Raw genomic sequence first — 71,483 nt, forward strand, 5'->3', positions numbered from 1 at the left:
ATCATTTCATGTCACAATAAATATTGAATTTTCATGTAGTAGAAACGCAAATCATCACATACCAAAATCGTTAGTATTATTGAACCAAGCTTACTTAGAAGTTTGAATAGATAAAATGATTATGTATCTTTTATATCAAATAGAATATACACCTTTTGAATTATCATCTCACAACAATCACCTGCATTGATTACATTTCTTATATATAACCTAAACTAAGCATAATCTAAGATTGTAGGTAGAAAAAATATGTTCACAAAGTATTCAATATTTTATAAAATTATTGGATTGAAAATTTTGAAAAATAACAAATTAGACAAGTGAGGACATTTAAGTGAAAATTACAAAAACAAGCAAATTATTGTCATGGCCATAATCATGTAAGCTAATAATTACATATAGAAATAGGTAGAAGTAAGTAAAAGTAGATAAAAGTAAGTTAATTTTATAATATTTAATATAGAAGCTTCCTAGAAACTTCCTAGACGCTGCTTTGACTTCATAGGTGTCTTTAATTGACTTTTTGAATTAGAAACATGGTCAACAAGTTGGCCATGTGCCACACATGTTGTTAGCTTGAAGATCAAGCTAACTATGTGGCCCACACGTAGAAAAACTTGCCTTGTAAGTCAAGGCATGTGTCCTACAAAGTCAACACATATTGGAGGTCCTATAGAACGTCGCCACGTAGCCCCTAGTTAGATAGTATATATAGAGACAAGAGTGAAGGCTTCTTCACTCTTGTCAACTCCTTTTTTGCTTCTAGTCCAGGTTCAAGAGTCTTTAATTTCTTGTCTTGTGGCAATAGCCATTCCAGTTTCCTTTTAATATACCTATTTGTTTATATTTTGACTTATTATATCGAGATAGCCTTTTTATCTATATTTTCCCTCATCGAGTCTTTGTCCTTGACAGATTGACAAGAGTCCACTTACAATATCAGAGCTTTGTTTTTTCTTGAGTAAGAGTGGATTACCCCTTTCTCTTGACAAGACATAAGCGTATTAGAAGTTTGTGGATTACCCACTTCTAAACTGATATTGTTCTTAGTATCTTCTTTGTTATCAAGTCTTTCTTTTCTTTTGTCTTAAGCAATATCAAACAAATTTTTCTTCTTAGTATCATTATTATAGAGCTTGTTGAAATGAAGAGTGCAATGGCACAAATGCAAGAGCAAATGAGGGAGTTAATGCTTGCGATGCATCAACTCAATTCACCAAAACAGGAAAGAACAAGAATAGCAGAAAGTGGAGATATAGAGATGATCGGAGCTGCTTCAACATCTACAACAAATCACGTTCCTTCTCCAATTGTACAACATCCTATAAGCACTAGAGAACCAAGAATTGCCTTACCTGAGAAATTTGATGGTACGAGATCAAAGTTTCGAGGGTTCATCAATCAAGTACAATTGGCAATTGAACTTCAACCGCAAAGCTATCCAACTCCAGGATCACAAGTCAGGTTTATTGGCACTCTACTTTCTGGTTCTGCATTATCATGGTTTTCGTCTTTTCTTGAACAACGAAATCCAATATTGGACAATTTGGAAGCTTTTTTGGCGGAGTTTCGATCTATGTATGGTGAACACGATGCAACTCGTGTTGCAACAAATAAGATCCGAATTCTGCGACAAGGAAATCGCTCAGTAACAGTATATGCTTCACAATTTTGACAACTTGCAATTGACATCAAGTGGGATGATGCTGCACTCATCAGTCAATTTCTTTATGGATTGCAATACGAAGTAAAGAAATTGATGCTCAACTTACCTGATCCTCAAACTTTGAGTCAAGCAATCGATTTTGCGGTAAAATGTGATAATCGACTTTTCAAATTTCGATCTGAGAATCATTCACGGGAACCTCAACGTTATTACTCAATGGCAACATCAACATCTTTGCCAAACGTACATTCAGAAGTAAAAGACATGCAAATTGACGCGGTACGTTTTAAACCCCTAACTGAGCAAGAAAAGATTCGTCGTCGTCAAGAAGGATTATGTTTATATTGCGGAGAACCTAAGCACACTGCTCAACATTGTCCAAAGAAACGACGCAACTATAAAATGAGGGGTACGACGGTCAAAGAAGACAACATGTCGGAAAACGGATTTGTCCAGCTACAATAGGGACCGTGCAGTTGGAACCTTATACAATTCCTAATGAAGGTCCTATCTTCTCCTCAGAACCCTCTCCTTGTTTTATAATAGACTTATATTTAGGACCTAAGAATTACAAAGCCTCTGCTTTATTAGATTCGGGAGCCTCAGCATGTTTTTTAGATGAACAATTTGTTAAAAGTCGTAAAATACCCTATGTACAGAAACCTAAACCAGTACATGTAGAAGTCATATATGGTCGTCCCTTGTCTTCTGGAGATATCACTCATGAAACTCATCCTATAAAAGTAACAATAGACGGTCATGATAGCTACATAGTTTTTAACATAATTAAATCCCCGTCCAATCCAGTTATTTTAGGTTTATCCTGGCTAGAAAAATATAACCCTCGAATAGATTGGAATTCGCGTAAACTTGACTTTTCCAAAAGTGTTATTAATAGTTCTACGAACCAAGTAAAAAATTATAAGACTAGTACAGTAAAACCCATACTGATAGGTGCAAAAGCATTTATACACGCAGCAAAAGAAGGATCAACTTTTGCTATTTATGCTGCACCTATTTCTGAAAACGTAAAGACTTCAAGTGGCATTCCAAGTCAATATCAGGAGTATCAAGACGTTTTTGAGAAAAAGAATGCAGATATTCTTCCTGAGCATCGTCCATATGATTGTTCAATCGACCTCAAGGAAGGAACTCACCCACCATTTGGACCAATTTACAGTTTATCGCAAGATGAGATGGCTGAACTCAAGACATATATTGACGAGAATTTAGCTAAGAATTTCATACGCCATTCAAAATTTCCAGCAGGAGCTCCAATTCTATTCGTAAAGAAAAAAGATGGATCTTTACGAATGTGTGTTGATTATCGAGGACTCAACAAGATCACAATCAAGAACAGGTATCCATTACCTTTGATATCAGGACTCCTTGACCAGTTGAATCAAGCTAAGATCTATACAAAAATAGATCTAAGAGGAGCATATAATCTAGTACGGATCAAAGAAGGAGATGAATGGAAGACTGCGTTTCGAACCAGGTATGGACATTTCGAATATAATGTCATGCCCTTTGAACTCACGAATGCACCAGCTGCTTTTCAACATCTCATGAATGATGTATTTCGTGAATTCTTAGACAATTTTGTCGTCTGCTATCTAGACGATATCCTGATCTATTCTAAGAACGTCGAAGAACATGAAATACATGTTCGTCAAGTATTACAAAAACTTAGAGATGCAGGATTATACGCCAAGATAGAAAAGTGTGTATTTCACACTACTCAAGTTGACTTTTTAGGATACATCATTTCAAATGATGGTCTCATGATGGATTCTAAGAAAGTCCAAACAATCATGGATTAGAAGATTCCAAGGACAGTAAGAGATGTCCAATGTTTCTTGGGATTTGCCAATTACTATCGGATCTTCATCAAAGATTTCTCACGAGTTGCAGCTCCACTTACACGCTTGACTAGTAAAGATAAATTCCAATGGAATCAAGAAGCGGAAGCAGCATTTGAAGCCTTGAAGACATCGTTTGTCTCTGCACCAGTCTTATATCGTGTTGATTTTTTCAAGGCATTTTTTATAGAAACAGATGCATCAGATTTTGCCTTGGGTGCAGTTTTATCACAAATGGGAACAGATGACAAACTTCATCCGATAGCTTTTCATTCAAGAAAATTCTAAGCAGCCGAGATCAATTATGAGATCCACGATAAAGAACTTCTTGCGATCGTGGATTCCTTTCAAGAATGGCATCATTATCTAGAAGGCGCTTCTAGTCCAGTCACTGTGTATACAGATCACAAGAACCTCGAGTATTTCATGTCAGCACGCGTGTTGAATCGTCGTCAAGCTCGTTGGAGTATGTCTTTGTCAAGATTCGAGTTCATTATCACTTATCGGCCAGGAAAACAACAAGGTTTATCTGATGCCCTATCTAGACGTTCTTATTTTGCACCAAAAGAAGGAGATGCAGCTTTTGAGCAACAAAGAACGGTCCTCTTGAAACCGGAGCAATTTCATCTCCGAGCAATGAAATCAACATTGACTGTTGATTCAACTTTTCTTAAGCAAATCCAATCCAGTATGTCCTCAGACCCTCTTGTTTATGATATCGAGAATAATTCTTCCAAGTCTCATGATCCTTCTAAGTTCGAGTTCAAGAATAATCTATTATATTTTGAAGGACGCCTATATGTTCCAGAAAGAGAAGCACGTTTACGTGTTCTTCAAGCACGTCATGACTTTCCAACAGCAGGGCACTTTGGATATAATAAGACTTTGGAACTCATATCAAGAGATTTTTGGTGGCCACAAATGTGGAAGTCAGTCAAAGACTTTGTACAATCATGTGATATTTGTTCAAGATCAAAAATTCCTCGTCATCGACCTTACGGACTTCTTCAGCCATTACCTATACCAAAACAACCATGGTCTTCTGTTTCTATGGATTTCATCACAGATCTTCCAAGCTCAAGATCTTATGATTCTATATTTGTGATAGTAGATCGTTTCACCAAGATGGCACATTTTGTGCCATGTACAAAATCTATCACAGGTGAAGAAACAGCTAAGCTTTTCATTGATAATATCTATCGCTATCATGGATTACCTAAAGATATCATATCAGATAGGGGAACTCAATTTGTGTCAAGATTTTGGAGGACCTTTTTCAAGATTTTAAAAGTGGACATAAAGCTATCTTCGGCTTTCCATCCTCAAACTGATGGACAAACAAAGCGCGTAAACCAAGTCTTGGAGCAATATTTAAGGTATACTATCAACTACCAACAAGATGATTGGACAACCCTTCTGCCATTGGCAAAGTTTGCTTATAATAATACGGTACATTCTTCCACGCAACAAACACCTTTCTTTGCCAATTATGGCTATCATCCACGACTTGATACTTTTGATTTTTCAAAAGTTGATAATCCTGCAGCAGAAGATATGGCAAATCGGTTGTCAGAGTTACATGCAATAATGAAGACGCAATTGAAGGAAGCTCAAGAATGACAAAAGATAAACGCAGATCTATATCGTAAGGAGCAACCACAAATCAACGTGGGTGATAAGGTATGGCTACTTCGTCGCAATATCAAGACTACTCGACCTTGTGACAAGTTGGACTATCGTAGGCTTGGCTCCTTTTCTGTTTCTGAACAGATCAACCCAGTTGCATATAGGTTACATCTACCGGAGTCAATGAAGATCCATCCTGTATTCCACGTGTCTCTTCTTGAACCATATAAGACAGTGGATATACAAGGAAGAAGACAAATGCCACCGCCTCCTATAGAAGTAGATAATAATGAAGAATTTGAGGTGGAAGAGATATTAGACTCAAGGCGGCGCCGAAATAAGCTGGAATATCTTGTTCATTGGCGCGGATATGATATTAGTGAACGCACATGGGAGCCATCCAGGAATCTAGGAAATGCATCAGCTAAAGTCAAAGTTTTTCATCAACGACATCCATCAAAACCAAGATGAAAATCTCTCTTATAAAAGAGACAAGATTGAGGCAAGATAACATTCAATTTCCTATCCTTGTTTGTAACTTCTTTGCATTTGTGACGCTAATTAGATGGAGAGCCAACAACCAGCGGATTTAACTCAAGAACCTTCGTTTGCTGACCTGCCGGACGAGACATTACGATTGTTACAACCTTCAAGACGACGCAATCGAGATGAAGATCTTCAAGAATGACATGTTCTTCCTCGAACAGATGGTGAGATACAATGCGTTTGGTATCACGATTTGGGAAGGGACTCTCGATGTTTGGTGATTTTGCTAGAGGTAGGAACAACTCCTGATGGTGTTCCGAATATTCTATTCGAAGGAAGTTACGAAGGCCTCAACAATGATCAAATAAATGGGTGGTCTTCCCGCCCTGGTATGGGACACTACCGATGGTTGAGAGGCCCTATCAATCATCTTCGAAGAGAACAGAGATCAGAGTATGTGGCGAATACAATTCGTCGCATCATAGATTTCCTCAACATATGATAACCGCTCCTCGTGAAACTCGTCTCTAGAAGGGGGGGTAATGTCACGGCCATAATCATGTAAGCTAATAATTACATATAGAAATAGGTAGAAGTAAGTAAAAGTAGATAAAAGTAAGTTAATTTTATAATATTTAATATAGAAGCTTCCTAGAAACTTCCTAGACGTTGCTTTGACTTCATAGGTGTCTTTAATTGACTTTTTGAATTAGAAACGTGGTCAACAAGTTGGCCATGTGCCACACATGTTGTTAGCTTGAAGATCAAGCTAACTATGTGGCCCACACGTAGAAAAACTTGCCTTGTAAGTCAAGGCATGTGTCCTACAAAGTCAACACATATTGGAGGTCCTATAGAACGTCGCCACGTAGCCCCTAGTTAGATAGTATATATAGAGACAAGAGTGAAGGCTTCTTCACTCTTGTCAACTCCTTTTTTGCTTCTAGTCCAGGTTCAAGAGTCTTTAGTTTCTTGTCTTGTGGCAATAGCCATTCCAGTTTCCTTTTAATATACCTACTTGTTTATATTTTGACTTATTATATCGAGATAGCCTTTTGGTGTATATTTTCCCTCATCGAGTCTTTGTCCTTGACAATTATTTGCTTGGACGCACCTATTGCCACATATACTTATTGTAATTGGTCAAGTAACAACTTGAGTAGTTCTTTATTTATTCTTTGTATTTGTAATATATGAGGTGAATAAGAGATACTTTGTTTAGAAAGACCAATGTATCAAAATTATGAAGTACATCCTTGTAAATAGACAAGTTGTGTATGAGTAGGTCTTGCATTCCCAATATGCGCTTCATCATTTGCTATGCCATCTGATCCATTGTCTATTGGTCTATTATTTGTTTTATTATTTTTAGTCATATATTTCTATGCCATTCAAGCAATTCATGCAATAGCAAAATAGATAGAATACTACTATAGAAAGAAGGTAGTGTACAACCATCCTTTAAGATTGTACTCTTAAAAAAACTTGCTAGAAGGTGAAATTTGTTTTTTTATGCTCCATGGTAGTTATAAGATACTCTCATCTCAAGTCAAGAACCACAAGTGTCATCTCCTAGTGTAGTTGGGACGTGCTAGAACATTCAACAACTAAGGCATTACATGTTGTGCTAATAAGCATGCCAATTTATATTGTTTCAGACACTTCTACAGAACCATCAACCATTGTGTTAGGTGCATGCTTAATAACCAGATTTTTGTTAGCAAAGTTGGCAGAAAGAGAATGCAAAGTCATTTAATAACATATTGATAAATTTTTAGTTCAACATCAAGAAGAAGAATTAATGGCCAAGGCAATCATTGCATTGGAGTTGCCATTGCTATGAGAGTTGACGCAATCAGAGCTAGGAGTTAAGGAGTACAATCTTTGTATTCTAAAAGCTTTAGGATGCAAAGAATTATTCTCTTGTAAAGCCATGAAAAAAAACCTTCAACCATATTGCATCTAGTGAAGATATGGCATTGTAACTAAGACCTCATATAAGCAACAAAATAGCACCTCCATGTCTATTACAAAAGCAATTGTGGAAAAAGCTATCACAACCGTCTTGGTTTGACAAAGGAAAAACAAAGACGTATGAGGTCAAATGCACTTTTAAACTGCCCGTTTAAAATAATCGGCCAAGAACATAAAGACCACTTGTCATTCAAAGTGCATCATGAGGATCACAATTATGAACTGTGAGCAAAGGCATTTGCGCATGCTGTGCATCTCAGGTTTGACGCTTAGATGAATAAGACTATGGTTGACTTGTACAATGTTGTACAAGTCTTTATTCAAGAAAGAAGTTGCAAAATATCCTCCAAGCCACAGATTAGAAAAGCTGGATGGACGAACGCCCATGGACACATTGGAGCAAGTCTTTCGTGATGCTAGCTTCACTGTCAAAACCTTCTTGGACGTTGGCGAGAAGGTAAATCACCTCTATTTTGCACATCCATCTTCCATTGAGATGGTGCATGCACATGCAGATGTGTTGCTCATCGTTGCCACGTACAAGACAAACGCATTGAGGATTCCGCTGTTGCTTGCACATTGTTGGTTGTTCCTCAATGTACACAACCAACTCAATGGCGTTTGTATTAATTGTCAATGAGGATGAAACATCGTACCTCAAAGCGACGGACTACGTTCGAAAGTTGTTCTCTCCCGCAGTGTTTATCGTTGACAAGGAAATTTGACCAATTTGACCAGTCTTTGACCAAAAGGAACATTCTTTAAAGTTCGAATCGAGTGGTAGGAGACCCGCAACGACCTGCTGCGTTGCAACAGTCAGATGCTGTTCTCCCTCCTCAAACTTAGTACTGTAAAATGTAAGCTGTTCAGAAGAACACCAATTCACAAACCACTCCGATATCTCCTACAAGAAGTTTCTTCAAAAAAATCTCTCCAATGGAAATCATGGACACCTACACGCCCCATTTCATAAGCATTTCTAGAAATAAGAACAAAGGATATGGCCCAGAAGTACTAACAAATGTGACCTACTTTTAGTCTGTCAAATCACGTGCGTGGGAATAGACAATCCATCAACCGTAGACGCTGCCTATCAATAAAAACGAACCCAAATTGCTAAGAAAAGAACTCACTCGAGCTCAGCTAACATTCATAGAATGTATCGACTACAACATTTTACTGCAAAATTATGGATCTACTGTGAGGACTGACCACCACCGAAGCCGAAGCGGCAGTTGATCAGCGACCTCAGTATCGGAACTATCCCAATCAGAACCATCTGCAGCTGCTCCGAGCTGCTCGCTCTGATGCTCACTTGACCCGATCCCCTGTTGTTCAAGTTCGCCCTCCCCACCATCATCGTCTTCCCCACCATGAACTGCGACTGTAAGTTCCCCCCGATCGCAAGGTCTCCGTGCCAGTCCATCACTGACAGCCCCAAAGTCGACAGTGTCCGACTCAACGGGTACTCCTTCCCCCGAAGCGTCGCCTCCAGGCTTCCGCCGAACGCCTTGTCGCCCTTCCCTGTCAGCACTCCCCCGTTCACCACCATCTTCACCCTCTTCCCTATCAAGATCCTGTCCTCCAGCTTCACCCCCGCCGCAATCGTGTCGTTCAAGTACGTCGCCGTCACTCCTGCCGTCGTCTTGTTCCTCTTGAAGTTGTTGAACCGCGTCTCTGCTCGCAGTGTGTATGCCAAGTCCTTTCCGATGGTCTGAACGTCGAATCCCGTCAGAGTCACCTTCCCCTCTCCGTGCTTCAGCGACGCCGCTGCTTCGAAGTTCACCTGCGACTCCTTCTTGTCTTTCGTCACCTGCCCCGAGATGGACGCAGGGATCTTGTTCTTCACCACGAACATCTTCTCCACATTGAACCCATCGTACCCAGCGTCGTGATCCCACCCGTGCGTCTCCAGAACAGGACGCACCAACCACTGGTTCGCGGTCTCCAAGTAGCGATACCTTCACACGGGTTCACCCAACTTAGAAACATGCTCCCCTGCATTGCTTCAATCCACACCCACACGCGCATACAGGGGAACCAATCCAGAAACAACACTCATGGGGCATAGGCATGCTGTGCTTGGACATTTAGCAAGATGAGTGGTGGTGAGTACCTGTGAGTGGGATTGTCAGAGTCGAATGAAGGAGGCAATGCCATGTCTGGCATGGGAACTGGCACTGCAGCAGGTTGTCCGGCCTCATCATCTGCTTCATCAGCAGGGTGTGATAGCCCCTCCTTTCTCATCGCTGTAGCTCGCTTTTTCATCTCTTTTCTTCTCTGCAACTGCTCCCTGTGCTGCTTCTTTTGAAATAGCCTCTCTCGAACTGCAAGTTCTTCAGCATATTCCTGCCTCTGATCTTTACTAAGCTCTTCCAATTCTTCTTTAGAAAGAGACCTGAAACAGGGCACGGTTCACAAGTTTAGTAGCGGCTGACACCAACCTTACACCCGTAAAGGTTCTCTAAGTTTCACTTAATATTACTTAAATGGACTGTAGCACCTCACATTCCATTAAGAAAGCATAAGAATACAGTAGAAAATATTGGGCACAAGATGCTAAATTAAAAATGGAGCTGTACCTGAAGGGTGGAAGATCGTCATACTCATCGCCTTCTTCCTCATCCTCCTCATCATCATCGGATTCGTCCGACTCATCAAGTTGCTCGTCTGGCAACTTCAGCTGAGCTCGGGATTGGAGCAAAGAGGAAAGCAAAAATGGTAGAGGTGGCACCCGCGACCGCTGCCCAAATGGTCGCCCCGGTGCTGCCGTGTCCTGAAGCTTCAGCAACGTGTTTGCCTCTGCTAATATCTTTGAAGCAAAACACAGCAACATCAAATGTGGCTTCCATATCTGTCCATTGGGCAGAACTCGTTGTCCATTACGGTTGGCTCTGCAAGCAGGGTGGTTCTCCACTAACGAGACCGGGTTCTGAAGCCTCATGTCTCCAGCTACTTGTCGAATCGATTGTTGCACTGAGTGTGACCTTTGTGCCACAAACAATTCATAACCCATAGGAGTCCCATTGGGTCCATCTGGAGGGGCCGTCGAGGCGTGTGTCAACACGACAATGGTATTGAACCACACTGCGGTTCCAAACACGTTGGTGATAGTCCGAAGTAAGGGCACGTCACCGAACTCTCGAGTCTGCATGTCCATACGATCGAAGTACAAAACTATGTCTGGAGATGCTTTCTTGATATATTTTTTCACCCGACCCATGATGCGCTCATTGTGCCGTTGGTCTGCCACAGAAAAGAGTAGCCCAGGTGTGTCTACAAACCTCACCTGAACCAAAAGAATGGTATAACGTGAGCTTTCCTAAAAGTAAGATCACAATCAACTACATTACAGCTACGCAACTAGGAAGCACGAGGTCAATACTAAAGTGCCATTTGAATAAGAATCAGAGAAGAGAACAGCAAAACAACTTCCATACCTTGACGCCGAGCATAGTTCCAACAACCTCATAGACGTTAGTTGTGGACGGATTATAAGCATTTGTTACTGACTTGTGCTCATCAAATATTGAGTTAATGGTCGCACTCTTTCCAACTCCAGTCTTTCCAAGAACCAAAATTGTGCATGCAAAGTCAAGCTCCTCCTCTTGGTTATCTGCCTCCTGCTCCTCTGCGATAGCGTTGGCACGATCAAAATCGAACGCCCTCGTGTGATTGCGGGTGCTGCCGCCTCTCAATGACTCTGCCAAGCCTAGACGGTACAACACTTGAGCCACGACCACGTTCTGCGGGGATTGACCCAAACGATGAACCAGCCTCAAGAACTTTACCCTGATGTTTTGAAGTTTCTCCCGAGTTTCATTCACTTCATTTACTTCAATGCTTGGGTTCACGTCAGTGGTTCCTGCGACCTGGGTTGATGAGGCAGCATTGGAAGATTGCGTGTCCGTTGCTGCTGTAGAAGCAGGTCTTCTAGCAGTTTTTCGTACCAGTACAGAGATCAAAGAGGGTCCAGCTGGTCCTAGTGATGGGTTATTTCCACTCTCATTTTCAGATTCTACAACAACGAGGTAAATGTTAGCCACATAGTATGTCTCTTAATACGTCAAAATTTGACCAACGTTAGTGCATTTTGATGAAGCAGTGTACGTCAACAAGTTGGAAAACCAAGGATTTCCAGTTGAAAAAGGGTTCCCCCAACTTGAAGACTGGAGTACTTGAAAACCCTTCAGGACATGCAATTCAGAAGTACATGATAATATCCACAATGCAGTGATCAAGGCCTACCGGATTTTCCAGCCGCCTGCCGAATGTTAATTTCTGTATAGCCATCTTCATGTTCGTCACCACTTTCAACATCTTCATCATCTGCATCAGCATCAGCATCAGCATCCGATTCACCTTCTGCAATTCTTGCAAAGCTCTGTGTGTTAGGTTGAGCTTTTTCGGACTTCAATTCGAGAAGTGCTGGATCAACTGGTTCTGAAGTAAAACGATAAGCTGGGCTTTCGATCACTGTCCGGGATTGTGTTAACTCCCTAGGAAATTCTTTCTTAATTTCAGTAGAATCTGCATCTTCACCTTCTTGGTCATAATTCTCCACGGCTACCTTCACGCTCCTCTCTGTCAATTCCTCCTGGACCTCGTGATCTTCCCGAGAATCTTTGAAGGCGTTTCCCAATTCGGCGCCCCGGGATGAAGAAGCAATTCCTCTTGCTTCGCTCCCAAGTTTCAGACCATTTGGCATATTCTCCTCCGCAGTAACGGCTCTTTCCACATTGTACTTCAATTCTGTCACAGAGACTGTGACGATGAACTTCCCGGAATCCTCCGTGGAATCTCTCGATGAAACCCAGGCTTCTGGCTCATCTCTAAACTCCCTCGCAGTTACATTTCCAGCTGAGGCAACATCAATTTCTTCCAAGGGTGAATCCACTCCTCCGTCATAGACCTCCTCAAACTTCTCTTCAATTCCAGTCTCTTCTTCTGTTGAACATTTACAAAAAGAATCCCTCCATAAGCCAATAATATGCACCTTTCACTTTCGGAGCTTCATTTTTATAATTGCAGGGCAGATAGTCCCTCCTAATTATTTTGCAATTTCAGATACCAAGCTCATTTCTAAATTTAGACATGAATCGTACTACTCGAAGGAATAATCTCGCTTACTTTAATACTGAAATTTGAAAAAGCAATTGTGTGGGAGATTTATAACCTTTTCCATCTTCTTCTTCCTCGTCAGTTACTCCTGAAGGATTCGCCAAGGGCATGGCTCGCTCTGAGGAAGCTCCATACTCCGAGATATCCATTTCATCCTCCGTATTGCTAGCACTAGAGGAACATTCTGAGCTACTGCTACTGCTACTGCTACTAGTAGAATCTTTTTCACTGCCATCTTTTTCTACTTCACCATCATCGCCATAGTCATCGTAATAGAGATACTCTTCTTGTCCCCTTTCTTCCAAGTCTTCACTAACCCCACCTGCAAATTGGGACTGCTCTCCAACAGAACCCACCGGACTGGGAGGCTCAAAACTTGTAACTGAAGAAGCCGCTAGTCTTTCCAATGCACTGTCAAAACTCTCCCCACTTCCGACACTTTCTTCATCACCGCCTCGTTTCTCTTCAATCTCGGCTCCCACGTCATTTGAAACGCGTACTTTAATGGGTGCGAGTCCCGAAGGTGATGCCTCATCTTTGCCTCCAGTCTCCACCGAAGCTTTGGGAATTTCCGCTACCGACGCTTCGGTATATGATGAGCTGCTCGCCGTATCTAGAATCTTATCCTGGTTCCTGCCCAAACTACTCAGCTTGCGAAGGGCGTCCATGATTATCAATGCTTACCCGACCACTCCTTTTCAATGCCTCGTTCTTATGGACGCGCAACGTCAAGGACCAAGTAAATTGTAAAAATTGCGTCGAAATACTCGCTAATGAAAACCTTTGTTAATGTTTAAGCGGCAATAAGATTCTGAACAAAACCTTGAACTATAAAACAAGGATTAAATCGTACAAGTTCTCGGGAAATTAAGACCGAGATATTAACTTAGACACGTTAATAAGCTTGATAACTACAGCTGCAAAATCCAACAGAAGCAACCTGTCTGGCACAATAACCTTCACAGCAACCAAGAAACGGTAATATCACAAACCCCTTTTCTTCCTTACAGATAAGAGGAGTAAGCCAACGACAACCAGCATTCTCACCACCTACTTGGACTCAGAAGTGTTCATGTTTTTGCTGTGGTCGGCTTCGGGGAGTTCTCCATGGTTGAATGAGACACTTTCCCAATTTCATTGAATTTCTTTCAATTTGCCGTCAACTCCGAGGCAGCAGGAATAACAACTTCAACGAGAACTATTCTTCTCACGTACTCATATTCTGCATAGTAAAACTCAAAGTTCTTAAAAGCAATCATAATGACAGCATTGAAACGACTTAATGTTACCTTTCCGCGAGACACAGCACAAGCATGTTTCACCCAACGAAGCACTTTATCATAATTTCAGAAAGGGAGCGAAAAACTAAACTACCTCCTCAGTAATTCGCCAATTCAGTCGCCGTTTAAACAGTAAAACTAAATTGAAGGCTGCGAATAACGACAACCTTCTCCGCTCACGATAAACCTCTGCTAATCCTATAAAAGCCCGCCCTAGAACCAATCCCCCATATCCAAACCAACCAATCACTCCTTACAAATAAAAAATAAAAAACGAAACAAAAGAAAAAAGAGTAATGAAGAAAGTAACCCCAACAACAAGGACAACCACGACGACAAGTAATGACGCCCACATCACTCACCGTCACCAGATTTCCAGCAAAAAACATGCAGCCTACTTTCTTCACATCCAGAGTACGTTATAGCCACACTGCAGAGACCAACACCAGAATTCAAACCCTGAGTGAGGGGAACCACCCTCTTCTCCTCCAAAACCCATCACCACCCAGAAATCCTTGCGGTCACGCAATCATTTCATGACGAAACCAAAAACAGAAAACGACGTAGTCACCCCCAGAATTCTATGTTCCTACAGCAGTCTCTGTACTCGGAGAATGGTTTATCATTACTGGGCAACGGGTTGCAGATTGAGTCCATTTAAGAGGACCCGCACAATCGTTTCCTGAAGTGTGGAGAACCTGACCAGCAGCGAGGCAAGCTAACACAGGCTCGTGAAGGAGACGGCGAGTGACAAAGTGGCGGGTGAAGACGACCAAGGACTTAAAATTTCCAAACGATCACTCGTTCATTTGAATGATGCGGAAATGTACTTCCACTTTGTTGAATTCACCACTCGTGACGAGAATTCTGCGCGAACGTCGAAGGAACTACTCCTGGGCTCGTAAAAGTTTCCTTTCATTGTATTTGAGCAAGGAGCAGATGGACGGCTCTCCTGCGACTCCACTGTCTGGGTCTGTCCGCATGCTTGATTCTGAGTTGGGATTTTGTCCACATTCTATGGCTCATGCACACATGCATTGCGACGAATACGATTCGCAGCCTTTCGCAAATAAGACATGACTGAGACGGCCAACGAACGACTATTATTACCACTCTGTTCAAAATACCTCCATCACGGATGACCAGTGATCTGATAGAAGCGCTGATTGCCAGAACGTTCATGACACGGAAGCTTTCAGAAAAATGAACCTCGTCAATCAATCGGATAATTGAAGAGTCACAGCATCCTACAATTTAAATGCGAACAGGTGAGAGGAGTTGTGCTAGAGAAGAGCACAATTATGCTGTGTACCAAACTGATAAAATGAGCATAGAGTGAGGAGAGCCTTGATTTGAAAGCACAGCTCCAGGTACATTGAAATCACTGCTACAACAGAGTTCTCCTTGAAAGCCGAAACAGAAATGGCTATCAAGCCGTCAACATGTCACGGTGATAATATACCACTAACAACCCAGACTCGCTACAAATTCCTATGCCCGCAGACGAAATCCTTCTGTCATTGCATTCTCTAGTAGCTTCAAGTTCACTACAATACAGAGCACATGTGTGCGGAGAATGAAACTCCACACACTGAAAGTTGGCGACCAGGAGGCAACAAATTCCCACATGCGAAAACAGCCCTCACAAACCTCGTGCTAAGATTACTCTCCTTTCAAAACAATCGTATTACTGATCAATACGAGCAACTGACTTCCTAACACCGTTGCCCTGGACTTCCTTGCACAGCTGCTGCACAGATGGATGCCACCACTTTCGCCCAGCACCAAAACATTTAACTTCTACAAAAATTTGCTGAGCATCCAGAAATCTTCGCTTGTGCGAAGCGAGCTGTCAGAAGGGCAACGGGCAACTAAAATTATCTTAAAGATACCTAGCAATCTACTGTGAGGACTGACCACCACCGAAGCCGAAGCGGCAGTTGATCAGCGACCTCAGTATCGGAACTATCCCAATCAGAACCATCTGCAGCTGCTCCGAGCTGCTCGCTCTGATGCTCACTTGACCCGATCCCCTGTTGTTCAAGTTCGCCCTCCCCACCATCATCGTCTTCCCCACCATGAACTGCGACTGTAAGTTCCCCCCGATCGCAAGGTCTCCGTGCCAGTCCATCACTGACAGCCCCAAAGTCGACAGTGTCCGACTCAACGGGTACTCCTTCCCCCGAAGCGTCGCCTCCAGGCTTCCGCCGAACGCCTTGTCGCCCTTCCCTGTCAGCACTCCCCCGTTCACCACCATCTTCACCCTCTTCCCTATCAAGATCCTGTCCTCCAGCTTCACCCCCGCCGCAATCGTGTCGTTCAAGTACGTCGCCGTCACTCCTGCCGTCGTCTTGTTCCTCTTGAAGTTGTTGAACCGCGTCTCTGCTCGCAGTGTGTATGCCAAGTCCTTTCCGATGGTCTGAACGTCGAATCCCGTCAGAGTCACCTTCCCCTCTCCGTGCTTCAGCGACGCCGCTGCTTCGAAGTTCACCTGCGACTCCTTCTTGTCTTTCGTCACCTGCCCCGAGATGGACGCAGGGATCTTGTTCTTCACCACGAACATCTTCTCCACATTGAACCCATCGTACCCAGCGTCGTGATCCCACCCGTGCGTCTCCAGAACAGGACGCACCAACCACTGGTTCGCGGTCTCCAAGTAGCGATACCTTCACACGGGTTCACCCAACTTAGAAACATGCTCCCCTGCATTGCTTCAATCCACACCCACACGCGCATACAGGGGAACCAATCCAGAAACAACACTCATGGGGCATAGGCATGCTGTGCTTGGACATTTAGCAAGATGAGTGGTGGTGAGTACCTGTGAGTGGGATTGTCAGAGTCGAATGAAGGAGGCAATGCCATGTCTGGCATGGGAACTGGCACTGCAGCAGGTTGTCCGGCCTCATCATCTGCTTCGTCAGGTTGAGCCAATTCCTCCTTAGACATCTGTGCCTGACGTTTCTTCATCTCCTTCCTTCTGCGCATCTCTTCCCTGTATTGCTTCTTTTGGAACAACCTCTCTCGGTCAGCAAGCTCATCCATGTAGTCTTGCCGTTGCTCTTTGGTAAGCTCCTCCAGTTCTTCTTTGGAGAGTGGTCTGCATTATTGGGTTGTCATAAGTACAGAACAAATCGGCACGGACGCGAGAAATCAATAAATTTTTTGACTAAACCTGGGATTACCAATCACAAAATATAACGAAAACAAGGACAAGAGAGAGGAATGTATTGAAATCCTGACGAATTGTATCCTCTCAAGTCATGGGAGATAAGTGTATACCTGAAAGGAGGAAGTTCATCGTAGTCATCCGCTTCAGAATCCTCTTCCTCCTCATCGTCATCGGACTCATCCGACTCATCAAGTTGCTCGTCTGGCAACTTCAGCTGAGCTCGGGATTGAAGCAAAGAGGAAAGCAAAAATGGTAGAGGTGGCACCCGAGATCGCTGTCCAAACGGTCTGCCCGGAGTGGCTGTCTCTTGAAGCTTCAGCAGCGAATTGGCCTCGGCTAATATCTTCGAGGCAAAACAGAGCAACAGCAATTGTGGCTTCCAAATTTGCCCATTGGGTAGAACCCTCTGCCCATTGCGATTGGTTCTGCAAGCAGGGTGGTTCTCCACCAGTGATACGGGGTTCATCAACCTCATGTCTCCGGCTGCTTGTCGAATCGTCTGCTGCACAACATGAGACCTCTGTGCTACAAACATTTCGTAGCTCAGTGGAACTCCATTGGGCCCGTCTGGAGGGGCAGAAGAGGCGTGGGTCAACACCACGATGGCATTGAACCAAACCGCAGCTCCGAACAGGTCAGTAATGGTTTTTAGCAGAGGAAGATCGCCGAAATCACGGCTCTGCATGTCCAGACGATCGAAGTACAAAACAATGTCTGGGGACGCCTTCTTGATGTGCTTCTTGACTTGCCCCATGATGCGCTCATTGTGTTGTTGATCTGCCACAGAAGGGAGTAGCCCAGGTGTGTCTATCACCCTAACCTGCCATTACACACGAAACGATGCCACATGATTCCCCAATAAAAGAGCTTGAACAAAAATACTTCTTATAAGATTATGCTTTAGGAACCAAACACTGCTGAACCCATCTTCGTACTACTTTAATGAATCATCCATATTAGTACCTTGATACCGTGCACAGTTCCAACAATCTCTTGGACTTTGTTGGTCGATGGTTTGAAGGCGCTTGTCACTGACTTGCGATCATCAAATATCGAGTTAATGGTCGCACTCTTTCCAACTCCAGTCTTTCCAAGAACCAAAATTGTGCATGCAAAGTCAAGCTCCTCCTCTTGGTTAGCTGCTTCCTGCTCTTCCGCAAGGGCGTTGGCGCGGTCGAAACTGAATGCTCCCGCGCGATTGGACGTGTTGCCACCTCTCAATGACTCTGCCAATCCCAGACGATACAACACTTGGGCCACGACCACGTTCTGCGGGGATTGACCCAAACGATGAGCCAACCTCAAAAACTTAACCCTGATATTCTGAAGTTTCTCTCGAGTTTCATTGCCTTCGGCTGTGTCACTGTTTGCGTTCTCTTCGGTTGTAGCTGTGAGTTGGGTTGACGGAGCACCGTTAGGACGTTGGGTAATCCTGCCAGCCGTGTCTAATGCTGTTGCAGCAGCTGTTTTCCTAACAGCTGGCCGTTGAGGTAAAGAGGGCAAAGAGGGTCCAGCTGCACCCATTGATGACTTTTTACCACTCTCAGCACCATCCCCTACAGAAATTAACACAACCGACACATTTAGGCAAGTAAATATACCCACACAAATATCTTAAAGAGAACTAATAATAAGAGTATGTGCATTAAACAGCAATTCAAAGACCTAAGCTTCGTTGACACCGAGCAGAAAGCTCGCAATCTACTCTTCGTCTTAAAAGAATATTAAGAATTATGAACTGCATAGTAGTAAATGGTGTGGCAGTTAGAACCAACGAATGCAACAAACGAAAAGAACAGTGCAGATCTAAAACAGTGTAAGTTCACAGACAGCTGCAGTATATCACATTACTAAGATGTTTCGTAGCCCAACACGCAGCAGTAATTGTAATGTACGCAGAAGACGTTCAAGAACAATTAGAGAAGACCAATGCTAGAATGTGGGGCTCACCAGATTTTCCAACTGCATTGGCTAGCTCTGCTAGCGCTTTGGCAGTAACCATATCTTTGTCATCTTCATCATCGTCATCTTCGTCATCATCTTCGTCATCCTCATCATCCTCGTCCTCAGCATCAGCGTCCGAGTCACCATCTTCCTCAGCGAAATCTATCGCTGAGAAGCCCCGTGGTTTTGATTCTACCTTTTCTGTCTCAACTACAGCTTTATTCTCGGACTTCAAGGGAGGCATTTCGTCGTCCACCGCTTTCAAGGCAGTGTACATCTTCGCCGGACTAGATACCACTGCTGGACCTTCAATAACACCCTCAGGTGCCCCTTCACTGACAAGGGCAGGGTCTACTCCCACCTTATTCTCTTCCACTATCTGTGCCTCGGAAGATCCCTTTTCAGCATTACTAGGAGTGAAATCATTGCCAACTTTCTCAAGGTCTTCAATAATTGATGACTGCACTTCAACAGAGCCCTCACCATCATCCACTTCAGGTTCTTTAGGGGAACTAGATTCTGTCGATGCAGGTTCGTCTTCCTTATTAGCTCCCTCGGATGAACTGGCAGTTGCTACGGTGATGTCTTGTGAGGTATCCTTCACATCAGCCTTGCTATCTTCTTCGACAGGAATTGTGGCATTATCGCTCGATTCATTCTCCAATCGAGCAGCAGCTAACTTCTCCAGCTCAGCCACAAGGTCGTTAGATGCGGCCCTTCTGACAACATAGTTTGACTCAGTTACAGGAAAAGAATCGACATCGAATTCCTTCACCTCGTCAGGCTTGCTATCAGTGGAGGCATTCTCAGTACCCACTGCAGGCTCAGCTTCTTCATTCGTGAAAACCTCTTCGCTCAGTGAGCGAGAGGCAGATAGCTTTCGCAACTCTTCAGCCAAATCGGCTGAGCATTCTCTATTCTCTACATCCATTTTCGGTGCAGTGGTTGCTTCGTCAGTCGTCTCCAATTCACCCTCCTTCACATCTACCGTTGCAAGAGGAACTACTTCAGAGGCAACTACTTCCTTTACTCCTACATCAAAATTTTCAGGTTCAGCAACAAGTGACGAAACTGCCCGAGTCAGTTCTTTCTCTTCCTCGTGAGGCTGTTCAGACTCTACAACCTGGGCTTCTTCGATCTTGGCCGCTTGGAGCGATACTTCCAAGCCCCGCTGTTCTTCACTAACATCTTCACGACCGCTACCCTGTGTATTCACGAAGTTCTCTACATTCGAGCTATCGTCCGACTTCAAACGATCACCAACTTCAGTCTCTGCAGGTTGCTCTACTAAGGGAATGTCGGTCACCTCCTTGGAGGTCGTCTCTTTTCCAAATTCTTCCTTACCAGTTGCCTCCGTTACAGCACCTCCCTCTTCCTGCTCGGCTTCATCTTCCGTTTCCTCTTCGTTAAATTCCTCTTCCGAAAATTCGTCAGAGATATCATCACCAGACTCCCGAGCTATGATTCGTGGCATACTACGTGGTAAACTGCCTTCGTACTCTTGTCTAAATGCAGTGGAGGTAGCGTATTCCTCCTCTCCAAAAACTTGGTCATTCGCTTCTTCGAATTCTTCTTCATTGTCCACCTCTTCTTCTGTTGTATATGCAATTAAATTGATTAGTCAATTAAATAAGCAAAGTTAGCAACAGTCAGCAGTACAAATACTTGCCCAAATCCCATTGACTTCTCTCAACATATGCAGCAGAACAAAATGCAGTCTTATTACCATCGTCTTCCTCGACGTCACCATCTTGATCTTCGTCCACGGTAGTAACTTTGGCAACAGGCATGGTCCTAATAGGAACCTCGGAAAATTCTTCTTCTCCTTCAGAGTTCCTAGCCCTAGCCTCATCCTTCGCGCTACTGCCGCCTCCATTCTCCTTTACTTTGTTGCTCTCGTCTTTCTCGACGCTTTCCTCTTCCTTCACCTCTGGTGCTGTATCCTTGGTCTTCAGAGCATCAGCGTATGAACTCACAGGGCTGGAAGGCTCAACACTTGCAGCAGAGGAGGCACCAAACCTCTCAACGGCGCTGTCGAAGCTATCGTTGTCTCCGCTTCCGTCAACTTCCTCTACTTCATCTTCCGTGTCATCGGTTACAGGTGCCCGAGGAGGACTGGGGCCCACGTACGAATCACCCCTCCCTTCAATTTCCACTCCATTAGGTCCACCGCCGTTACTCCTTTCAACCGCAACACTCGCATCTTCAGTGGTCTCCTTGTTCCCCTCCATGCTGCTCACCTTGCTAGAGGTATCCATGAATCCAAAAGCGTCGCCAAAACCTCAACTTAATACTGTGGCGTCAGTGTAACATCCCCGGGGCAGCACCAACCATCACCCAAACAAAGGCCTTGAAGGATTCTTCTTCTTTTATCTGTGCACCCTCTGTAATCACCACCCAATTACCCCCATCTTATTAAAGAATCCCCGCAACAATCCACAAGTGTTCGAAAACAACGCCTGTGCTTCATCCCATGATGCACATTCCGAATTTAACCAAATTCACATCCCCGCCCTAGAATAAACTTGAATATCTTGGAAACCTACGAAAATAATCATAAACCTTGAAAACACAACAGAAACAGAGAATTACGCATGTCGACAACCCACAAACTGACAACAAGTCCGCCACGCTTCCATGAAATCCCAAAACAGAAACGTCCTCAGCGAAAAAACAAACACCCCTTCGACAAACAAACAAAAAAACAAAAAAAAAAAAAACATCACTCAAATTCAACCCAAATACGCACGACATTCACGCCTCATCACGAGCCAAACCCCCCCAAAACCTCACACCACCGCCAGCGCTCGAGGATTCCAATCCACCCAAACGAAACACCACCAGAAGGCACCTACCCACAACATCAATGTCACCAACAATCACACATCCCAAAACGAACTGTCCCCCCAAACGCTAAACCCTTCAAAACCCTCGAGACGAAACCCCAAACAAACACCTTACCGCTCACAATCCACCACCACACACGCTCTACACGCACCCAAAAAACGAAACAGCAACAACCAGCGAAAATGCGAATTGACACTGCCAGATAACGCCTGGGACAAGTACTGCCTGCTACGAGACACACCGTAACCCCAGAAAAACCAGAGATTGAGTGAGACCCCAGATTGGCATGCAAAATACGTGAGAAAAAGCGTAATGCGCTGCTTACCATCTGCGGGGTGAGATGGGGAAGAAGAGGGTGGGAAGGGGCTGTGGCGGAGAGTGAGGCAATCCAAAGAGGAAGAGGAACTCTACCTCACTAACTATCTCGTTCACTCTCTTTCACTCTCTGTCTCTGTCTCTCGCTCTCTCGCCTGCATAAGCACAAGAGGGCACTACTACTACTGTGGGGGTGACGTGATGAGATGAGATGAGACCCACCTTTGCTTGTGCTTCGGAGTTTTTATTTGATCTGCCCGCTGCCCTATGCCCGGGTTTGGCTTATCCGGTTCCGCATGCTGCCCGGCGACAGCAGCCCGTTGAAGAGGGGGGGCAGCTGGACGGCTCTTCTGCACTTGCCCCCTTTATCATCCCCCTGCCCTAATTTTTCCTCTCTTCCATCCCAGTCCTAGGTTTCACTTTGCTTCCTTCCTTGCCGTTTTTTACCCATTTTTTAATTTTTTAAATTTTAAGTTTTTTTATGTTTTTTTGGTGAGGGAAAATGGGTTGTGTTGGGTTGATTTTATCTCAAGCAAGGTGGGATTGTTGGACCGTCTCGGTTTTTTTTTTTTTTTTAATTTAGAAATTTGGAAATTTGACTTGTTGGTAAAAGGAAAGATTGTAATGGTTTGGTGGCTGATTGTTTTTAAGTGTTTTTTAGGGTCAAAATAGACACAATAACTGGGAATGTTACACTAGATTTGATAATTACTTTGTTGTTTGCAAATTATCTCATTAAGTGTTTTTGAAGACAATCTTGATGCTGTGATTTGTATAGTAGATCATGGTACTGAAAATGCATTTTTCTTCGATTTAAATAGGTTTAAATTAAAATGCCCAGTTAATTCCCTTATGATTCGTCCTTAATCAAAATATCAATCACCTTGAGATCGAGTTTATTTTATTGATATATATATAGTAAGAAGACGGTGTGTACTGACTTGTGAGAAATCAACCAAGGCCTGATTAATGAATTGAGATTTCAGATTTCAATTCTTAAGAAAAGGATTGTACACCATGTTCAAAATTTTAGACTAGATAAGATTGAAGGTTTACATTTGAACAATAACATACACATGTTTTCAGTAAACTCTATAATTAACTAATAAAGATATGGGGATCTACTCGTTGGGCATGTCAACTTGCATCAGAATACTGTCTCCTAATCCAGTGGACATGATTCCATGTGATCGCCTGAACGTTTCAAAAATACCGCATTGGAATAGACTTTAGAACCACGGTCACGTTATCTACAAGCTTCATATCGACTGTAAATTATTGAAAGAAAAGCATTTAAAACTTTAGAAACATTGAGAAAGCTGCATGGGGCTTTAGAAAAAGTTTGTTGACACTTGGCAAGTGCACCTGCACTGGTGTATGTAGATCACACCAGATAGTCCAAACTCATGGACCCACAACAACAAAATGCAAAATGCAAAATGCAAAATGCAAAAAAAAAAACTCGTTATCTAAAAGCAAGCTCAAGTCAAGAGAATTTTGCAGTTCTAAAAGAGTACTTGTGAATGGTCTCTAAGTGCAATTTCGATACAAGAGGTGGGGTAGCTGGTCCTCAATACACTTCAATGAAGTACATACTGCCGGTGTAGACAATATTGATATAAAAGAAAACTGGAAGTTCATTGATATTGTTACATGATGAATGCACTTGTTTCTGCAGCAACTAAGACTACGTTACATTGCGTGAGAGCTTTTCAGAATCTTAACTAATGGACTAAGCGAGAGCCCCGAAGGAGAGATGGATGACCGAAAAAAACAGTAAATCAAACGAGTAGCTGTTCGGTAATATCCAGTGGATGACAATTATTGTATGAAGTTGGAGACAGGGTGAAAATCAACCTCTATTTCCCTTTCAACTTGCAGTATGCATACATGCCTGATCCAATAAAGCCTAACAACTGCCCAAACACATTGAGCTGCACAAGCAAGTTCCACGGCTGCTATGGTCAGCTTCAAAAACATTTCTCATCACACTTTTGATATTTGCAACCTGATGTAAGTTTCCCATCATTTGCAATAAAATCTACTAGACAAACCCAGCTTATGAGATTGAGTTGCATACAGATTTCGACTGAGTTGCATGCTGGTTTGAAATTCGGCATTCATGCATTTCGAAGATACAAAAAAGAACTTGCTGACATGAAGAGCTTGAAACAAATTGACAACGAGAGAAGTGCTTCATAACGTACCCAGTCAAATGGCAACCCACCAAACCAGATCCAGCCAATCAGAACGGTGCCTAGGTCCTGTTAACATTAAAATCCATCTGTAAATTCTTCGTCTGAAAGTCTCAAGCGAGCTGACTGAACGTATAGAGGATTTAGAGGTAGAATTGACTAATTGGGCAACTAGAACGACGACATACCTTGAGATTGCCACACATGGTCTGCGTAAGAGCAGAGTTGAGAGTGGTATTCAGGAAGATGGTGTAATTCAAACAAAACGCCATCATGCAGGACAACGCCGTGACAAGCTGCAATCAGCCGAGGAGTCAGTATTCTCCACAGCGTCACGTCTTCAACTGAAGGCATTGCTCAGATGCAAACATCAACGAAGGGCTACATGTGAACTTCTTGTCCATGTGAACCCACTACCGTAACAATAACAAAAACAAGTTTCTCAACAAGCAGGCAGGCAGGCAGGCAGGCGGGTCTACATGATAAAATCAAATTAACCGACCTACACAAAAGCGGAGCCGCAAGTGCAGATATATGTAGTACCTGAAATCCTAAAACGTGGATAGATTCAAAACGAATAGCCATGTCGAGTTCACCACTAAAGAAAATCCATGCGAATAGTAATGGACCACAAATGATGCCTGCACAAGAGAAGAATTCCACAGTTGTAGTTCATTAATAATTTAAGTCCTTCGTTTCTGAGAAGGATTTTTGACAGCGAAGTAATTTGAAGTGTTGATAGGATAACATGATTCTAGAACACAGTTTACAGTGTGAACAAAACAGAAGCTCAGATACAGTGCATGACATCAACATCCGTCCCAGTGAAAAATGATGGGCACTATTATAAAAAAATAGAATGAAATGGGTAATATAGTTGTGATACCATTACACCACATGAGGCCGAAGCTGTTCAGCCCTGTTGTCTTTCCTGCCATGATTAATCATCCTAAATGATGAGAATACCACTTCAAGCAGTATACATGATCAACAGTTATACTCAGCGTTCAATCGAAAATTCAAAGATGGCAGCATATAGTTTAATTAGACCCAGCTTCAACAAATCAAAACAGGATAGAACAGAACAGACTCACAGATACATTCTCCAGATCAAAGACTTGTCACACAAAACTGCAGCTGGACCCAGAACAGAGCTGCAAGGAACTTACGTCACGTACCAAGGCGTGCAATGGTGGCAAGATAAATAGCTGTTGTCAAATTAGATAGAAAAACTAAAGCATAGCCTCCTAATTCAAATGAGAAATCTCTCGATCCTGCGATGATGACTCCAAAGACGATGATTGCCACACTGTCGCACCATATACCACCCGTCCTTATGTGTCATTCACTTGAAGCCCAATATGTCATACCCTATTTGATCCTTACCAGGTTTGCATCCATAAAACGGAAGCATCAGAATGGTGCCCATCACTACATTATAAGAGCCACTGCCTTGTCGGAAACTAGATGCAACAAAATTTTCCAGTTCAACCAACCTTTCGCAGTAGTGTTCAGCATCTGAAACAATAGAGGATAACACTAAAATCTACTTTAAAAGCTAAAAGATGCCACTATAAAACGATGCAGGGAAAGCTTGCTAACCTTGCAATAACAGGGTTCGTATGTCTTTGCCCTACAAGGAAATATTCCATGATCATAGTAAATAGTACCGTTGTTCTCCGCAGAGTAGTGTACATGGGCACACTTACACCTCTTATTGAAGCCATTCCCACCACCTGTCATCAAGGGAGCCATTCTGAGAATCACAACCGGATTGAGGAAAAAATGTCTTACCAGTAATATTTTAAAATGAATAAAACTGACTAGGAAAGTAAACATACCATATAGAATAAGTAGGCAATTGACAGAGGGGATGTTTCACGAAGTATTCGTAAGGGAACAAAGCGTTTGAACGCGGCTCTATCCGGGCTGTCATCCGTAAATTTGATGATATCCAGTTTTCGAAGGACGTATAACAATGAGGTTGATACTATCATCTGATGCATATAAAACGTTAACATTAAACACTGCATTGGTTGTACTATGTCTCATGCACCATCGAACACATGAAGCTAGATGATAGCCATAGACAGTCACGGACGCACATAAAAGCAAATAAAAGAAACACCGTACCGTAACTTAAGCTGCACACTGATCACACATTAACTCGGCAAAAAATTTAAACACGCATCTGAATGCACTCTGGCTTTCTCTACGTCATCTCACAGAAAGAACTCTAAGACACACGAAGTAAATGGACAGTCCGCACCTGCATTACTGTGATGACATTTGCACAAGGAAATTTATAACTCGACAACGCTGCTTTGTTGAACATCACCAATAGAACTGCAATCCAACTCAGGGCGTCCACGCTATGAAGTTACTAATACAACACAGACTGAACCAATTCCACTTATAAGATTAAGTCCAGCTGGTAACTCTGAACTTCCGCAGTTCAAAGATCCACTATATGTGGGGCTAAGTTTGCCAAGAATACGCGTAAGTTGAAAAACCTAAAGTTAAAAGTCTAAGTAAGAGTTCATCACAAGTTACAAGGTTCCAAAGCAAGCATCCTCAAATTCCATCAAACCTTACTATCTGTCTGACTTCTAAATTTCATATATATAAAATCAGGATTGAACCAAATTTCAGTGCCTAATTTTGTTTGACATCCTCAGCGAAGATTTCAGGAATTCCTTGCGTTGAGCAATGTCCACAGACAACTATTCCACATGCAACACTCCCTCCAAGACAGTTTCTGTGTACATCTGGTATTACGCAGGTTGCAACGAACAAGAGCCCCAAGAAGTCGATACAATTGAAACACTGCAACTGCCGAAGCAAGCTTGTACATCGAATACAAGAAGGGAATTCTAACCTGCACAGGCCATGTACGAGAGGGCAACCATAAGGCCGCGACGGGTCATCGGCTTCGGTTTGAGTCTGTGTAGCGTGGTGTCCATTGTCGCCGCAGTCGGCGTGACTATCGGAAGTGGAGTAGAAGCGCTCATTTTCATCGACTCATCCATCATTCTCACCCCAACCCAACTTCAGAAACGCGGCAGTGGCCTGTTCCCTGTCTTCATAAACCCTATTTGAACCTCTACAACAGCATTCCTCTCAAGAAGCTGATCCAACTCATTGTGGAAGCAATTGAAGAAAGCTTCACAAAGTAACCCGAATGTTTCATGTCTGACTAAAAAGCATCATCATACTCGACAAACGTCAAAGCACCTTCTCTACATAAATGAAGGAGATTTTTCTTCAACGACCAGATGGTCATTCCCTTTGACCCAATTTAAGTGATCCGCAATTAACACAAGCTTGAAATGGTTTACCAAACTGAAAAATCCACAGAACGACACACACTGACAAAACAACGACGGATCAACCGTCCCGCGAAAGGCCCCACGGCACGAAAGGCTGCTACTGAGAAGGACGAACACAGGAGACTACTCTGCCTTCAAAAACAATATCCGAATCTTCTAAGCTCTTGCATCCCATGACGCGATGGGGACTCGATGTTAAACACGAAGATCGCCCTAATACAGTACAAATCCAAATGCCCATTACGTTGGCAACAAAACGCGGCATGGTAGTTACCTCAAAAACCTCACGGCAACTCGAAAACTCGGCTATAGACACTTCTGAGCACGTGCTCCCGAGGGCCAAACTCCGCCAAAGTCATAGTGGGATGAAAGTTCCAGAGGTATCACCAATCTCATGCAACCTGTGTCGAGTTAAACTTAGACTATTTGACCCTAGATTTGGTTTCTATAGTGTCCACATGATCTGCCACAAATGGAGGCAAGTAATGGGCAATGTTTTCTCATTCATCCTTGTTGGGTACATATTTGAGAGTGTCTCATGAACAGGTACTGAGCCTCTCATGCACTCACACAAGTGACAATCCATGTTTGTCATCAACTGTCGCAAGCAACTGCTCATTATGAATTCAATCCTGAATGAGGTGGAAATCGAAAAGGCCTTGAAACCCTCCAAAGAATTTCCGAAAGACAACCTTCGAGAACATGAAATCTGTAGAAAGACTGCAGAAAATCCCACAGCTGGGGGGTGATAAAGTATTTATGGATTCGTCAGAATGTGACCTAATCAGCACGTTGTTAATCACATCTATGCGTGAGCGACGCTTCAAAATGTACCGCCAGGTGCAATGGCTTTTGAATTGCAACTACAATGGCATAAATTGCAACAACGACGGTTGGAGGAACTTGAATATGACTTAGAGTTCATGTTAACAGAGTGAATACAATCTGAAGATCAACGGGAACAGCATAGCATATCCAGGCATCAAATCAAGTAGCTACAGTAGGACATAAGATAGCAGCCGAGGAGCGGGACGAGAATGCAATAAGTTCACCAATTGATATGCCATTTAGCGAATAAATCACTTACAAACGTCTCTCAACATGTGGAACTCGTGGAGGGTTTCTTGCGTATCATTCAACTATGTAGAGGAGCCATAGAGTAGAATCTTTTTTCTGTGCAAAAGTAGAATCTTTTTTCTGTGCAAAGGACCAGTAGGCTCTGACTTGTACTCCACGTGGTTTACAACCATCTATCAACAAACTTGCATCTCAATTTCGACGGAAGTCTGACAATAACTCCACCGTCGACTATACAAAGATTTCCGTAACTAATTGAAAACAATAATAGCTAATCTCTGAATATATCATTCCTTCAGGACCTTAGAATCATGTATTATGTCTACGTCAAGATCCCCATCTATAACCTCTGATGCCGTCCCAAGCTTGACTATGTCTTCCACTAAAATCTTACCCTCTGCATCCAGAGTAACATGAATTCAACGAGTTAGCATTAAATTTAAATTTGAACTAATTTTAAAAACACAACAAAAACAACAAACAAAAAACAAAAACAACTTGCAACACACGGCTATTGTTGTGGGACTCATTAAAACCTAGTCCTGAAGCAGAGCTCACGAGGCAACCAAGTCTTATATAAACCTATTTTTAGAACTAAATAATGGAGCTTCTGAGAATACATTGCCGACTTTGTGTTAACGTTGTGTAAATACGAGTAAATCGAAATTACTTCAACAGAACAGAAGGTCATCTTGATAATGAGTTAAATTAGGGTACTTGTATCAAAATAGTAAGAAGCATGTAGACTATACCTGCATCCTTCGCCAAATTGGCTATAAGTTCATGCACGGACTCCTTATCGAGACTGTCCTTCAAAAACGCAGCTGCTGCAGCCACCTCCTCCGGTGTAACCTTCCCATCATAGTCTCTGAAAAGCCACCAGTTTCAGTTGCAAAATTCCCCAAGTTCCTCATTTCCCAACATCAGGAAGCTCTGTTCTAAAAGAACATCAATAAAATCACGCTTTCATTGAGAGAGAATGAGTAATTAAATGAGCCACAAAATCCAGGAGCAAGAACTATACCTGTCTAATATTCTCCAACGATCACCGATCTTCAAATCAACATCATCCAGTTCTTTCTCGAGCTTGTGAAGCATAGCATCCACCTTCACAACACACAGTTGTAATATTTTAATAACAAAGCACTTCCATGAAAAAGGTGAATGCTTTCACAAGAGATAAAACAAATCCACCTCCAATAATAAATGATGTGCCTCCTCAGCACTCTTTCTGTACAGACTCTTGCACGCCAGAACCGCATTGTAGTTAACCTTCAATATACCCTGAATTCTTGCGGTTCCACGGCCATTTGTGTTTTGGAAACCTCAGGGGAAGGTGGTTAACAGGAATTCTTAATCCAACAATGCAGTAAAATGTGGAACAAGGGCAGAGTTGTTACGATGGGAAAATACCCTTTCAATTAAAGCAGAAGAGACATGGTCTGCAGGAGACTTTGGATCTTCTTCTTCATGGTTTTGTGTGGGCCGTGCAGCATGGTAAAATGCCTTGCGTGCCTCTTCTTCACCATCTGTACCTTCCTTCTCAACCATCTGGTTGTAGAGCTCAATCTGTCGCCACAAATAATTCAAACGACTCATGATGTAAGTGAAGCAAGTAAGCAACGAATATACACATCCTAGAACTGTCTATATCATAATTAAAGTTCATATCAGCCCACCGATACCTACCACATTGACAGGATGAAGGATTTCGCCACCTCTCAAGCACAAGAAAAGTAGTTTAATCTAACGTATGCAAGACAAAAAGTATAATTTTATAAGAAATTCAAGTTACTTGACAGATTACTCAAGCAAGAATCAGACATCTACCTCATTCTTCACAAGTCTCAGGAATTCCCCTCGTTCTTTGCTGACAGACTGCATCACACAGTACAAAACTAGATCAGCACAAATCTCGGTTCGTAAAAAGAAATAACAACTCAGCACTCTCATAACCTCAAAAAGAAGCAACAATAGCAACACCCGAAAGGAGACGACAGTTATAAAATCATGCACGTGACTTCAATGGCCAGTTCACAACCTAAAATAACAATATGTATGGTATCGTCAAGCAGAACATGTCTAGTGATAGCATATTTTTGACCATATGAAATTGCAGATCATTGCTATCAAAGAAGAGACACAATTAAGTGAAGAAGAAACCTTAGGTGATGAATAGGCCAGGTCAAAGCGAGTGAGCAACTCACCGAGGCTGATGCTAGTACAGCTAGGGCGCCACTAAGCTTGCAAAGCTCCTCCCGTTTGTCCGAAGTTTTCGTTTTCGCAAGCTGCTGAGCTTCACGAGCAGTGGCGAGCATCATCTCACGGAGAGAATTGTCCTTCTCATCACTACCATCTGCGATTTTCTCTCGTTTTTCATTCTGGTCCACATCAACTTTCTCTTTCTCTTCCTCAGCCTGTTGCACAGTTTGACACCAGAACATAACTAATCGTGTCCCAAGTTCACCAGAGCAAGAATTCCAAAAGTGTACCGGGAAGTACCCCGCAAGCTCATTTTCTATAAATACATGTATTCTTGATAGGAATCAGGCTAAAGCAAGCTATAACCTTAATAAGCTCCTCTTCTGCTTGCAAGAACTCCAGCTTGCGCCTGCGCTCTGCTAGCGCCTCTTCACCAGGATCAGTCTTTTCTCCAACTGAGTCGATGACCTCATCAGGTAGTGACGACAGTGTGGCTTGCACTGCGTCTTCCGCACTCCTGCCAGCGACAAAGAATGACCTGCAATACCGACAACATACAATCCATCACTCACTGCACCGATGCTAAATTTATCACTTCACACCAATTGGCAGTACCAGAGAGAACGACACCCGATCTAACAAATCCTCCCTGAACCGATTTAAGTGCGAAGTAGGCATGATGCATCTATGCCAAAGTAAAAGCTTAGAAGTAACAATCCTTTTTCGTAGAATGTTACAGCATACCTGGAAAGAATGAGAAGGGAAGAAGGAAGAGAGTGATTTAATGATAAATCCAACCAATCATTCAGCTGCAGTGAAATGTAACCATGTCACCAATAAAAGTGTCAGATAATTAACATGAGCAAATGCAACACATTAACTTTCAATGCTTTATGGTTCCAAAGTCAAGTAAAGAATCCCATGTTTCATAAGCATAAAGATATCCAATATGAAAGTGAGAACAATAACAGTAATAGTATTGATGATGATAATAAAAAGGGGAGTAAAAGGGAATCAGAAAAATAGCAAAAGAAAGCAAAACTGCATGTTCCATAGGACATAACTTCGTATGCCCGCGCGAACTCAAAATCTTGCAAAAAAAGCTCTAAGAAAATACTATGCGGTTCCCAAAATCACCTGTTTGCGCATGTCCTCCACAGATCTCAACCCAAGCATACCACGTTCTCTGCAAGCTTGCCGGAGCTCTGACTCAGAAAGCGAATTCACACCCTCATTCTGTATCATCCTATCATCTTCCTTGATCCTGTAATTAAAATAGGCCCACGTCGACACCACACATTGCAGCATCATGACATACTGAACAATGCAGCACGAAAAAATTGAGATGAAATAGAGCAGACTAACATGCCACGACATAACAACTTATACAATACTAAGAAACTGAGATGAACTCCTTTTCAAACATTAAGTATCCACATCGAGTTTTAAAACCGCACTAAACCTATTCGGGATATTGAAGAAATAACTTTCTAAATCTGAGGATTGAGTGAACAGTCTCTGCGAGCGAGAAGGGTATTTCTGTACCATTGCAATTTGGTTCGAAGGCTGTATCGAAGATAAGCATCCGTGCCATAAGGTTGAATGTTCATAAGCTTACACATACTCACTAGCCTTGGTCTAGATTACACATTCCACCCACAGACGTCAAGTCAGCAAAAAAGGAGCTTCTGGTGAATGAGGTGCACTCAAACTCTTCGGATTCTTCAACATTCACATGATTGTACGTTTTATCCAAAAAAATAAAAGTACCACAACCAAAGATACTTAACTAATATTAGGGTGAGCATCTGTACCTGCTGATATTGTCCAATGTCAACTCATCATTGAACAGCTTTGCAAATGATAAGATGTCATCATTCTTTACTTGTCCTCCTGTCCTCACCTGTTTGTGGCAAAGATATCACGTAAGAGAGTAAGCGATAGATTGTATAAGCAACTTCTCAGAATAAAAAATATGTGTCCATACAAGAATGGCTACGCACACGACGATGAACTCTTTGTCGTGATAAACACAATTCTTGCAAAATATTGATCAAAGTCCTAGGAGGTTCGTAGGAGCTGCAGGTATAAAAAAAGGCTGGAATTCAATAATAAATAAATAAATAAATAAAATTCAAAAAGAGTAGGAAAAAAACAAGTAACCTTGTGAATAAAATCGTCCAAATCATCTGCTTTTCTGCGGAGGTCACCACTCCGGGAAGTTTTAAGCTCCTTAGCCATCTCCCCAACAGTGTCTTGTAAGAACTTGGCGTACTGAATCCTGGCGTTCAGTCTTTTCTTAAGTTGTTCCTACGAGAAGAAAAGAAGAACGCCCAATCGAAAAGTAAGTGTAAAATTCTTCAAAATCCTCCTCGCACAACATTGAGAAATAATAATTAAATTAAATGGTCCAAGAGAGCCCACATCTAATCAAAACCCTCAACAGAGAAGTAGGGACACCTACCTGCTCCTTCATTTTATCTTGGAAGGTGGATGGCAACATGTTTGGAAACAGTTTGAGTGCTACGGGTAACAGAAACTCCATAAAAGGAACGATTATGAACACTGCAAATGGTACAAGTCTGAAGATATCTGCGGTGGTGCGAGTCAATTGGCTTCGTTCTCGTCGGGACAAGCTCTTGCCACCAGCCAGCTTGAGTAGCAACCGTGAGCAGATTTTCACGTCAGCCCACAGCAATTTTGTTCCAATCCAATAATGTTGTAGTTCAACCCAGAATGCTTTCTTCCATCCTGATATCTTGTTTGCCCAGTCTTGACTGCCACACACACGAACCAATAATAAGAAACTCGACAGCAGCCAAAATTACAACTTGCAGAGGAAGTAGACATAAAACCGCCAAAAATCGACTTACGATAGTAACAAGAGAAGGATTCCAAATATCATCTTAGCATAAAAACCAAGGTCTCGCTTAGAATCATAACCCGTGTTGAAATAGCTCAAATAGTAGCAATAAATGGAGAAATTCCCTTAACTTAAAAATTGAAAGAATTATGTCTTGTTATTGTGCTTGCTGCTAGTGAAGACAATTCTAGGGCGGGATCCAAGTAGTCCAACTAAAACAGATCACTTCGTTTTGATGTTTCACGATGAATGCCCCCAATTTCAAAAACAGTCCCTATACCCAAGGACACATAACTTACAAACGATTGAGTACCTACATGTTAAAAAATTACGAATGACTACTCAAGAGTTTGAAGAACTCCATTGCCGTGGACTTGAGTGGAATTCGGCGATAATTCAATACTCATAAAAGAAAAAATCCCTTGCTAAAATCCATGTCCAACACACCCATGAATGACTATCTACAAAGCATAAGAACTTTGAACCACACACTTCCGTGCAACGAGAAGTGAACATAACAAAAACAAAAGGTTTGTAGAAAAGACAAACTCATAATCCCGTGTACCTGCTCATGGCAGCGATCGCTCGGATCGCCGGACCGATTCCAAAGATTACATTGCGGACTTTGACCATCCATCCGTCACCAGGCTTCTTGGCAGATTCAATTGTTTTAGGAGCTTCCTGCGACTGCTTGTGCTTTGCCTTCACAGAGCTGAGATCCTCGACTGCGACATCACAGTCCTCTGGTGATGGATCTTTCTCACTTTTCTTAGGACTCTGAACCTCTTCCTCCTCATCATACCGCACTGCAGTGGCAGCATTCGAAGCTCTGGCTGCCTCCTCCATCATGCGCGTGTACGTAGCTAGCCATCTCTTCCCCTCAGGACCTTGACCCCAGACCCTCAAAGTGCTCCCAGAGACATTGCCATGCTTCCAAATGGTACCGTCCTGGACATATAATGACCTCCCGGACACATCAATGCTAGAACCTTTCACATTCGCCGCCAAGCCAGTGCGATCTACTTCATTGCGAGGCACAATACGGTCTAAGACAGTGGGCAAATTTCCCGAATGCGACTGATGCGTGTATCGTCTAAGATGTGACGATCGACACGGCCCTAAAAAAGGCTCCGAGGCGGCACTCGGTTGATGCGGCTTCAGCAGTGTCTCCGCAGTCTCCACGAGCTGCAGAACTCTCCGACGCGGAATCCCTAGTAGCCTGGACCCCATTTTACCCCTCTAATCGGCTACGATTCTCAGCAATTGCATGAGCGTCAAGCAATGCAAATCTCTCAAAATTCGCAGAATCCTCAAAACCGCTACCCGCACAAAAATCACAACTACAACGTAAACTCTAAATCTCAGCCCATACGCGTTCCATCAATCCACCACGCGCAATCTCTCACCCACCATTTTCTTCCCACCCGCTGCTTAACCCTAACCAACACCACTCAGAGCACCCTCGCAATCTTCGCACCCAGGGTCCCTCCCTCCCTCTCCTCCACACCACACCACACAACGAGTTTCTCAGCTCTTACAAACTCAGCCTACACCCCCAATCCCTCACTGGACTTCGAAAATGCAACGAACTCGACCCCCTTTCCAAGGACACACGCCCTCACTACTCCCCCACGTACTCTCACTACTCCACGAACCAGGCTCTTCCCGACGTCGCTCCGAAACACGTCATGAAAATTCGGCAGCGGTGTGTAAAACCCCTGTGCACCACGGTACAACACTTGAGTCCCCTCCAGATTATGAAAGCTATTTTGAAACAGGTTGCCCCGAAACACAATCACGTTTTCCCGAGTGCGGCCACACAATCCAATTATGGACGCGGAGTTATTCCGGTGCTCACACCCCACGGAGAATGCAGTGCGACTGGCGATTGAAATCGTGCCAGAGAGAGTGTGATTTGGATACGAAACCCTAGGTGAGGAAAAGGAGATGGAAATTGTGAAGCGATCGATCCAAACATCCAAGGGTGGGACGAGAGAAGGCTGGTCGACGCCATCGCCACGCAGCGGGGCCGCGAGAAGCCGCGGATTAGGCTACCTTGGCGGCCGACGGCTGGCGAAGAACGACGGCGCCGGTTCCTCGTCGCGATTTCTCGTCGGTTCGGTTCGGCTCAAACCGAGGCATCTTTCTCCGTCCGATGGAATCTTCCTTTGACGATACTGTTCCTACAGATTTCGTTGTCTTTGTTGGGAAGGATCGGAGGATAGTTCCATCGCATTTTCGTCTGGTGGCTCTTTTGGATGAATGATGTATAAGTGAATAAAACTCATGAATGTTTAATGTTTATTTATAAATTATGATTTTTTTTTAAAAAAAAATTACACAACTTTGATTTGAACCTACCAAAGTTCTAATAGACAATACTATTTTAAGTAATGTAAAAAATTTATAATAATAGTAATGACAACAACATTTTCCATTATTTTTTCTTCCAGTAATTTTTTGACTGCTTTTTTTAACATAAAGCCAACCAAGTGAAATTTTTTGATTTCAACCAATTATTAAGAAAATAAAGTTATAACCCCTCATTGTCTCCTTTGCATATAGAATCATCCAAACATCCAGCACTCAAACCATTAAGTATGTAACAAAAATTATTTTTGATAGAACGTGCAAACAAAGATAAATAGATGGGCAAATATATTCATGTCCTTTTAACATATGAATATACAATGTTAAACATGTATGTATGTATGTATGTATGTATGTAAATACACACACACACACACACACATATATATATATATATATATAAAATTTAGTCTTATAATAACTTATGTAATAACTAGGGATTACAACCAAAGCCTTAAGATATATGCAAAATAGTTACAGTGTTTAACCATATTTGATAAGTCAGAGAATATTACTGTTATTAAGTTGTCTATTTGTTAATTTACTGTTTCTAGCTTCAAAATAACAATATAAAATTCCCCCAAAAAATATTTCATCACTAAAAACTCTAAATAAATATAATATGTAAAATGACGTAATAAAAATAATAAAATTACTATTTTTAATGTTACGTTAGATAATAGATATGTATACAACTTTCTAAATATATACTTACAACCACTCAAATTTTCATAGTTTAATTTTGCACTGATTAGAAAAAAAATTGAGGTACTTTAAATTTTATAATTTCCCATATATTCCAATTTTCTAAAATATATTAATTACATGACAGTTAAAATATCATATATTAAATATTATTAGAATAATATAATTAGTTTTAAATTTTGTCTGGAATACGTCTGCATTGCGTGTTATTTTTATTAAAATATTTAACTCAGTATTATTTATGAAAGTCATAGATTTCAATAATAAATAAATAAGTAAATAAAAATCGTCAAATATACACTGCATATTATGTTACATAACTAACAAAAAAATAGGTTAAAAATTAATAATGGTTTAGTTAAACAGCTTTACTGACAGGTTGACAGAAATAATTAGGGCAATTATATTGAAGATTCATGTTTAATAAAATATTTAGATTTGACTATTATACATGAAATAAGTAGATAACAGAATGTCATATAATATGATAATAAATTAAAATAATAATATAATATATTAACATCTGAATCTCAGTTAATATGATCAACTGTGTTCTCAAAGATAGAAACATTAAAACAAAAAAAAAAAAAAAAAAAAAAAAAAAATTGTATCAAATAATATACAAGTAAATAATATATATATATATATATATATATATATATAATATTATATAGTTATGGAGGTACATGTTGGAAACCTTTGTAACAAAAGAGTAATTCTTTGATATTATAATGCAAATCTTTGTTTTATAGATATAGATAAAGTCAGAGGATAGATTTCAAATACAAAGTAATATTGATTTTTTTTTTATTGTATTTTTTAATTAATATATTTAAATTTAATTCTCTTATGATAAAAAAAATTTCTAACAAAAAAATTGAATTAGGACTTATTATTTAAAATTCATAGAAAAGAACCAACAGTTTCTTGATTATTTACAACCTTATAGACTATAATCTTAGTAAGTTTCCAATGATTAAATGAAAATAAAAGAATATAGCAAGTTAGTAAAGAAGGAATTAGAATTTAAATGACGATTGGCTCTAGAGAAGCTTATAGAATTATCCACAATTACTTGACTTATGACAAGAATAATTTTACATAATTTTTTTCTATAGTAAATATGAATACTTTTTACAAGTAAAGAATTTTAGAAATAAAGGATATCTTAATCAACAATTCTTTTATGTGCAACATTCCTAATATTAAATGTCAAAAGTTTTTAATTTTTTTTTTTAATATATTACGGATCCACATATATTGGCATTGATTTTTTGGATTGTATTATCAATGCAAAAAAAAAAATAAGGGAGAAAGAAAATATTTGTATCATTATTATTCATGTATACATGGTTAACTATTTTTATTTCATATCTAATAAAGAATTTTTGTAATATTTTTGTTTTCTATATATATATATATATATAATTTTTATAAGAAAGAAGTTCTTTATAGGTAAAATAGAAGAAAAATAAGATCTCATATACATAAAAACAAAATAAAGGATTCTACAAATCAATTTACAATTGAATATGAGATTTTAGAAGATGTTGATGTTGGCACGATATTACTTATAAATATGCCAAAAAAAAATAATATAAAAAATGACTTTAGAAGATGTGATTACACATTTAAGGTTTAAAATAAGATGTGAAAAGTTGTAGTGTCTAAGTGGATTCTTGATTTATACTCTATAAAACTATAAATATGGTCTCTACAAGACTATTCCAATATCAAATTCGTTCATATGTAATAGTACAACTTTTGAAGGTATAATAATATGTTTAGTTTTATTTAGAATTTTTGTATAATGTCAAATAAAAATGATTGAATTTAAGCATGCCTTCAATGTATCTAAAATAAAAGAAAACCTTCTTTTAACAAGTAATTTTTTTATAAGAGGCTTTATGATTTATTTCAAAATAAATGGAGATTTTATAAAACCTTTAAGAAAAAGTATGATTGATACATTCTTGAGATCAAGTGTCAACCAAGAAATATTTGTCTTTTAATGCATGTGAAAAAATCTCCGACGAATTTCCATAATTCTCCATAATTGAGGTTATATATTTTCTTATCTTCGGTATCATAGCTAGTCCAAATAATTCAACCATCTTCTTCTTAGAAACCCGATTTAATTTCATTTTCCAAACATAACATCTTAAATACTTTGAAATATTCCTTCCATCAAACTGATCAATTTTATTGACCACTGCTTGCAAAGCTTTGGTTGCTAAAGCTTCTTTGCGATCATTGTTTTGCTATTGCTGCATAGATAATGATAAAGCTTGAAACATACTAGCAATGGATGGATCTATGTACATACCCTGTCCTTTAGAAGAAACTCCACCAGAAGCTCCACTTGAAGCTCCTCCTAAAGATCCTTCAAAATTTTCATTCTCGTTCTCTATAAAAATAAAATGATAATGAACGAAATCCTATACCTTCTACCTCAAGCTTTCACGTTGGGTTCACCACTTAGGTCGTATTACATGCTATCTTGCTTGAGAATGCACCGGGCCTCTAGCTATGGAAGATAAAATAATGTTTTGCAAGTATCCAAGTAAGCTAGTAGGTTTCAACCATCTAAATACAAATTAATTTGGATTTCAATGTAAAAGCTTAATTCTAATACAAAGTGCTTTAAAACACTATTTTTAATAACTTCAAGATATTATCAGTACAAAATCTTTTGTTATTTCTTAGTTTTTATTTTTTACTTTTTTTTATTTTATTATTTTATTTTATTTTTATTCATTTTTATTTTTAACCCTAACTCTAGACAACGAGCTTCAGCAAGCTGTAATTCTCAATTTGACCTTCCCATTGTTGTAAATTTCTACCACTAGTGTCTTTGCAAGCCTTCTAAATGCTCAAGAAGCTTCAATCCAATCTAACTTACAAGTTACAAGAAAATGCCATTAATCCACATTGATGTATCTTGACCGCCGTCTAGAAGTCCTCGACTTATTATGCCAAAAGTCACCTTATTCCAGCTGGTAGATCTCCAGATATTACAGAAATACTAAACAACCCCAATCTGCTAACTTCCAATACCTCTCTACACTAATGGTCAAATATCCTCTAACTGTTCCGTCAGATTAACACAAACTTTTGCATGCACTCGACATACTCAACCCTCTAGACACCTCTAAATTTCAACATCACAAGTTTTTCCAATTTCACAAAACAGTCAAGAGTACCAGTTGTTACTTTATTGCAAAAAATCCAATTCATTAATACAACATTGATTTTTAGCAACAATTGTTAAAGTTCTCCCAAATCCTATGAAATTCAATTCTACACCTTTCGAAAGAGCTTGAAGCTAGCTCTCCGACCCCAAAAACCCGATCTCCAAATGCCCCTTTTCTTATCTTCACCTCCCTTTTAACTCTGTGTGGTCCCCCTTTTCTCCCACCCTGGACTCCAAATTGGAACACCCGACAGCGCTTCCCTACAATTCCTATTTCTAAGAAGATCTTTCCTCAGAAAGGACGTTTCTTCCAAAACGGCATAGAAAACGGAACAGCTTGAAATGGAAGTGAAGCCTCCATATTTAGGACCTCATTGGATTTCCCAACCAAGTCAGGTCTCATACTAGATAAGAGGCCCATACCAAGACCTGGATTGGATGTCTCCATAATTGGGTCAAATTGGCCTTTCACGTAAGACTCACCCGAATATTGGATTGGTCCTTTTTCCTTTTTTCAACTCTTGGTAAGAACGGCTCAAACTCATTCTACCTGATTTACCAAAGAAGCTTGAGGACCTTGATTTATCTCCTCAATTTTTCCTTAGCTTTGGATATGCTAATTCCGTTTATTGAAAATACATAGAGCATTACATAGCTGATAAGTATGCCTCGACTACTTGCAATTCCTTCATACTAGCGCATAATCATCACTGGCTTAGGGATTAAAAAATTCACAGACATAATGAGCAACTTGTCTGCAACGAAAATGACAAAGTGATCTTTCTGCATCCCCATCATGCATATTGGGTGTCTCCACTGGTATATACCTATTAGACTTGTTCTATGTAGGGTTGGAAAATGATCTTGATTGTACCATTAGTACGGAGGGTACTTGGTTCGATGATGCCGGTGGGATGATATTAACTAACCCTAAATATTGGCATTGGAATTGGCTACTATTTTTAATATCAAAGATGACTATATATTAATAATATCTTTTTCATTTATATTTTCACCATATAGTTGTGTTACAACACAACATCCACCTCCTCTGAACTTGTGCATCCTCTAGTATGCACTAAATAATTCAGTTGTTGTTTGATTCATAATACGTTTTCCAAGTCTTCGTCCAAATCCTCTTCATTATTTTTGTTGTCCATATCAAATTCATCTTCATGTTGTGGAATATCTATATCTTCACCAGGGTTTTTTATATTTTTTTCTGTATATCTTTATTTAAATATTTCTACTCGCTTCCCTCAAATTGGTATTTTTAACCTTGTTCCATCTAACTCCCGCAATGAGTAAGTTGCATTATCATGAATAGTTGTTACTACATACGGTCTAAACCATCGTTTAGAAAACTTCCTTAAAGTACTATGTTGATTGTCCAAGCTACTATCATAGACCAAAATCCAATCACCTTCTTCAATTGCTTTAGGCCTCAAACGATGCTGCTTATCAAATCGTGTCTTGTTTTGTAACCTCGCTCTTTTTAACCTTTCTAATGCTATTTGCACATCTTTAGATCTTTGCTCTAATTGTTGAATTGTAATAGCTAAAAGTTCTTCTCTTGTCAATCCATCTTTCCATGGTAGTACACTCCAAGTAGGTACTTTTTCTTCAATTGGCATAATTGGTTTTTGGCCTGTCATAAGATCAATAGGCATATATCCTGTTACTGAGCTATGAGTCGTTCAATTAGCCCATAATGCAAATAGCAAAAGTCGTGGCCATTCTCTAACCGTCCCATTACAAGCTTTAACTAACGCTTTTACAATCGGTGGGTGATTTCATGGACATACTCATGTAAGCTAGTAATTACATATACAAATAGGTAGAAGTAAGTAAAAATAGATAAAAGTAAGTTAATTCTATAGTATTTATTATGGAAGCTTCTTAGAAGCTTTATAGATGCTGCTTTGACTTTATAGGTGTCTTTAATTGACTTTTTGGATTAGAAACGTGGTCAACAAGTTGGCCATGTGCCACACATATTGTTAGCTTGAAGATCAAGCTAACTATATGGCCCACAAGTAGAAAAACTTGTCTTGTAAGTCAAAGCATGTGTCCTACAAAGTCAACACATATTGGAGGTCCTATAGAACGTCGCCACGTAGCCCCTAGTTAGATAGTATATATAGAGACAAGAGTGAAGCCTTCTTCACTCTTGTCAAGTCATTTCTTGCTTCTAGTCTAGCTTCAAGGGTCTCTAGTTTTCTTGTCTTTTGGCAATAGCCATTTCAGTTCCTCTTTCAATATATATACTTGTTTATATATTTTTTGTTACCTCTCTTTGAGTGAAGGCTCACTTGTCTGGATTATTTTTTCATCGAGTTCTTGTCCTTGACAGTATATCAAGTACTCCCTCGGACTGCCACATTGGTACACCACTCCATGGTGTTGGTCTGCTTCCATGAACACCTCTGTAATTGGTGCTATTACATCATCATTGGCGTTAAGCTCATCGTCGGACGTTAATTCAGATAGTGGTAGTTGAGATTCTCATGATAGTGTACTAGATACATTTGTAACACCATTTTATCTCCGTCCTTGCTAATGGTCAAAGTAGCCCGACCCCAATCGTTCTTGGCCTTCACTTCATAAAGTAAGGATTGTCCCAATATAATTAGATACGATAAATTTGAACGTTGTAACTGAAAGATGATGTAGTCAATTTCATATGCATTATCGACAAGTATGGTTTGAACTTTCCATAAAATACCCATTGGTTTAACCCAACTATGATCTGTCATCCTAACACTAATGTTGTGGGTACTAAGTTTTTCAAATCTAAAGCATCCATTGTATCAACGTTTATTAAATTGACGCTGGAACCACCATCCACTTGAACATCCGAGATCATAACATCGTCATCAAAACATCGATGATTAATGCACCTAGGTCAAGGTTCAAATTGACTTCTCAAACTTCCTTATTGCGTTGCCTATGCCGTGTTAACGATGGATTCAATGTAGAACGTCACTCTGGTGCAATTGCCGGAAGTTGCTTCATAAAAATAGAAGGCCGAATAGCGTCTAGATCCTTCAAAATGTCATAGGTTTCTATATGTAAGGTAATACCCAATGTCCTCTTTCTTTTCATTGCGTTGAGTTTAACTTCGAAAGGTAAGATATTCTTTCATCCTAGACTTGGAATTGGAAGAGGAGCCGAAACTTCCTTGGAATTCGTGCCCCTGAGAGGATCTTTCAATAGATAGGATGTTTTCAAAAACTGCATAGAGAACGAAATAACTTGAAACGGAACCGAACCCTCCGTAATCAAGACTTCATTGGGTTGTCCAACTGAGTTAGGTCTCATACTGGGTAAGAGGCGCGTAACAGGACCTGGATTGAATGGCCGCGGAATTGGGTCCAACGGGGTCACTCAAATGTTTAATTGATCCTTTCTCTTTTTTTTGACTTCTTGTAAGGATAGCTTGGACTACTTCTACCGATGAATTGGTGAATCTTGAGGACTTTGATTTATCTCTTCTATTTTTTCTTGGCTTTGGATCTGTTGATCTTGATTATTGAAATTGAATGGAGCATTACATTGCTGATGAGTATTTTCCGACTGCTTATAATTCCCACACACTAGTGCATAATCGTCACTAGCTCTAGGATTGGGATTTTTTTGGCATAATGACTAATCTGTCTACAACGAAAACAACAAAGTGGTCTTCTTGCACCTCCATTCGACATATTGGATGTCTCCACCGGTATATACCTACTAGGCTTGTTCCATGTAGAGTTAGATAATGATTCTCATTGTCCCATTGATATCGAGGGTACTTGGTTCGATGATGCCAATATAGCATATTCCTAATACCTCTACTACTCCTTCCTGTAGTTCTAGGAGTTTGATGTAGATCCCTAATTAAAATTGAAACTTTGAAAGTTATTGAATGTTTGATTTTATTGATTAGATCAATTTCCATTCCATCCATACATATTTTACGTTTGAACTCGATTGACTTTCCATTGAGTCGGTGGAATCATGGTCTGATTACTGAATTGTTGTTGCCTTTGTAAATGCCAGCAGTTTTGGGTAGGATACTTTCCTCCATAAAATATACATTAAACACCCATTTGTCTGGGTGATGGACATTCCATATCAAAATGACCTTGTCCCTTACAACTATTACATCATACATTAGGTCTTGTATTAGAAGGCTTATGCCGTTTCTCCTTATCTTTAGCCAAATTCATGACCAATTCTTCTATTTTCTTTATTAGATTTAATAATAAGGCTTCATTTGGATCTTTAACAGTGATATTTGTGAGCAACTCCAATAGTTGATAGATTGGCGATGTAAAATAAGGTGTCACTGTTATTGGTACTATTACTTGGAGTGGTGTAGAATTAATTGATTTTTGCAACATAACATTCTTCATGTTGGAGTCAGTCATTAGTGGATAATTATCCATGGACACATTTTTCGGTTGTATTGGTTGGCTTCCTGAACTTGGAATCTCCGTGGCTCCTACTGTTAACAATTGGTCATAATCACATTCTTTCCACACCTTTGCTCGTCCCAACAATGCCTCTATTATAGTTGGTCGAGCCACTTTTACAAATATTTTCAATTCTTATAGATGCAAACCATTGATTAATATGGACAATATAAACGCCTTTGGCATTTGATTGTTTGTCCATTTACAAAGTACTTCCGTGACCTAGCCATAACGGGACTGTATTAATTCCCCTGCAAACATCCAGCTATTCATAAAACTTTCTCTAAGCCGATCTTCAAATCCAATTCGTCTAAAATGGATTAGGAAGACATTCCTCAAGGCCTCCCAATTGAGAAATCTACCCACTGGTTGCTCATTATACCATTCAAATGTTGTATCTTTTAAAATTATTGGCAACCATCTCAACCAAATGTTTTTAGTTCTACCATTATTAGCCATGTAGGTTGTGAAGAATTGAGATATATGGTGATCGAGATCAAAGGCCGGCCAACTACTAAAAGTAGGTGATGGTGCCACACTTGTAGTTTGGTCTCCTACTGCTCCCATTTGTACTGCAATTGGTACTTCTGGCACTTTTGTGGCCATTGGTGTTATCATTGGTCTCCTTGCTATTTAAATTTGAATTTTTCTTCCTTTGCTTTTACTTGGACCTAAAATTCATTTTTGTCCTTCCAATAGGAGATTTCTTATGCATAATCGCTCCTATCTTTCTTTTGCTTGTCTATTAATTCTTTGATAATCCTCTCCTTCATGATTATCACTCATAATATTCCATTCTTCTTTACAAAATCAATACTGCCTTAAATTATATCTCACATATTTATAACCTTAAAACTGGTTCTTTTCATGTTCTCATTCAACATATAATTCCATCTCCCATACAATCAATTTCTAACATTTCATATTGTTATTATTTCCCCGGCAGTGGCGCCAAAATGTTGTTCTCGTTGTGTTCAAGCTTCAGTATACCAAAGCAATTGAGCTAATAGAAGTGGGTTCCAACATAGGAAAAGACTGATTATATGAATTGGGTTTATTAGTATCACAATTGACTATACTCTGGCTATTTGAAATCAATTATCAAACTACAAAACACTAAGGCTTACTACTTTTGTCTTAATTCAACCCATAATCCATTCTACGAATATCAATTCAACAATACTTCCATATTCTTATCCGTTCATCCCCCACTTACTTTCTTTGTGGTTTATATATATTCAGTTACTGATCTCCAGCTTACCTATTGTGTTCAATTTGTCAATTCATCACACAGAATTCAATATCTCGGCTTACGACTATTACAGTCTAGCACTCTAGACTAACTTCTCAGTATTTAGAAACTATCCATTACTCGTCAAAAACAAAGAAACAAAAAGAGGTAGCACCAAGCTTACCCCTTGGCTTACAACTATCACAATCTGGCCCCTCGGCTTACGACTCTCACAATTTGGCCCCTCAATGTACAACTCTCACAATCTGGCCCCTCGGCTTACGACTCTCACAGTCTGGCCCTTAGCTTACGACTCTCACGGTCAAGCCCCGATCTCTCTTTCCTCAACTTCTTTATCCTACCAAAAAGATGATTCGTCAGCCAACGGATTCCAAAAGTTATGACTCTTTGTATTCTTAACTATTTATTTCACTAATAACCTACTATTACCAACTAAACTACCTAACCATCAGTCTAATTCTCAAGGTTATCAATAACCAACCAGTAACTTTTCACAAAGTTTATTTACCTATTCTACAAATACAAATATTACTATTAAATTTTTTATTTAAAATAAGTTATTGATTAAATATCTTATAAATTTTTTAGAATACTATGCAACATGAAAAGAATATAAAACTTCTCTAAATGTTAAAGCACTGATTTTTTTAAAACTTGATATAGTATTCTTAAATTAAATAAATTCAGAAAAATAATGATTTTTTTAATATAAAAATCAAATAAAAATATTTTTGTAATTTTTTTTGTTAGTTATAATTTTTTAGTTCAAAATTCAAAATTATTTAATCTTTTTTAGACTCTTTTTTTCTTTTTCTTTTTTTTCATTCTTTGTCTTCTTAATAGACATGATGTGATCAATTACGTAACCAATAAATCAAATTAAAAAATAATACAAAGCTTTATAATATTCAAAAAAGTAAAATTAGTTAATTTAATTTCTGTTTGAATGTTCCACCTTATTATACTCAGGACTTTAATATTGAACAAGAGGAAAAATTCAAATATTTATCAACTTTTGAAAGTTTAGACCAAAGTAATTTTAAGCGCTTGAATCAAATGATAATTCTAAATCTAACTCTAATGAAGGATTAGTAACTTAACTTTATTAAAATTAAAATGAAAATTTAGATTAAAAAATATTTTTATTTTTATTTTTCAAGTTATAGATATAAATATTTATTGAAACTCTATATTTAAATTAATGAATAATCATACTCAAGTTTTAAAGTTTTAAGATTTTTTAATCAATTCATTCATTTTAATTACATTTTAATTTATAAATCCACTTGTTTATTTTTATTCATAATATTTAATTCAGGTTCACAACATCAGTAAAAATGATAATATTGAGATATTTTATGGCTAAAGTAAGATTACAACAAACAAGTTTTTTTTTGTATATATTTTTGTAAATAAAGTTAAGATTAAAAATACGAGATATATATATTTATCATGTTTTTATTATTAAAAGAGAGAATATTAAAGATTTAAATATATAAATCTGATTATTTTTATTTAATTAGGACTTTTTATTTCAAAAATATATAATCTTTAAATATATATATATATATATATATATATATATATATATGTGTGTGTGTGTGTGTGTGTATTTGAAAGTCTTGATATTCTTTATGATAAAAAATGCTCTTATATTATATTGTGCAAACTAATTATTAAGTTTTTATAAAAAATATCTGATTTGGAATTTTAATTTATTTATTATCACTAAATTTTATTTACATGTTAAGGTATGAAATATTTTTTAACTATGTAAATATTTTAAGACACCAATTTATAGATTTATGAACATTTACCATTGATATAAAAGCACAAAAGGTAATTTGGTATATCTTATTTTGTATTGATTATTCTATTTTGGCATGATATTTTTTATTCATTACTAATCATATTGCTTCTTATTATTAAAGTAAAATATGACTAATAAATTAACATATGATAACTTAATTTTTAACATATCTAAAAATATCATTACTTACTATTTATTAATGTAAAAATTATAAAATATGAATATAAATATGATGTTGCAAATGTTAACACAATTTTTGCTACTGCCATCACAACTTGCCATTGACAACATTGCATCACAATGTTTGCTAAAGCCACCACAATATGCTCTTAATTTGTATGGCACACTACAATGCACTTAATGAAAACCGCTAATGCACACTATAATATAAAAGTGCACATTTTTTAAAGATGTATATATTAATGTTCTACAAAATATATTGTGGTGGTTAATGCAAGTTTAAGGTAGCTTGTGGTAATATTAGCAAATATTTATGATGACATGTCGTGGATGGTAAGTAGTGATGGCAATATCAAAAATTGTAGTAGCATTAGCAACATTTTATTTTATATTCATATATCATAGTTTGCATATTTTTGTAGATTTTGAATAATCTAATAAGATGTATTTTTTAGTAATAGAATCTAAATTTGAATGCATAGCTTGCCAATTATGAACATAAATTGATAATTAACAAGCTATACTCTTATTATAACTTAGAAATCTACCACAACATTTTTTTTGAAGTGTCATATATTTAACAATATTTGATGGAATTTTTTTTTATCAAAATTCTAATATTATTTACAACATTGGTCCAAAAATCCTTTTTTATTCTAGCATTGTTTAATATAATTATTATTTTTGAATAGAATATGATTGAAAAGTTATGCGACCTTATTTTCTTAACAAATACAAAAAATAGTTAAATAATTAACAAGAATTTTAAGCTTGAAAAAATAATTAATTCCTTTGATTTATAATTTTCTTTGTTGTTTGATTTAGAATTATTCAGTTTTCTCACTACACGTTCTTTTATCATAAGAATTCCTTGGAATATATAATTAAGATTTTGAAGTGGTGAAGAATCACAAATTTTGCAAATGTGCTTTACTATTAATAACGTAATTATTTCTTAAAATTTATTCAATTTTTTTGCTTTTATGCAGATCTGAATGTACTTACTTATTGTTAAAATCTATTTTTATGCTTTATTTTAGTTATATCTTTTGGGTTTTTATAATTAAAAAATAATTTCAAATCTTGCATGTACATTTAAGTTACCAATCCTTTTGTCCTTTGTAACCAAAGAAATTTCTTTAAAATTCGTCAATTATTATTCTATTTCTCATCTACAATCAACAAAATTTAATAGACGGAAAAAAAAAAAAAAACAAAACAAAACAAAAACAAAAAAAACAAAAAAAAAACAAAACAAAAAAACAAACAAACAAAACAAATTGTATTTTTTTTTAAAAAAAAACATCAAACTTTGTTCTTATAAAAACATTCTTGTATTGGTAGCTTTAAAAATTATAATTATTGTTTTTAAATAGATCTATTTGTTTTTTTTCTTCTTTTAATCAAATCTTAATTCAAGTTTTAAATAATAAATATTACTACAATAATCATCTTCATTTTAAAATTTGACATTAACATTTATCAACTCATAAATGTTCTTATTATTAATGTTTTAATAATCTTATACATCATCACTCTTTTATATATGCAATGTATACAAATATCACTTTAGACATGACTGATGTGGCAATGATTTGAATACGTATTTAATTCTTATTTTTAACATATTTTGAGTCTAAATTTATTTCCATAATGTTCCATTAGACTTAATTGTGAATCACAACTTTTAGATTCATTTCTTTCCACTCTTGGTATGACTTGCAAGCATGCATGCTTCTTTTCTGGTAATACGTGTTTTTTTTTATACAAATAGATCTTCCATCTTAAATTTCTAAAATTATTAGTTTTCTTTTCCATCAATTCTTTTACCTCAAAAACTTATATTTAAAATCTTTGACACTATCACATCACCTCAACCACATGACGATACCTGTTGTTGAACAATCATACAATTAATTGGGTACGTACATATATGAATATTTTATTTTATATTGATAAAATGTATAAATAATTATAATTCACTCAAGTTATGTGCTAGAGATACTAAACTTCCTAAAAGTTCCATAACTTATTTGAAATTTTCACCAATTAGGGCATATTCTATGCTGGAAAGATTGTGCTTATACTCTTCTATCAATAGGACTAAAACTTTACTCCCAATCTTTCTCGAAATCTTTAAAGAGACAATCTTAAACAATGAGAAAGATAATTGTGTTGTTTCTATACTTCTACGTTCTTTTATGTAAAAAAATTAAATATATAATTTATTTTGTAAAAAATTACATAAATTACTTTCAATTTTTTAAATTTTATTTTTTTATGTCTATATATCTATTAATATTTAAGATATTATTTTTCTACTCTTTCTTTCACTTTTTTCTTGCATATATGATTAACAGTTATATATATATATATATATATATTTCTTTAGAAATAAACTTATAAATCATGCTATTTTTATTTTTTTACAGAGATTTTATTTTTAAGCATACGCTTCCAACATAACTTGTTTCTTTTTTGATACTTCTCTATTTCATACACAATTCATAAACCATTGACTACCTAAAAACTTCACAAAAATAAATTTAATCAGTGTCAGATATTGATAATTTAACTTAAAATTAAAAAGGAATTATGTAACATTCTAAATTATAAATATTTTTTGATTTTTTATTTGAATATATATTGATTTTTCACATCAAACACCAAAGATATCTAAAACTATTGATCATTAAAATATAATTTTATTATCAAACCCATGGGTACATGTTATGTTAACAACAAACTAATCTAAATCAACCTCTTTAATTTGTATGAAAATCCATACAGTCAAATACTTGCTGTGACTTGAGTCTAAAAACATTATTTGCAAGGACTTATATTCCTGAATACACTCACAATCACCGTTTGTAATTTAGTATGGCAAACTTACAGTCAATAACCAAAAATTTGATTAAACAAAAAAAGAAAAGAAAAAAAAAATGCTTTTTAACAATGAAATCATCTTTCTGTCACATTAGGATGATTAAAATTAATTATTCAAATTTATATAATTAAGTGTTTTTAGATCATCAGAAAAAAGCAATTAGAATAATACTGTAATCACAATAAAATCTGAAACAAACATTTCACAAAACGTTGAGAAAACGTAGTGTACATAATATCGGAACGGGTTTGGATAAAAGGGCCCCTATAGCCGTGAGCTCTGTGAGTACGTGGCAAACACTCTACAAACTTCATCCATCATCCATCAAAATTAAGCTTCAGCCTCTAAACTGGCCAATTGTCCCTCGTCTGACGTCAAAAATATCTCTCGTCACAACAATGCCGATCTGATGGCCACGATGCGCGCAGAGGAGCAGCCTTCGCGACCACTTGACGGCACACCCTCCAACCCGCAGGACGGTGCTCGCTACCGAAAGACGTGAGCGCCGAGGGATTCCCCCCCGCCCTGCTCATAATCTTGTCTCTGCCGGGGATGTTTGCAGAGTCGTTTCTGTTCTTCGTCCCGGGTTCGAGAGGGTTTGCGACTCGAGGTTGGCAGGGACTCTTCCTGCGCCTCTTTTTGTTACTGTTAGCTTTGATTCGGAGGTTTAGTTCGTCAGGATGGGGGAAGAATTCCGGTGCTTCGTCGGAGGGTTGGCATGGGCCACTACTGACGGTAGTTTGGAGGAGGCGTTCCGCCCTTTCGGCGAGGTGGTGCAGTGTAAAGTAATCACCGATCGAGAGACCGGAAGGTCTCGCGGGTTCGGGTTCGTTACCTTCGCTGATGAGAACTCCATGAACGAGGCCATCAAGGACATGAATGGCAAGGAGCTTGACGGACGCAACATCACCGTGAACCAGGCGCAGTCCCGTGGTGGAGGCAGTGGAGGAGGCGGCGGCGGTGGTTACAACAATCGCCAGGGCGGGGGTGGTGGTTACGGTGGTGGTGGTTACGGCGGAGGAGGTGGTGGTGGTTACGGTGCAGGAGGTGGTGGTGCTTACGGGAGTCGGTCCTCGTACGATCGCGAGGGTGGAGGTGGTGGTGGTTATGGAGGTAGCCGCGGAGGGGGTGGCTACGGGAGTGGCGGTGGCGGTGGCGGTGGCCGAGGAGGATCCGGCTCTGGTAACTGGAGGGGCGGCCGTGAAAATGCCTACTAGACTGCTGAAAGTAGTTAAAACCTCTAGTGGTTGGGCATTGCTTCCTAGCCGGAGGGCTGCGAGTGGTTTCTCGGAGGCTCTGGTCGTAGGGTCGGTGAAACACTTCAGAAGATTACTACATGGGGGTTGCTGAAGGGAAAGACACTCAAGGATGATGCTGTCTGGGACTGGAAGATCTGCAACTGTTCACTGGGAAGGCCACTTGAGATTTGACTGCTGCTGTCGGAGGTCGTATGCTGTCAGAGAGACCCGCATGCAGGCCGCGCCGGCGGCGATATATTGCTACTTGTTTCTTGTTATTGTCTTTTCGTGGTCTTTGCTCCAGTGCAGAGGAAAGCGTCGTCCTTCACAGTTCCTGAAGTAGGATAGCCACCTGTGGTGCTTCGACACATTTTTGTCTGGAGTTCTTTATGGTCTGTTATTTGTGATGACAGGTTTTTGGGTTTTTGTCTCGCACTTCGGAAGAATGAGCTCCTGGCGGAGAAACAGCTCTTCTCTGGAGTCGCTCTTTTGCACTATACGTCAGAGGTGGCTTATGAACATCAGAGCGACGTTTTTAAGTGTCTGAGACTTATGTGTGTCGGCTGTTGTATTTGGACTTCTGTGTTTATTTATTGAGAATGGAACAATTTCTGGAGGTGTTGCTGTTTACTCAACCCATTCATCTCTTCTAAGACACGCCCACGTTCTTTGCCTTACTTCTTTTGTGCATCAACTGAGAGCGGCATAATTTATACTTGCTTGAAAGGTGTGTTCTTCAAAACTCACTACCTCCAACGCATAAGTTAAGGCGGAGTATCGTGAGAAGAATTACTCATGTTATAAGCGCACATGTCTATCACTTCTCAACCCAGCTGCTTATATCTGCCAGTTCTCCAACTGTTAACATACAATTCTTCTTAAGTATACACACGTTCTTCTACGATGATCGGCTTACTGGAACAATATCATCGTTTAATAATACATCTTGAAACGACCTTGTCCATGTCTCCTAGCTCACAGCAATAATATCCATCATCCCTGTAAGCCCTACTCAAACATCAAAGTGAGTTGCAAATTTGAAATCATGTGAATTCAAGTAAAGTTGCTACCTGTTTAGAAACAAAATATCAACTGAAACACTATTGTGTGTTCAAATTGGACTCATTACTGGTGCCTCGGCACTTTCTTCACAGTAGTCCCACACCCACGTATTCTCAACTTTCTTCCTTATCATCGAGCTCGATGATCAGTAAGTTGCTTTAAATGCACCTAATCTCCTGATTGGTTGAGAGAACAAACATATCTTGAATGGTAGGGTAGATCAATGTTGTAGGTCCGTTCGCTGACTCATGTCGGATAATTGGTGTAGGTCATGCAAGCGTACACTACAGACAGTTCTGGTTCAATTACCAATACCAGGAGGCATATCTTGACTAAGCATCATTTTCACATGAAAACATTGGTTTAAGCTGTTCAGAGTTTGCTTGTTTTTGCTAGGGCATGATGATATTCTTGCGACACAATTTTGGCACAATCTGTTGATGACACAGATGCCGAATGCTACTACTTTGCTTTAGCATCTTTCAGGACTATTAAAAGACTCGCTGATGCAAATTTAATTCGCAATCCACCTAACACCCTTGAGCACTAGCTTCTACATCTTCTGTAGTTTGTGACATCTGAAATGTTTGCTCGTAGTTTTGCTGTGTGGAAGGCTAATCTGTTGAGCTTCAACTCCTTTAATGTTTGTAGTGTTTAATTTCAGTTTCTGGGAATATATTTCGCCATATGAAGACATCCGCATCAAAATACTCGCAACGGACTAGAGGTATCGACGGATTCTTCTGGAATGCAATACCCACGAAACAGTTTTTTGTACAGCAACAAGTTTCAGTTTCTAAATGAATAAATGCGATCGCACACACTAATTGATTGCATTAATGTACAAATGACAGTTTGTCGGGATGATTTTTTCCGTGGATTTCATGTGAGAATAATCTTTTATTGCTGCTGCCTCTAGAGTATGAAAGGAAAGATGACCTTAGACATTAAGCCGTAGATGTTGGCGAAGGACAAGGGGTTGGAAAATTGACCCTGAGCAGCAAGATTGAAGGGGGAAGACATGTGAAGATAATCGAGTGCACTGTTTCTACTGTTATTTTCACGTGTGCTGGAGCTTCTGCATGTACACACATCGATTCTAGCATTTGTTGACCACGTTTTCGGGCTAATACCACTTCGTCTCTGCTGCCTTTTCCCAACATTTTCAGGATTCCCGACGTCATTTACGGATTCCTCTTACATGGGTGAAGTGTTACTTCTCATTGCACCTTAAATTTCCGTCTGCTATCACGTTAGCACGTATTTCCAAGGTTACAGCATGGATCACGGTAACGACCCACAAATACACCTGGCGCATCATACGGAGTCCGGTAAGCACGTCGACCTGAGTTAATATGGCTCAGCAAGAGGTAGAAAACCTAATGACTGCGATTAACGTCGGAGGGAGGTCGTAAAACTCATTTACCTTCTTGCACCGAATGCATCGCCGAACGGAAGCTCTGCCCGGACAGCCCGAATCATAACCGACTCGCTACTCCTCTCGAATATCTTAAACCAACAAGCTTTCCCCGTCGTGCCACACAGGAAACCTCACACCTGATCTAATTTGATACTGTGGAGCGGGAGACGTCGGATTGGTCCTCAATTCAGGAGATGATCTTAGCATCGCATAGAACCCTTGAACGCCTGCGAGTACACATTCAAGCACACGTGTCGGCAGTGCTTATAATTTTTTCTCTGCAATGTGAAGACCTAATCTAGAAACGCAGAGCATGTAAATCAACGCTAAAAAAAACACGCTTCACGTCCTCCGCTTCGATCTGGGAGTTTCGTACAATTGTGTGTGAGCGTGGTCATGGGCCCAGCGAAACCGTTGGTCATGGGGCAGATTCACTTCTGGACCTATTTCCACAATTCCGTGGAATTTGTTGCTGGTCAGCCTCGATTTGTACACGTCACACATCGCAGTCACACGCCATCACCGTGCGATCCGCACCTTGCAAAATGGTGAGTATGAAATTGTGAGAAATGAGGATCAAATACCATTCTTTCTTGGAGTAGAACTTTCTAAGAAATGAGTAATTTATTGATTATTGTAATTTTGCTTTGGAATGGGGTTTGATGGCTTTGGAGGAATGGAAAGTGAGAACAAATGTGGACCAGTGAAAATATAGAGGTTAAGTGAACATGCAATGCTTTTGAAAATGACAAATTAAGGGGATTTCAGACTTGACAATTTTGTAAAACCCAATAACTAGGATTCAACACTTGATATTTTCAAGTTCACTCACATTATCAAATCCAAAACATCAATGTTCAAACTTTAGTACCCCCTTGTATTATTCCTTGTTTCAAACTGTATTACACGCAGGTCCAAGATGACCCTAAACTACCAACTGATGGTATTGAGGTATTCAAGGCAAATGCCAAGATTGGCGGTTTGATCCCTAATTATGAAATCTCCTCCGTGTCTAAGTGGAAACCTTTATCATAGTGGCTCATGCACTATGTATTTCTTTAAAAAAATAATAATAAAAAAAACTTTAATACTCTCTTAGTATGGAGTCAAAGAAGGAAGAGAGTTAAGGCAAGTGGGGCAATTTTTGATATTTCACTTGCCTCTCTTTTGATATTGGATCTCAAAATCATCCACCTTGTGAGGTGAAGTATCAAGTGAAGTTTCAAAATATCATTAGATACTCCAAGATCTCATCATGGATGAAATATCATTTAAAAATACCATGTCTAAACCCTCCTATTAAGGGGATTCAAACTTAATATTTTTGGATAACCAAATATCATATGATTTTGATTTTTGGAAATCCAAATATCACTAATTACTCAAAATATCACCTTTCCAAATACCTTTGTTCAAACTCTATTATCTCTTGCAAGTTTTTGAAGTCTCACTTAATATTTTGGTGATTTGAAAAAGTCAAGGCAATAAAGGTAAAAAAAAATCAATTAATGCAAGTAAGACAGTTTTTGATATTTCACTAGCCCTTCTTGTGATATTTGGATTTTAAAATCATTGATATTGCAAGAGGGGTGATATTGAAGTATCCAGTGATATTTTGAAATATTATGGAATATTTTGGGATATCATCACTATTGAAATATCATCTAAAAACCTTAAGTCTAAATTTCCTTATTAGTTCTATTTCATGGATTGTGAGATGTTATTTAATATATGGCTTTGACTTTATATTTATAATATTATTAACTCTATGTACATATTTATATCATGAATTATTATTGATTTATTATTATTATTTACTTATTTACTTATTTATTTATATGTATATGAATATATAAATAGGAAGTTATTAAAGCCACATCCCCATTTTGTTAATGCGACACCCTCTTGCCATTTCATGATTCATCCATTCTATCCCCCATCCATGTCATTGATTCCCAATCCCCATTTCATGTCCCCCATTTGCTGTCTCTCGTTTGATGTCTTTTATTTGCCATCTTCCATTCCATGCCCCTCATGTGTCATCTCATGTTCCATATCCCTCATGTGTCATCTCATGTTCCATGTCCCTCGTGTGTTGTCTCATGTTCCATGTCCTTCGTGTGTTTCTCGTGTTCCATGTCCCTCATATGTTGTCTCATGTTCCATGTCTCCAACTCTTGTTCCATGTCCCCAACTCCTGTTCCATGTCCCCAATTCTCTATCCTCCATTCCTAGTTCTCTATTCCCTGTTCTCCATTCCTCGTTCCCAGCTCCTATCCTTGAGGTGAAAACTCAATATGGATTATGGTATTGAAGCTTGTTTCTGTAAATAACATTGTTTGTAATATTTTATTTTATTTTATTTTTGTATTTTCTTAAAAATCTTCTTTTCACCTTGTTCTTCAATTTGAAGGTAAAACCAATTTAAGCTTGATAAATAAAAAAAACCTATTATTTATTTAAAATGGATCACATGAAAAAAGAATTTACAAATCAGTAAATCAAATAATAAATTTAAATTTAAAACACTTTATTATGCAGACATGTTTTCTGGGTGATTATTTTAGTGCGAGCTCCCACAATAGCAAATCAAATTAAGATCTCATTTTGCAAGTTCTTCATTCTTGCAAGAATCAATATTATTTATAAGAATATCTAATAGACTATTTATTTATTTATTTATTTATTTATTTGTCTTTGATGTTCTTCATTTATGTAAATACTAAATAAGTCATAAATTTTTCTTAATAACCAAGAAAATTTTATTTTTGTTTTATTCTGTTTTTTGGATTACTTGGATTTTTTTTATTTATTATTTTATATTTGTATAAAAAATGAATCAGATGCCTTAAATGTCATCTCATTGTGCTGAATCTTAATTTGCATATTTAATTATAAATATAAATAATTATTCAGAGAAATATTATAAATATCTTTCAAGTCTTTATATGTTATTGAGCTTATTTTTTAATATGTGTTCCTTGAATTTAATGGATCACCAAAATCATTTTGTGAATGGTTATTCTTCATTAAAATAATTTTTCCACTAACATCGTAATTAATTATCTTGAATTTTTGTGATTATGTGTTTTAGTTAATGAACTTCAAAACATGTGTTAAATAAATGTTTAAAAATAAATAAATAAAAAGTAAAGAATCAGGTTCTTTTTGTTTTTGTATTTTTATTTTTATATAAGAATTATTGTCCCATCAAACACTATTTTGTATTCAATGTTTCTATGGCTGTTACAGCACTAATACTCAATATGTTTAGCAATGTCAACTGTTGATCATTAATTAATTAATTAACTTAAAGTCTGCTCTAGCATGTAGAGTTTAGCAAGTATTATATGTAAATGTAATGTAATGATAAATATTTTTAACAATCAATATAATTATACCACATAGATTTTTTTTATAATGATGATTACAAAATAAACAACAGAGATACTCTAACTTTGAATATTAGCTTATAAAACAATTGTCTACTGACTTCAAGCAAATTTTGAAATTTCATTCTCATCATTTTTTATTTGATTTTATTTTGACAAATGAAGATTTTTCACATAAATTTTGCCTCAAAACATTTATAATTTTTTGATATTGGTTGTAAAATTGCTTTGTTCATGTATGCCACTTGGCCATTGCATGATATCAATATGACACTAAAAGAACAATTTTTAATTTTTTAAATTTCCAAGCTTATTAAATAATATGCATAGTTAGTCTTGCTAATGATTTATAACAATTCTTGTTCATTGCCAAAAGCTTATTTGCATGTCTTTAATTTTTAGGGTTTGAGTATGTTTCATTGTTTATCAAAATTCACATATTTTGACAAAGTAAAAAATACATTCACATATTTCAATTTTTTTCATTAATAGTAATACATTCACATATTTCAATTTTTTTCATTAATAGTAATACATTCACATATTTCAATTTTTAATGGAAGGTTTATTTTTAGACAAGAATTTTGGTTAACATGTATCACACTATTTTGGGAATCAAATATAAATACTAAAGTAATTGAATCTTATATCTATTAAAGTCTACAAGTTTATTTTAGAAATTAATTTTACTAACTACAATTCTTTTATTTTAATGTTTATGAAGATTTCTGGAATTATATAGATTCATCACACAATAAAAATTAATAAAAAATACTTATTAATTTTTTTATGTTTTAGAATTCTAAATAAAATTTTAAAAATAAATAATTGATGTATAAAGTATACATTTGATATCAATTTTTTAGAACTATATATATATATATATATATATATATATATATAATCCACATTTGACCAATAAAGTGACTTCTGTGTGTCTTTATCTTACACCAAAATTCTTTTATATAATTAATACTCCAAAATATGACGCAAGAAGACAAACTTGAATTTTACAACCATTACACATGCTCCTTAATAACTTCAATTTTATTACGGATTGGGAACATAGCCTGGCACAATCCATTAAAAACTATGTTATAAACTTAACATCGAAATAGGACATCTGATTGAAGTGCCCACGGTTATAGAATAGACGGGACTCGGCGGCACTCAGCGCCACTCAGCGGCAGACGACGGCAAGTCCCATCACCGCGTCATCGGCCTCGATGCTCATCACTGAGCCTTCAGTGCAGACTTCATGGTTGTCTTATTCAAGCTCCCAAGGCGGCGGCGATGGCGGTTTTTGTCAAGTTGCAGTCCACTTATGAGAATTGTGAGTTCTTAAGTCATATCTTGTAAAATTTCTTCTACGACGTTACACATGCTCTAAGCTACTATCCATGTCAACTTGGTATCTGCATTTTGTTGCTGCTGTGGCTTTGTCAGCCAGGATTTGAATATTTATGATCTGGTATCTGGTGTAGATCACTTAGATAGCAAACACTCAGAGGAGGAAGGAATTGTGAGTTCTTAACAGTCATATCTTGTAAAATGGCCAGTCAGAAGGAACCAAGCGACTAGTCGCAGAACATGAACCGGAGCAACACCCGGCGGGACACCCGGATCCAGTGACACCCGATCAGCTGCGGGACACAACACGTAGGGTTCGAACTAAGAACCCCACAGTTGGCACGCTCCGCGTGCCAGCGTGAGCGCTTTTAACCCAATGTAATTTTATTTTACCCTCAATACAATAGTTACAGTACAATTCAGATCACTTAGATATCAAAAGTATATACAATTTGCAGGATTATAATTGTGCATAACAGCTATACTGTTCCAAGGTTGGGCTGTTTCTGTTTAGAGGACAATTGTGTATCTGTGCAAATATTTTGATCACATATTGATCTTTTAAATATTTTGCTCCTTTCATAGTTTTGGTTTACAATTGTCTTTGACAACTTAAAATATTTGGTTTTTGCAATTATTCATATGCGGTTATATAGAAAAAAATAAAAAGTAAAAAATTCTATCCATTTATTTATATTATTAATAAAAATATCTTTATGAATTGGTATTTTTTCTCTTTCTTGATCAATTATTTTATTGATATAACAAGCATCAACTTAGATAACTATAATAAATACAAGTTTGAAGTTGCTAATAAAAATTTGTGCAAAGCAACAAAAAAACACCCATGAATTAATAATATTTTTGTATTATGAGTTAAAGTCCACAATGTTATACAATAAAGCATATGTGTGTATATGTAATTTCTAGTCTACATGAATACACAATAACAATACACACATAAATATATGATTTTTTGGGTTGCTCAATAATGCTTATAGTCATAAACTATTATTTTTTTATAAATTAAGGTGAAGATAAAGAAAAATCTATATAAGTGGATTATATTTCAATATAATATTAATGGTAAAAAAATTCCAATATTTTTATTGAGTAAAATTTAATAACAGTTTTATAAAAGAGTCTATTTTATGTAAATTTTTACAATTAAACCATACATTTTTTAGTATTTAGTATTTTTAGTTTTCTATGTAAAAAAATAAACTATATATACATGTATATCTATATATATTCTTTTATATTTTTTAAATGATTAAGGAATAGAGAGTATCTTATCCAAGTTTTAAATATGTTAATTTATTGTTATTTATAAAACCTTAGGACAACTTTAACTTTGTGATTGGTAGATAGAATTTTAAAGATTTTATATTTTGATGTCTTTCATAAATGTTGATTTTTTGTTATAATTAAAATATGTTGTAGGATGATAATATCAAAAGCAATCAAAAGAACAAGAAATAATAAAATATAAGATCTCTAGTTTAACAAAAATATATGTAGATATTTTTATAGACTTAAACAATATGATGAAGGCTTTTCTACACACACTAATATCTTTGATTAGAATACATAACTACTTAATATTTTTTGTAAGCACATTTTTAAAACTTAGATATTCCACATTTTTGTCAATCAATGTATTGTTTTAATCTGATTCTGGTTGCAACATTTTTATTGTAGAAATTTAAAAAATATGTAGCTTGAACATGATTTTAGATTTTTTTTTTTTTTTTTTTTTTTTTTTTTTATGTTTATGAAATTTCTCAGTAAAATTTTGGATATATTTGTAATATATCAATATTTTATTTTTTATTTGTTATTTTTTCTTCTAACATATCTAATCCAACCTTGATGATGTAAAATCCCAACCTTAATTTCAAATATAGACATTGTTTTGTACTGAATTGTTGGTTGTTATAATTGTTTAACCTCAAATATATAATTTTTTTCGTAAAACTAAGTAAATCTTCTAAAAACAATTAGTCAATATGGACAATATATTTCTTATATTTAATGTTAGATTTTTTTTCTTTAAACTTTTGACTATGTTCTCCATTGTTTTAGTTGCAAAAAAACTATACTATGGATTATAGAAATATATAAATAAAAATAAAACTGTTTAAGATTTTTCAATTTTTTATTTAGAATTTCTAGTCTGTAAGTATTACAAGAAATATAAAATAAAAATTCAACCCAAAAATATAGATTAAAAAAAAACTATACTTTTAAAAATTTACTCATTTTCTTATCTCGCACAAATAGATAATATTTTCTATAGATTTATTAATTGCTATGAGATTTTGTTCAAATAAATATAAGATTTTATTATTCTTTTAGTCCTAAACTTGTCTAAATTTCAAAGGTGGTTTTTGAAATAAACATATTAATAGAATATAAAAAATAAAATGCTTAAGTCTAATGAGCAAGAAGATTTTTTTATATCTAGTAGTAGGCATATTTTTTATATCCAAATAAATTTAATTCATTTAAAAAGAAATTATCATCTATGACTAAAGTTTGGTATTAAGAAGAAACGTTTTGTAAAACCTATCTACATAACTATAAAAATCAATGATTGTGAGTTTTTTCTACTTCTTGATTAAGTCATGTTTAATTTTCTCTAAATAATACTATAGCTTGAGGTGAATCGACTTTTGGATGTATTTAGGTAGAATTTTGATAAAATAAATTCTTGGATAATAATTGCAAGTTAGAATTTTTTCTTGATTTTTTACCAAATATGTATATATTTTTTCTTGGAATATTTTTTGTTTTATATTTTTTTTAAAATATTTTATCTAGATTTGTTTATTAGGGATGATATAACACAAACAATAATAGTCCAAGAGTTGCAAGATTTAAAAGAGATTGAATAATATTAAAGATAAAATTTAATTTGAAATATCATGTTTTTTTAAAACCATAGCTTGTTGCTAGCAACTGTTTACAAAAAAATTCAAAAAGATTTAGAAAGAATTTATTTTATAAGCATTAAATTGTGTTACTTCAAAAAATATTTATCACTATAATATGTTAACATGTGTTTAGTAGGCTAAGAGAATAAAATTTAATAATCATAAAATTAAAATTTAATTGTATTTAAATTTACACATGTGTTTTCAATATACACTAAACTAATTTCAATAAAGAAATTATAAAATATGTTTTATTACAAATATTTAAACATTAAAATATATACACACACACACACACACACACACATATATATATATATATATATATATATACACGAGACTTTAAAATCATGTGGAAAAAATATAACTATAAATATAAATAATGTATATAAAAAATAATATTAAATTTTATTTTTGAAATTATATCATTAAATATAAAAATGCAAAAGATCAACTTGAAAAATATATTTAAGATTTTTGCATTATGTTGAAATTTAGTGAAGTGCTTATGTAGATATGAAATAGATGTATGTGATAACATCGCAAAATAATACGAGTCCAAATTTAATTGATTACAAAATAGGACCTTTTAAATGATTGAGTTCAGTTACAATATTTGTTAATAAACTTTAATGAAAGATAGACGTTTACACTCTTTCAAATATTCAATGCCACCCTTTCCACTACCAGAAAAAGACTATATTTTCAAAAACCTATTAGTTATATTATTTTGCTTAATCGTGGCTATTAACAAGCATCCGTGTGTATTTTAAGTGACTGTGCTCCAAAGCCATGTGGGGCATGTCTACAACGGCACTCCAAGGGCAGCACATGATTTGTAGAATCAAAGTTTAGGGTTTCTATGATATTTTATTATAGAAAAACCTCAATTCACAATGTCAAAATCGTTCCTTGGTCCAAGTGAATATGAACAACTGAATGAGTTGGGTGCAAGATAACTATGAACCTTTGCTATTTATCTCCCCAGTTCTAAACCATTCTGTCCAGTATGTACTAGACCTACCATGTGAGTAAGAATTTCAGGGCTCATCATTTCTATTTCTATGGAAAAAAGTATAATTTCAGTGTTGAAAAACCAATAATGCTGCTGCACGCTCCATTTTACAAGTTTAAAGAATGCCGCCTCCATGATTTAGAAAGTAAAGGAAGTGTAGAAATAATAATGTTTTTTGTGGAGTAAAATTTGTAAGATGTTAATATTACACTCATTGAATGACAGAACTAACTTATTTTAGACTAAACGCAAGCGCGACCAAGTAGACTAGTCTCTTAAGGTTCTTTTATTAATACTTTTAGAAATATTTATGAATATTTCTAGTTTTAAATGTATCTTCTTAAGAACAAATGATTGGTTTTTAGGTGATTGAATGAAAATTAAACTTTGCAATCAAATTTGTAGGCCTACTTGCATTTGTTTTTTACTACATATCTTGTAAATTGAATTGTAATTAGATCATGCATTTTTTCCAATTTATATTATACAAGTTGTATTTTAGCACTATTTTATTGTTTTGAAAGATGTTAGAGATTCTTTAGAATACATCATATTATTGATTTTTGAAATGTTTGTAAAATTCATAAGGTTTGTGGTTAAGTTTGGGTATTTCGATAAAATTGGATTAAAACACTTGAATGTAATTATTACAATAATTAATAAGAACAATTAAATTTGTGTAATCTGAGTAAAATAATTCAAAAAGTAAAGTATATAATATTCTTAGAATCAGAAAAAAGAAATGAACATAAATGAAGCAAATTAGAGCTACATATGATTTGCAAAATCAATGCTATTCTCTAAAGAATAATATGTTATTTGATTTTTTAAAAAATAATTAACTTTATTAGCATGTTAAAGAACCTTCCAATCTATTGCTTATAATTTTTTTTTTCTTTCATGATAGATAAATTTGGATTAGGAATTACTTTTTTGAGGATTCCATAAATACAACCTTTAAATTACTTATTTATCTATATTTTTTTTTTTAAAAAATAGCTTAAGAAAATTATTAGAAATTACAACCATACACAAATTAAGGTAATTTATGAATATTTTAATGTACATAAAAACACTGTGTAGAATAGGTAAATAAATTTTGTGGTAAGTTATTGGTTGTTTATTGACAACCTTGAGAATTAGACTTATGATTAGGCAGTTTAGTTGGTAACAATAGGTTGTTAATGGAACAAATGGTTAAGAATTCAAAGATTCATAACCTTTGGAATCTGTTGGCTGACAGTCCATCTTTTGGTAAGATAAAGAAGTTGAAAAGTGAGAGATCGAGGCAAGATTGTGAAAGTCGTAAGTAGGGATACGCTTGGTGCTACTTCTTTGTTTTCTTTGCTTTTATTATTTACTTATTTAGAGTTGTGATTGAGAGAAGTATTGTTGAAACTGTGATTAGAATATTGTGGAATATGACTTTGGACTGACCGTTTTGGAGAAAATTTGTGACCTTGAGAATTGAGATTATCGAATTGTGTTGGGTTAAGTAAAGATATTGAATTTTGTGTGATGAATTGAGAAACTGAATATAATAAGTAAGCTAGAGATCAGTAATTAAATATATATAAACCGCAAAGAGGATAAGTGGGAGATGAACTGATAAGAATATGGAAGTATTGTTGAATTGATACTCGTAGAATGGATTATGTATTAAATTTAGATGGAAGTAGTAAGCATTGGTGTTTTGTAGTTTGATTATTAATTTCAGATAACTAGAGTACAGTCAATTGTGACACTAATAGACCCAATTCATATAATCAGTCTTTTTCCGTGTTTAAATCTACCTCTATTAGTTCAATTGCTTTGGTATATTGAAGCTTAAACACAACGAGAACAACATTTTGGTGTAGCTGCTAGGGAAATGATAACAATATGAAATATTAGAAATTGATTGTATGGAAGATGGAATTATATGTTGAATGAGAACGTGAGAAGAACTAGTTTTAGGGTTACAAATATGTGAGTTATAATTCAAGGCAGTATTGATTTTACCAAGAAAAATGAAAGATTATGAGTGATAATCATGAAGGGAAGGATTATCAAAGAATTAATCGATAAGCAAAAGAAAAACAAGAGCAATTACGCATAAGAAATCTCATACGGGAACGACAAAAAAAAAAAAATTGTAGGTCCAAGTAAAACCAAAGGAAGAAAAATTCAAATTCAAATAGCAAGGAGACAAGTGATAACACCAATAGTTGGAGAAGTGCCAGAAGTATCAATTGCAGTATAAATGGGAGCAATAGGAGACCGCACTCCAAGTGTGGCACCATTACCTACTTTTAGTGGTTGGCTGGGCTTTGATCTCGATCACCATATATCTCAATTCTTGACAGCCTGCATGGCTAATAATGGTAGAATTCAAAACATTTGGTTGACATGGTTGCCAACAACTTTAAAAGATACAACTTTTGAATGGTATAATCGGCAACCAGTGGGTAGATTTTCTAATTGGAAGGCCTTGAGGAATGCCTTCTTAACCCATTTTAGACCAATTGGATTTGAAGATCTGCTTCAAGAAAGTTTTATGAATAGCAAGATATTTGCGGGGGAATCAGTAGAGTCCTATTATGGCCGGATCGTGGATATACTTCATAAATGGTCAAATAATCAAATGTTAGATGCGTTTATATTATCGATATTAATCAATATTTTGCATCCACCAGAATTGAAAATATTTGTAAAAGAAGCTCAACCAGCTACAGTAGAGGCATTGTTGGCACGAAGAAAGGTGTGAAAAGAATGTCATTATGACCAATTGTTAACAATAGGGGCCACATTGATTCGAAGTTCAGGAAGCCAAAAATACAACCAGGAAATGTGTTGATGGATAATTATCCATAAATGGTTGATTCCAACATGAAGAATGTTATGTTGCAAAAATCAAATAATGCTACACCACTCCAAGCAATAGTACCAATAATAATGACACCTTATTTTACATCACCAATCTATTAACAATCGGAGTTGTTCACAAATGCAACTGTTAAAGATTCAAATGAAGCCTTGTTATTAAATCTAACAAAGAAGATGGAAGAATTGGTTGTGAATTTCGCTAAAGATATGGAGAAATGACATAAGCCTTCTAATACGAGACCTAATGTATGGTGTAATAGTTGTAAGAGATAAGGTCATTTTGATATGAAATGTCCATCACCTAGACAAATGGGTGTTCAATGTATATTTTGTGGAGGAAAGCACCTTACTCAAAACTGTTGGCATTTACAAAGGCAACAACAGTTCAATAACCAGACATTAATACAGCCAACTCAATGGGATGTCAATCAAGTATAGACTGGAAATATGGGTGGTTGGAATAGTAATTGCCCTAATTGACCTAATCGTGGCTTTGAAAATTTTCAAAATACTAATTATAATCCGATTTATAGAACAAATATGCAGAATGGTGGAAATAATCAAGGGGGGTAATCCCCAAACTATACAAATTCAGCAATCCAATTCTCCACCAGTAGCAACTAGTTAGCCAAGATCATTTACTATGGCTACCTAGAATTGGCCTAGTAGATATATTCCAGTGGAGACTCCAAGTGTATCTGACGGTGTCGTGTTATAACATGACTATATGGTGAAAGATGATAATATAGATCTTATTATAGAAGAGCCAAATTAAAAGAAAAGGTAGAAAAATATGAATAAAAGATAGGAAGGTAGTAAAACTTTTAATAGTAATACTGCCCTTTTAGAAAAATAGCTTCTACTTACTTTGTAGGGCCAATAATAAGGTAAAATAAGGTAGATTGGAAAAATAAATGATATAGACATCTTTAGGAGGAAGTTAAGAATAAATTCTAGTAAAAAACTAAATGTTAATACCTGGGGAGGGCGGATTATGAACCCGGGTCGAAATCAAACCCTGAGGCACAAAATCGAGTCTCGACATTGACTCCAGGATTCTTTGGCAGATCGGAGAGTGGAGTTTGATAGAAGATTGGATAGGTTTTCTATAGGCATTGATTTTGGATGATTTTTAGTTGATATAACATTATAAGAGCTTTCCAAAGTCAAGGTTTGTTTTGGATGACTTGGGTTTTATGAAATAAAATAGGATTTATATTTTGGGTGATTTCAAGAGTTTTGTAATAGATCTACAGGTGAAGTTTTGTGGCTTTTTGGTTATAGTTGTATTGTGTTGTGAATTTGAGCTTGATCTAATGGTTGAATTGAGAGATATTGAGGTTTAAATGGGTCAAGGTCTCAGAAAGTAGAATTTTAGGTCCAGTGAGGGCTTTTTAAGATTTCTTAAAATCCACTAGTTGAATTGGAGTAAATTTTGTGTGAAAGGATATTAGACTTATTTTTCTATGTGTATGAGAATTTTGAGATCAATCGAACAATGCAAAGAAGAGATATTGGCTCTAGAAGATTTGCATTAAGATTGGAGAAGGATGCTGGCCATTACCGGAGCATATTTTTAAGATTATCGTCAATTTGATAACTCCGATCTTTTTCAAAATATTTTTGCTTGTTTTCAACTTATTTTTTCAAAAATTTGTAAAATTTGAGTTAAGATCAATGGTTTGTTCATTAATAATCGAGGTTTAAATCTGTTATAGGAATTACTAGGATTTGGTTTAGGATTTAGGATTTGGATTAGGTTTTGGTTTAGGATTTGTTTAGGGTTTTATTTAGGATTTAGGATTTGGTTAGGATTTGATTTAGGATTTAGGATTTATTTAGGATTTGGTTTAGGATTTGGTTGGAGTTTGATTTAAGATTTATTTAGGGTTTGATTTAGGGTTTAGGATTTCATTAGGATTTAAGATTCAATTAGTTTTGGTCTAAAGTTTGAATGAAGTTCAATAGGATTTTAACTAGAATTAAATTAAGATTGATTTGAGATGTATTTGAGTGATATTTGTGATCCTTCTAATATTTCTTTAAGAATTCTTATTCCTTGTTTGAAATTTCTTTGAAGATTTTTTTGAATTTTATTAAGCTTGCTTAGCATTATTATGGTCTATATAGAGTATTATTAGTATTCTATTAGAATTAAGATTTTTTTATTGTCATTTCCATTCTTCCTTCCATAGCCAGGTACTCGGAGCATTCTCAAGGAAGACTTCACGTATTACAACAACGGTATGGGCCAAAAACCACTACGTTGCTACCGGTGCCGACAAATTGATCATTATGCTAGTGAATGCCCTAATCCAAGGTTTATAGACAAATATGCTCTAATATGGAGAAATTACAAGCAATCCGGTCATTTTTATTATCCATGCAATGTTCCATTTAACCCTAATACTCATGATCAAAAGATACAATCAAGTGTCCAAATTGTAGAAGAAAAAAATAATGGGACACAGGAATCACCAATTCATCGGGTAGAAGTAGTCTGAGCTGTCCTTATTGAGGAGTTGGATTTGGATCACTTATTGCCTACTATTGTAGTTTTGAGAATGGCTGACTCTAGCCAAGTTAAACCTATGGATATTTTACGAAGTATTGATATAATAATTGCGGGGATTACCTACAAAATTCATTATAGTATTTTTCGATTGCAAAGCTTTATATTTTCATATCCGATTTTATTAGGGCGACCGAAGTTGTATCAAGCTAAAGCTCAAAATGACTGGGGCTGTGGTACATTGACAATTGGGAAAGGTAATGATAAAATTGTGCTTCTAATATACCTTGTCCAATATCACGAAGAAACTCAATTTGCTAGTTCAAAATTCACGTTGGATTGTCAAGATGAATCTACAGAAGAAGAAATTGGTGCACGTGACTCAATTTATGTTGATACAAGGTAAGTTGTTGAGCACAATAGAATGTACCAGTTGTCAAGGACAAGAACTCGATCAAAAAATAATTCAGACAAGTGAGCCTTCACTCAAAGAGAGGTAACAAAATATATATAAACAAGTATATATATTGAAATAGAAACTGGAATGGCTATTGCCAAAAGACAAGAAAATTAGAAACCCTTGAAACTAGACTAGAAGCAAGAAAGGAGTTGACAAGAGTGAAGAAGCCTTCACTCTTGTCTCTATATATACTGTCTAACTAGGGGCTACGTGGCGACATTCTATAGGACCTCCAATATGTGTTGACTTTGTAGGACACATGCCTTAACTTACAAGGCAAGTTTTTCTACATGTGGGCCACATAGTTAGCTTGATCTTCAAGCTAACAACATGTGTGGCTCATGGCCAACTTGTTGACCACGTTTCTAATACAAAAAGTCAATTAAAGATACCTATGAAGTCAAAGCAGTATCTAGGAAGCATCTAAAAAGCTTTTATATTAAATATAATAGAATTAACTTACTTTTACCTACTTTTATTTATTTCTACCTATTTCTATATGTAATTATTAGCTTACATGATTATGGCTGTGACTTTACCCCCCCTTCTAGAGACGAGTTCCACGAGGAGCGATCATCATATGTTGAGAAATTCTATGATGCGACGAATTGTATTCGCCACATACTATAATCTTTGTTTTCTTCGCAGATGATCGAAAGGACCTCTCAACCATCGGTAGTGTCCCATACCAGAGCGGAAAGACCACTTAGTTATTTGATCATTGTTGAGGCCTTCGTAACTTCCTTCGAATAGAATATTTGCAATACCATCAGGAGTTGTTCCTACCTCTAGCAAAATCACCAAACATCGGGAGTTCCTTCCCAAATCGTGATACCAAATGCGTTGTATCTCACCATCTATTTGAGGAAGAACATGTCATTTTTGAAGATCTTCATCTCGATTGCCTCGTCTTGAAGGTTGTGACAATCGTAATATCTCGTCCGCCAAGTCAGCAAATGAAGGCTCTTCAATTGAATCCGTTGGTTGTTAGTTCTCCATCTCCTGAGCATCATCACTACAACGAAGCTACGAACAAGAATTGAAAGTAGATTGTTATCTTGCTTAGATGTTGTTTCTTTTATAAAGAAAGTTTTCATCTTGATTTTGATGGATGTTGTCGATGAAAAGCCTCCACCGTCTTTGCTGCATTTGTAAGGTTCTTTACTGGCTCCCATGTGTGTTCACTAATACCATATCCGTGCCAATGGACTAGATATTCTAATTTATTTCGGCGCCGCCTTGAATCTAGTACTTCTTCTACTTCAAACTCTTCATTATTGTCCACTTCTATAGGAGGAGGTGGAGCTGGTCATCTTCTTGGTATGTCCACTGTCTAGTATGGTTCAAGAAGAGACACGTGGAATACTGGATGAATTTTCATTGACTCCGGTAGATGTAAACGATAAGCAACTCGATTGATTTGTGCAGAAATAGAAAATGGTCCCAGCCTTCGATAGTCCAACTTGTCACAAGGACGAGTGGTCTTGATATTGCGACGAAGTAGCCATACCTTATCACCCAAGATGAATGATGGTTGTTCCTTTCGATAGACATCCGCATTGACCTTTTGTTGTTCTTGAGCCTCTTTTAACTACGCCTTCATCGTTGCATGTAGCTCTGATAAATGAATTGCCAAATCTTTTGCAGCAGGATTATCAACTTTTGAAAAGTCAAAAGTATTAAGTCGTGGATGATAACCATAATTAGCAAAGAAAGATGTTTGTTTTGTAGAAGAGTGTATCATGTTATTGTAAGCAAACTCTGCCAATGGCAAAAGAGTTGTCCAATCATCTTGTTGGTAATTAATGGTACATCTTAAATATTGCTCCAAAACTTGATTAACACGTTCCGTTTGTCCATCAGTTTGAAGATGGAATGTCGAAGATAGTTTTATATCCACTTTCAGAATCTTAAAAAGAGTTCGCCAAAATCTGGATACAAATTGAGTTTGCCTATCAGATATAATATCCTTGGGTAATCCATGATAGCGATAGATATTGTCAAGAAAGAGCTTAGCTGTTTCTTCACCTGTGATAGATTTTGTACATGGTACAAAATGTGCCATCTTGGTAAAACAATCTACTATCATGAATATAGAATCATAAAAACTTGAGATTAGAAGATCCGTGATGAAGTCCATAGAAACAGAAGACTATGGTTGTTCTGGAATGGGTAATGGTTGAAAAAGTTCATAAGGTTGATGACGAGGAGTTTTCGATCTTGAGTAAACATCACATGATTGTACAAAATCTTTGACTGCCTTCTACATTTGAGGCCACCAAAAATCCCTAGATATCAGCTCCAAAGTCTTATTATATCCAAAATGTCCTACTGCTCGAAAATCGTGACGAGCTTGAAGAACACGTAAACGTGCTTCTCCTTCTGGAACATATAGGCATCCTTCGAAATAGAGTAGGTTG

The 71,483-nt window shown here is 37.3% G+C and overlaps 5 protein-coding genes and 1 long non-coding RNA gene across 9 annotated transcripts; 1 reads left to right on the top strand and 5 right to left on the bottom strand.

Annotated features, from left to right (window-relative positions):
- Positions 1-8,354: 8,354 nt before the first annotated feature.
- On the bottom strand, positions 8,355-14,848 carry LOC112288771 (translocase of chloroplast 126, chloroplastic-like). Of its 4 annotated transcripts, none has more exons than XM_090254354.1 (10): positions 14,719-14,848; positions 14,378-14,445; positions 14,110-14,228; positions 12,791-13,957; positions 11,863-12,561; positions 11,055-11,632; positions 10,197-10,903; positions 9,731-10,012; positions 8,827-9,575; positions 8,355-8,413 (listed from the first exon to the last, which is right to left on the bottom strand). In XM_090254354.1, exons 4-10 carry the CDS (start codon positions 13,401-13,403, stop codon positions 8,376-8,378), a joined length of 3,666 nt encoding a protein of 1,221 aa, XP_090110480.1. In that variant the 5' UTR covers positions 13,404-13,957; positions 14,110-14,228; positions 14,378-14,445; positions 14,719-14,848; the 3' UTR covers positions 8,355-8,375. The 4 variants fall into 4 exon arrangements, with proteins under 4 accessions (XP_090110480.1, XP_090110479.1, XP_073393333.1 ...); XM_090254353.1 differs by having other exon boundaries at positions 14,645-14,814; XM_090254355.1 differs by lacking the exon at positions 8,355-8,413 and having other exon boundaries at positions 8,547-9,575; positions 14,645-14,814.
- A 514-nt stretch (positions 14,849-15,362) lies between these two features.
- Positions 15,363-22,498, bottom strand: LOC112288770 (translocase of chloroplast 101, chloroplastic-like). Its single transcript, XM_024533316.3, has 7 exons — positions 22,304-22,498; positions 20,858-21,515; positions 19,138-20,724; positions 18,151-18,743; positions 17,298-18,007; positions 16,837-17,115; positions 15,363-16,681 (listed from the first exon to the last, which is right to left on the bottom strand). Exons 2-7 carry the CDS (start codon positions 21,387-21,389, stop codon positions 15,916-15,918), a joined length of 4,467 nt encoding a protein of 1,488 aa, XP_024389084.1. The 5' UTR covers positions 21,390-21,515; positions 22,304-22,498; the 3' UTR covers positions 15,363-15,915.
- A 1,414-nt stretch (positions 22,499-23,912) lies between these two features.
- LOC112288773 (UDP-N-acetylglucosamine transporter UGNT1) lies at positions 23,913-28,229 on the bottom strand. The gene is made up of 11 exons (XM_024533321.2): positions 28,092-28,229; positions 27,367-27,564; positions 26,758-26,834; positions 26,330-26,485; positions 26,091-26,224; positions 25,667-25,797; positions 25,375-25,419; positions 25,032-25,129; positions 24,677-24,784; positions 24,501-24,557; positions 23,913-24,227 (listed from the first exon to the last, which is right to left on the bottom strand). The coding sequence occupies exons 2-11, from the start codon at positions 27,518-27,520 to the stop codon at positions 24,153-24,155; spliced, it is 1,035 nt and encodes a 344-aa protein (XP_024389089.1). The 5' UTR covers positions 27,521-27,564; positions 28,092-28,229; the 3' UTR covers positions 23,913-24,152.
- A 635-nt stretch (positions 28,230-28,864) lies between these two features.
- On the bottom strand, positions 28,865-35,987 carry LOC112288772 (uncharacterized). The gene is made up of 14 exons (XM_024533320.3): positions 34,525-35,987; positions 33,561-33,873; positions 33,260-33,406; positions 32,911-32,999; positions 32,642-32,734; positions 32,234-32,360; positions 31,841-31,905; positions 31,463-31,634; positions 31,102-31,311; positions 30,725-30,772; positions 30,308-30,463; positions 29,919-30,001; positions 29,647-29,762; positions 28,865-29,291 (listed from the first exon to the last, which is right to left on the bottom strand). Exons 1-14 carry the CDS (start codon positions 35,187-35,189, stop codon positions 29,182-29,184), a joined length of 2,394 nt encoding a protein of 797 aa, XP_024389088.1. The 5' UTR covers positions 35,190-35,987; the 3' UTR covers positions 28,865-29,181.
- Positions 35,988-51,384: 15,397 nt separating this feature from the next.
- LOC112288642 (uncharacterized) lies at positions 51,385-52,686 on the top strand. The gene has a single exon (XM_024533056.3). The coding sequence runs from the start codon at positions 51,494-51,496 to the stop codon at positions 52,028-52,030; it is 537 nt and encodes a 178-aa protein (XP_024388824.1). The 5' UTR covers positions 51,385-51,493; the 3' UTR covers positions 52,031-52,686.
- Positions 52,687-53,993: 1,307 nt separating this feature from the next.
- Positions 53,994-54,864, bottom strand: LOC112288643 (uncharacterized). The gene is made up of 2 exons (XR_002971636.3): positions 54,540-54,864; positions 53,994-54,422 (listed from the first exon to the last, which is right to left on the bottom strand). It is a non-coding gene; the product is annotated as an uncharacterized LOC112288643 (long non-coding RNA).
- Positions 54,865-71,483: the final 16,619 nt, after the last annotated feature.

This window comes from Physcomitrium patens, chromosome 11 (genome assembly GCF_059467195.1).
Source record: "Physcomitrium patens ecotype Gransden chromosome 11, ASM5946719v1, whole genome shotgun sequence".
NCBI lineage: Eukaryota > Viridiplantae > Streptophyta > Bryopsida > Funariales > Funariaceae > Physcomitrium > Physcomitrium patens.

Bases quoted from the DNA above. Each gene is read 5' to 3' on its own strand.
- LOC112288773 (XM_024533321.2), bottom strand. From the start codon at position 27,520: ATGATGGATGAGTCGATGAAAATGAGCGCTTCTACTCCACTTCCGATA. The intron at 25,798-26,090 runs GTTAGCAAGCTT...ATGGTGCGACAG, and splicing joins ACGAACCCTGTTATTGCAAG to TGTGGCAATCATCGTCTTTG. The intron at 24,228-24,500 runs GTACGTTATGAA...TTGCTTGTGCAG, and splicing joins GTGGGTTGCCATTTGACTGG to CTCAATGTGTTTGGGCAGTT.
- LOC112288642 (XM_024533056.3), top strand. From the start codon at position 51,494: ATGGGGGAAGAATTCCGGTGCTTCGTCGGAGGGTTGGCATGGGCCACT.
- LOC112288771 (XM_090254354.1), bottom strand. From the start codon at position 13,403: ATGGACGCCCTTCGCAAGCTGAGTAGTTTGGGCAGGAACCAGGATAAG. The intron at 12,562-12,790 runs GTTATAAATCTC...AATGTTCAACAG, and splicing joins GGAAGAAGAAGATGGAAAAG to AAGAAGAGACTGGAATTGAA. The intron at 10,904-11,054 runs GTATGGAAGTTG...CTTTTGGTTCAG, and splicing joins GAACTATGCTCGGCGTCAAG to GTGAGGTTTGTAGACACACC.
- LOC112288772 (XM_024533320.3), bottom strand. From the start codon at position 35,189: ATGGGGTCCAGGCTACTAGGGATTCCGCGTCGGAGAGTTCTGCAGCTC. The intron at 31,906-32,233 runs GTGATTTTGGGA...ATTTCACTGCAG, and splicing joins TGGAGGACATGCGCAAACAG to CTGAATGATTGGTTGGATTT. The intron at 30,773-31,101 runs GTGAGTTGCTCA...TGTGTGATGCAG, and splicing joins CTGTACTAGCATCAGCCTCG to TCTGTCAGCAAAGAACGAGG.
- LOC112288770 (XM_024533316.3), bottom strand. From the start codon at position 21,389: ATGGATACCTCTAGCAAGGTGAGCAGCATGGAGGGGAACAAGGAGACC. The intron at 18,744-19,137 runs GTGAGCCCCACA...TAATTTCTGTAG, and splicing joins CAATGCAGTTGGAAAATCTG to GGGATGGTGCTGAGAGTGGT. The intron at 18,008-18,150 runs GTACTAATATGG...GTGTAATGGCAG, and splicing joins GAACTGTGCACGGTATCAAG to GTTAGGGTGATAGACACACC.